General features: G+C 36.8%; 3 protein-coding genes across 3 annotated transcripts; all 3 read right to left on the bottom strand.

Moving 5' to 3' along the window:
* Positions 1-11755: 11755 nt before the first annotated feature.
* Positions 11756-15668, bottom strand: thbd (thrombomodulin). Its single transcript, XM_088625525.1, has one exon. It carries the CDS (start codon positions 15524-15526, stop codon positions 13865-13867), a length of 1662 nt encoding a protein of 553 aa, XP_088481651.1. The 5' UTR covers positions 15527-15668; the 3' UTR covers positions 11756-13864.
* A 6565-nt stretch (positions 15669-22233) lies between these two features.
* LOC148674846 (uncharacterized) lies at positions 22234-24321 on the bottom strand. The gene has a single exon (XM_088625523.1). It carries the CDS (start codon positions 24207-24209, stop codon positions 22374-22376), a length of 1836 nt encoding a protein of 611 aa, XP_088481649.1. The 5' UTR covers positions 24210-24321; the 3' UTR covers positions 22234-22373.
* A 10901-nt stretch (positions 24322-35222) lies between these two features.
* Positions 35223-38430, bottom strand: LOC148674845 (general transcription factor II-I repeat domain-containing protein 2B-like). The gene is made up of 3 exons (XM_088623450.1): positions 38336-38430; positions 36927-37786; positions 35223-35230 (listed from the first exon to the last, which is right to left on the bottom strand). The coding sequence occupies exons 1-3, from the start codon at positions 38428-38430 to the stop codon at positions 35223-35225; spliced, it is 963 nt and encodes a 320-aa protein (XP_088479576.1).
* Positions 38431-72089: the final 33659 nt, after the last annotated feature.

The following is a 72089-nucleotide window of genomic DNA, read 5'->3' as shown; positions in this document are numbered from 1 at the left end:
ATCGTTATTTATATTAAGTCACTGTTTTGCTACCACTGACCGGCAGATCTTCCACGAAGAAATAATATCAATCTGTATGCGGACTATGTTACTGGCTATATCAACAAATGCATTGAAGATGGGGTTTCCAGGATTACTGTTTGCACGTACCCAAATAGAAAACCGTGGGTAAATGACAAGATATGCGCCAAACTTAAAGCTAGGACAGCTGTTTTCAATTCTGGCGATATGGATAGATCCAAAAAAATCCAGATACGACCTCAGGAAAGCCATCAAAATAGTTAAATACATCTATAGTTAAATAAGAGTCATATTATCACGGCTGCAACACACGGAACATGTGCAGTGGTATATGCACCATTACAGACTACATAACGCAACCCAGCTATATCACACAACAGTCTGCCTCTCTTCCTGATGAGCTAAATTCTTTCTATGCTCGGCTTGAGGTCATAGATCTAGCGAGGAGGATTCCAGAAATCCAAGACAGAAACCCACTGATCATATCCAGAGCGGATGTGTGTAAAGTTTTTAAAAAGACCAATCCACTCCTGGCCCTGATGCTATCCCTGGCAGTGTTCTGAAGGCATGTGCAGACCAGCTCACAGATGTCTTCTCGGACATATTCAATCTTTCTCTAGCTCAGCCTATAGTTCCTTCCTGCTTTAAGAAAACCGACATTGTCCCTGTTCCAAAGAAACCCAGAGTCATTTGGCTGAATGACTACCACCCCATTGCATTCACATCAGTTATCATGAAGTGCTTCAGGCGGCTGGTCAAAGCGTACAGTACATCACCTCCTCACTGCCTGACACCCTAGATCCACTACAATTTGCGTATTGCCAGAATAGGTCAACAGAGGATGCTATTGCCACTGCCCTATCACACCTGGATAAGTAAGGAACATATGTGAGAATGCTGTTTGTTGATTACAGCTCAGCATTCAATACCATAGTGCCCTCAAAGCTTGTCATCAAGCTCCAGGACCTGGGACTGATCACCTACCATTGTAATTGGATCCTGGACTTCTTGACAGAACATCCGCAGGTGGTGAGGGTGGGCACCAACATATCCTCTACCCTGACTCTAAACACTAGAGCCCCCCAAGCTGTGTGCTTAGCCCTGTCCTCTACTCCTTATTTACCCATGATTGTGTCGCCAGGCATAAGTCAAACTCCATCATTAGGTTTGCTAACGATACAGTCATTGGCTTGATCACAGAAGGTGAAGAGTCTGCATACAGGGAGGAGGTTGAAACCCTGGCAGCATGGTGCCAGGAGAACAACCTCTTTCTGAACATCAGTAAGACTAAGGAGATGATTGTGGATTATAGGAAACACTAGGGAGGAGATCACATACCTATTTATATCAATTTATGGATTATGCAGTGGAGACAGGCAGCAGTTTTAAGTTCCTGGGAGTTAACATCACAGAGGACTTAACCTGGACCCACCATACCACTCTTTTATGGTTAAAAGAGCACGGCAGCGCCTATTCTTTATCCGCAAGCTAAAGAAGATTGGCATGCCGTCACATATCCAGGCCAGCTTCTACACATGCACTATTGAGAGTATCCTGACTGGTTGCATCATTTTTTATCTGCCTGGTATGGGAACTTTCATTCATTCATCCATTCAACTGTTGTACCGTGTTGCTAATGCATGGCTGTGCCTGAATCCCAAGAGGGGCAAAGCTGCATTTCTAACAAAGTAATTATTTATGGATGTTAACTGTTACTTGCAAGATAATTGCTTTAGCTTTTGTATGAGGTCCATTTGGTCACATCTCTTTCCCCAGTGTGTACAGTACAAAAATATATCACTCTCTGAATATGCCTGTGAGTGCAGTTTACTCACTTATCAAGAAACAGAAAGTGCATCATACCAGACAGATACTACCCAGATCAAGCCGTCCCTTATAGCTGAGCAGTCAGGTAAGGAGGTAACTGGAGAGGTACAGTATACAACTCTGAGACCAATGCTAACTTTGAAGGAGCGAGAGAGATCAGTGGCTGAGATGAGAGAAAATGTGCATCAGTCAACAATACCTTGGTCATCCCACAAATTGGGCCTGTATGGCAGTGGTGAAATCTCAAATATCAAATCTCAAATCAGTTTACCACAAAGCAGGTGATGCTACAAATGTAGAAGCCAATTAAAAACGCTGTTTATTATGCGATTTATTTTACATACATTGTGCGTTGTGAGTGACATGTGGCTTCTGTTACCTTGTGGTGGGAAAGCTTAAGAAGTAGACAATATTAAAACAAAACATAGAATTTTGTTTTTTTTGGGGGGTAACTTTCTAGAATTTTGAGAGAAACCCATTGGAGGCTCCTGTGCTCCTCAGGTACCTTTTTAATAAAGACCCATCCTATAAATTAATAAAGGGTGTCAGAGTTTGTGGGGGGTAACACAAACATGTAACAAAAGGTTTTATAGTCAGAAGAGACATAATTGACAAGACTAAACTATTTAATCCTCAAAGGCATTCTTTTAAGAAATACTGCAACTGAATGAGCTACTGGATAACATAGCTACTGACTGCCAAACTAGCTAGATAGGACAAAGGCCCCCTTCTGCTTGTAACCTTTGTTGTGTGATTTAGAAATATAAGTGTAACTAGGTTAGGACTTTTCTAATTTTCTTTACCTGCACACAAAAAAATCATCTTCAGAAGATATGGAACAATGTTATTATGATCAAGAGTAGGATTTAATAAATTATGTAATTTTAGGAACATCTGGAGCCAATATATCTCTCTAATTCCCACTGTGGTCTTGTGGATCACTATAAATGACCTGCTTGTTTACAGATTAGAAGTGGTAGAGTTTTGAACAATCAATGACGTAATTAATTTGCTTAATGACAGTGTTTGAAGATGCTGGTCTTTGAGTGCCGTATAGTATTCTGATTTTTGTTCCAGACAATCTCTAGTTTAGAAATGGACTGTAGTTGATCACAGTCAAATTGTTCAAAGTCTTTTATTGTACAAATTGATGATTTAATGTTTATCTTTAAAACCTACTGACTTGGAACTCTCTAGGACTAGGATTGGAGACCAATGATCCAAGTGCCTTTAAGCCCTGAAGCTCCATTTCTTGAAAATAATAATAAATCGAACCATTTTGTTCAATACAACTTTGACACTTGATAATTGCTTTCTCCATGTATTGGGTTCTCTGGGGTCTCGGTAACAAGTGTCCCTAGGGCAAGAAACTGGAGTAATGGGAACATCACAGTGGGCACCTCCCCAAGCAGTCATATCCTCCAGCTATGACTATGGTAAAACAACACACAGGCCTAAGTGTACCTAAGACACAATTTCAGGTCACTCGATGTTACACATATGCTTCAGATGCTAGATTACACTGGAATTACGCTATAGATGTTAGTTGCAATACTGATTTGTGCTTGCCGTAAAGTATTGCATCAACTGTAAAGTATTGCATCAACTGTACCATGTTGTTAATGTGCAGTTGCCGCAGCATGCCACCCCCTAGTGGCAGCTCTGCGTGCTGGGGTTCAAGCTCCCACTGTCCTTTATATCCTGTGATGGAGGTTCATTTTAAGCAGGTGAGTCTGAAGTCACTGTGAACTACAGTAAATGATCCATTTCACAGGCATTAATGAGATCTGATGCAATGATTCTATCCATCATTATGTGATCTGGGGAGATATGATATGATATTGATATGAGTGGTTTTCTCCAAGCTTGTAACAGATTTAAAATAATTTAAAATCAGTCTGAAAAGGGTATGACATCAAGTGTTCCAAGCTCATATTACATTCTCATATATAGCAACATACAGTATTGTTACATAAATGTTTCTTCTTTCTATAATCTATATTTTTAGTTACAAATTCTAGTATTTACTGTAACAGAGACAATTCATTGATTAAATCAATCTAAAATATAACACACAGTTTAAGCAGAAAAAAGAGGGACAAATATAAAATACAATGGAAAAGAAATTGTGATACAAAGAAAAACTAAAGTAGTCACCATCGTATGTTAATTGCAAAAAATAAGGGTTTAGGTGTTGAATTCAAAGACATACAGTATACACCATTAATATCTAAAAGAAATAAGAAAATGAGCTCCCTGAACATGTATCAAACTAAAGGGAAATGTTTACAGAATTGCATTATATTCTTCTAAAATAATGGATATATCTAGGTCTGGTTCCAAATGATGTCATGCATTTCTGCTGATCACAAAATACAGACTTAAAATACAGCTTCTGCTGTAATGGAATTACATTATTTGAAACAGGATAAATTTTACATTCAACACACAACAAACATACCGCGAAATGACTTACAGTATGTTAAGAAACTAAGCAATCTGCATTAAATGTGACATAGAGACTGTAACCATGTAAACAAAACACAGGGGTTTTATTGTCATAAAGTATTGAAGTGGGTGCTCTTGCAGCACTGCAAACATTATTAAGTATTGTGATGCTGAGGATTTGACCTTACTTGAAATGCATCACACTTTATACCAAGTGTGAACTTGACACCATGTTGAAGTTTAAGACCCAGCATGTCAATGCTCAAAAGACCTAGACAGAGAACAGAGGCAAGACTTGACTGGACCATTTAGATCCAGGAGGAGGCAGGAGGCAAGAGCCCACCCTCTGCGATTTCTGGAGAAAGATGGGAGAGAGGATCTCTGATACAGAGAGACTGAAGACAGGGTCTCTGAAAACAGAAGAAAAAAGGCAGCAATCCAGATTCTTCATCAAGAAAAAACAAACAAACAAAAGGAAGGAATGACCTTACAGACCTTTCTGTCTCCTACCAGAACATTCTGCAGTGAGCCCAGAGAGACTTGAAACTTCTGCACAAAACAAACAGGCACAGTGTCAAGACAGAAGTGAGGTTTCCACTCTTAATGAGCCTCATGGGAGAAGAAGGATGAGACTGTGATGTAGCAGGATCAGATTGGATTTGTCTCCTCATGGCTGGCAGAAGAATGAGTGATTGGAGACATACTGTAGTTGAAGAGTTCAGTGTACTTATTCCGAGATCTGCTAATGGAGACCTTCCTGATCTAATAAGACCAAGATTCACATAATGGGTGAGTCTTCTTTTGTGCAGCAAAAGTCTGTTTTTTTAAACTCGCTGTCTTTGTATTGTATAACGTTTCATAATTTATTGTGTAATTCTGCATAATTTAGTTTTACCCTTAACTTCATTGAGTCAGTTTGATATTTAATGTTATGTTTCTTCATTATTTATTGTTATTGCTATTGCACAAGTTTTTTTTTTTGCTTCAAAATGTCATATAAATTAAATCAATTGCAATGATTCCTGAGTACTGAGATCAAACCTATGTACAGTACAGTATATAGACAGAGATCTACAGTAAATTGTGACTTGCGACAATGCAGAGTTTGGAGTGTCAAATTGCTGTGTAGGTTTTAGGTGACAGTGTAGCGTGTTGATAGAATGCCTGAAGGGTTGGTCAAATGTTGATGTCAGCTGTCGAATGTCAATCAAAAGCATCTCGCAGCAGTGTCCAGTGTCAATTGCTGACATAGATTGTTGCTGAAATGTGTCAAGAGTTGAAGTTTAAACTGGACAACCGTGGGGTCGACCGAGAAGTGATTCAGGAGATGAAAGGAGAGGCAAGTACTGCAAACACTGTTACACACAAAGGTGATGTTTTAATTTTTTTTTCAATACTGTATCTAAATGTTTCTGAACATCGAAGTAGTGTAGTGTGCATTTACTTACTTGTTCAATAAAAGGCTACATTAAAAAAAAATATATATATAGCTTTTCACTACTCCTCCCACACCAAAGGTGAACCTTCGAAATCAGGCTTCATCACACCGTTCATCTTCAATATAATCACATCATAATCTACTCTTAAAAGTCCATTCGCCAAACAGCAACAAAATAATTAATTTGTTAAGAATGATTTAAAATACTATCTTGAACAGCACTCGCTTTCGAACTGCAGGAAATTGCAGATATTGAATTGATAAAAGTGTCTTTTCAATAAGGGATTAGTTTTTATACCAAATCTTCACAAAGGTTGGTGTTACTAAGCAGTGCCCTCCATAAGTATTGGGAGTACTGGGACATCAATATTATAACTTATTTTTGCTATGAAGTCAAACAGTTTTTACTGGTGACTGTGAGATCAATATGAATAATAAGTACAATATAATTTACATTGTATTTTGGGGAAATTCCAGGCATACGTTTTAGAAATTAAACATTTTATTTTCAATGCAGTGTTTTACATAAGCTGACAAAATGTTTCTATGAACATCAGAATTCATTCTGTTACGGCCATCAATAGTTCATCAATCATCAACAAAGACGAGTGCGACAGTTTCAGAACTGGCCATGACATTAACTCCACTGTGCTCCACAGACGACATGATGTTCTTTGAAGTAGCTGCTTTTTTATTTATGTGATTTATTTTTTTCTTTGCAAATGTATCTTGGCTCATCTTTGTAATTCTATTCAGAGCGAATTCGAATCTTGATTTTCTGAAGATTCAGAGAGTTTCTTTCCACAAGCTGTCAGATTACTGAACTCTGCCCCTACCACTGCCTCACACTGACGTTTTTTTTTCTTACTCTTTTCACACTGCTTGTCTGGCTTTTTTGCGTGTTAATTGTAAGTAAGTTGTGTGAGTTGTGTATTATTTAATTTGTTGTTGCTGCAGTTGCTGTTCTGTGTTGATGTTTTGGTGTTTTCTTAATGTATTTGTATCAGAGCTTACATGCAAATAAGCATTTCATTGCACTTGTGCATATGACAAATAAACTTAATTGAAGTGCTCTAGGTGCTGATGAGAGGTTCACTTCTTGTGGTGATCTTTGTAATATTCTGATGTCTCTGTCTGTTGCAGATTGTGAATTTATATACTTTCAAACCTGCAACATGGAAGTTTTTGGAGATTAATTTTTTGTTTTGTTTTCGACTCTGGGTGTTTATCTTGTCTGATCCAGCTATGGTAGGTAATTATATCTGTAATGGTAATGTTCTAAATTAGTTTTTTCTTTTCTTTCAGCATCAAAAGTTTCTGCTGTGCTTTTACAGAAAGTTATTTTGTTATTTTGACTTTTGGCTACAGACTGTAAACTACTGACGTCAAAGCAAGACAGGTTACTAAGACTTTCACAGCTTATTTATGAGTGTAGGATTAAGTATAAAGAAAAACAATGAAGTTCACCAGAATTATGATTTTGTGCAAAAACGAATTTGTGTTATGCTGTCTTCAAGAATAAGAACTAGCAGACAAAAAAGTATTAGTATGGTGATGTATTTTGAATTGTAATTTAATTAAACTTTTATTGTATATCACTCATTGCACAATATTGGCAATCTCACAATTTCATTGTATCACTTGTATATTCATTATATAATACATTGAATCGCTACTTAAAAAGTAAAATAAAAAGTCAAATACAGTGTAAGTCAACCTAAAAAATGGCAAAACAGCTAGGCAGACACACGTTAGAGGTGTAATGCTTTTGTAGTGCAGCGCAGTGTGAGAACAATGTCCATAGTGGGTAAGCAAGGAATCATTTATTGTGAAAAGGAGGAATCCAACTGAACAGAGCTCAGTATTTGTGGTTGATTTCACAACAGTGTAAAATAGATTAAAGGTCTAAAAAAGAGGAGTCTTGTGGAGACACTGAAAGGCTGTCCAGGAGGGAGGGGTTCTCATTTCAATGGGTAGCTCATTCCAGCACTGTGGAGCCAGAGATGGAATTGACACAGAAGTGGGAGAATGAAGAGGAGGAACATAGGGAAAGATGAAGGACTGGCTGAGGAAGAGAAGCATGAAAAAGAAATGAGTAAAAGAAACACAACAGAGCTGGCAGCCGAGTGTGTGGTCTCCCTCCACAGCCTGAGGGCAGACAGTGATTCTGTCTCACAAATATGTTATGTGTGATGTATGTAAATGTACAATAATATGTTTGTACTGCAAATGCTGTGTGAATTGTATCTGCTTTCATAAGATGCTAATTTATGGGCCATGCCAATATAGCCTTTTCAATCTGAATTTAAAGAAAAGACCAAACAAGAGAATTGTGAATGAGACGGAGGAGGAGAAGAGCACTGGTTGGGACACCAGGCAAGAGGGAGTTACAACAGTCCAACCAGGTGGGTGAAATTAGAAGCTGTGTAAGCAAGTTGGTGAAGAAGAAGTGGATTGTAGGGGCTTTGCTTGGGAAGAAGTGGGCCATAGTAGGGAAGTGATGGGAAGAGGAGAGGGGTCTTGGCAGAGGAAGAGGGGGGAGAGGGTGATGGAATCAAGTGAAAGAGAGAAGGAGAGGTCCACAGGGGGAAAGGAAGGGAATGAAAGCAGGTCAGATTTAGAAAGATTCAGTTCCATACGATGGGATTACATCTAGGAGGAGACAGTTGAGAGACAGACAATAATAGTGGAGAAGACAACCAGCTTCCTGAGTAGAAAGAGATATAGAAAGGCAGTAGCTGGAGGAGTGTGGGAGTGTAGCAGAGGAACACGTTGCTGTTTTGTTTATAATGGAAAGACTGATGTCGAGGTCACCAAGCAAGATTACTGGGGTAGAGAGATGGAAGAGAGAAATGAGTACCTGTGAGAGGAGCAGGAGGCCAATATGGAGCAATGATAAGTGGTTGAATATGGTTAAATCAATGACATGAAACTCAGACGTTACTTAGACCAATTGTCAGTTTCTATGGCAATTGTGAGTGGGCAGCAGGGGGTAATACAGTCACACCAACTCCTGGTTACAAGAAGTCAAACTACTAAAAATATCACTGAAAGGAATTTAAAGCAGGTACTTACGCAAGATCCAGCTGAGAGTGTCAAGAGGTGACTGACTCTTCTGAATGAGCTCAGTGGAGCTTGTAATATAGGACACATTCAGATATTAATTTCAGTAGCTGTAGAGTAGTAGTGTGATGAAGAGAACATGAATTTAAAATATTGATCATATCAGCATGAATATGCTATTCATTCATAATGCAATATGGCAACCAAATAGGCATTAGGCTTGTTCATTTAAACAGGAAATATTCGTTAATGAATAACAGCTATTTTAAATATGTTTACACAGTAGAACAGGATTGTTACAGTTGTTCCTCTATTTAAGTCATAATATTAATGTTATACTGTATAATGATTACCACATCCACAGTGTGTTGGCACAGAATTGGTAGTACACTGACACTGTGTCATGATCGTAAGCCCTCCTCTTAAGGGCGCTCCGGCTCTTTCACTTTGATGTTTTGATGTTGATTTTGTGCACCTCCCTCCTATCCTCCTATAAGCCAGATGCTCACACTCTTCTGGGCTCAGCATTGGAAGATGGATGCCCGGAAGTCCAGGAGTGGCTCGACCATCTGGGTCCTGGGCTCGGAGCGCCTGGCCTCGTTAGCTCACTTTTATCCCCCGTCCCCGCACCCGATCCCATTCCGGTTTTTAAACATTGTCTTGTCTTTGTCTCATTTGAATTACCTGGCTCTGGACTGTTGGACTACACCCCGGATTTCCCTTGGACTTGTTCGCCTGGACCCTCCCCCCCGAGCACTGGTGCACAGTCATCATCACGCCCCCGTTTATCAACCTGCCCAGTTCCTCGTCGTCTCCTCCCCGTGTCCGTTCACTGTCTTCTGGATTATACAGTCTGCCTAGGGTCCTGACCAACGCATCGTTACACACATATAATTAAAAATTATATTATTAATTTAAAAAGCATATCAATAGCTAATATCTGTCATCTTGAAATTAGCACACAGCAAGTCACACAGGAAATTCACAGAGTGTGAGCACTCTTTTTGCTACAGTACATATGGAAAGTGGTGCAGTTTAATGCAGCAAGGTTAGTGAGAAATGATTAATTATGAATTTCAGTTATTCTGTTTCAAATAACTACATTTCAAATAACTACACTTAATATTTGTGCCTTAATTAAGTGTTTATTAACTGTTTTCACAAGGAATTGATGGAAATGAAAATGTTATGAAAAAATCATAAAATTCCAAATCTAGAGGAATTCATAGCCTACAATATGGATATCATTCTGTTTGAATTTGCCATCATTTTTGCCTTTATTTATAAACAGTGGAGAACATCATGTGAATTCATCCATCTGGAAAGGAATAGGGAACCACAAAATTACAAAATAAAGAAAAATACATACTCCCAGACTTAGCCAACAGTGGTTTTAGTCAATAGTGGTTAATTTATGATTACGAATGTTTAAATTTGCATGCTTTATATATGAGATCAACATCAGCTGGTATGAATTCAGAATGCATAAGGATTATTAAATAGACACAGGGTACCATGGCTGAATTCATAAACTGCATAACGCATATACAATATATCTTTTAGGATATAAAAGATATATATAAAAGTATAGAAATGAACACAAGCAATGTATTTTAAAATTGTATTACACATCACTAAGGCTTCATTTAGATTATCTAGTATAATATTGGCTAACACGTGATAAATTATTGCTGCTCTGGTCAGTCCAAAGAAGAGCATCTAGATACATTCTGGTGCTTCTGGGGATGTCTTACACTGACAGTCTGAAGGAACTGGACCTTTACAGTCTTGAAAAGACAAGATTACAAGTGTTTAAAGTCAACCCAGTAGAATTCTCAGCCCAAAGGGCACAAGAGGAAGTGGTTTCCAGAGTTTTATCTTATCTTATAACTTATTATATGGTCAAGGTTAGAGTGAGGGTTAGTCTTGGGGAATCAGGATGTTACCACTTTCTCCAAGGTTGAGGTTAAGGCAGAGGTTTACTGTACTGTCGTTTTGTGCAGTATTAAAAAAAAAGTGGATTTTTCAGGATTCTTTCTCCAGAAGCCTGGATTCACCTTTAATATTTCCAAATTTTAAAACTCTAGTACAGCTGCCTGTATATTATAATTAATAATAATAATAATTAATAATTTCTTACACTAATATAGCGCTTTTCTGGACACTCCACTCAAAGTGCTTTACAGGTAAGGGGGACTCCCCTCCACCACAACCAATGTGTAGCATCCACCTGGATGATGCGATGGCAGCCATAGTGCGCCAGAATGCTCACCACACACCAGCTATCAGTGGGGAGGAGAGCAGAGTAATGAAGCCAATTCATAGATGGGGATTAGTAGGAGGCCATAATTGGTAAGGGCCAATGGGAAATTTGGCCAGGACGCCAGGGTTACAACCCTACTCTTTTCGAGAAACGCCCTGGGATTTTTAATGCCACAGAGAATCAGGACCTCGGTTTTACGTCTCATCCAAAGGACAGCGCCTGTTTTTACGGTATAGTGTCCCCGTCACTATACTGGGGCATTAGGACCCACGTGGACTGCAGGGTGAGCTGGTCCCACTAACACCTCTTCCAGAATTATCCATTCTGTGGTGCATTTTGTGATTGACTTCCCTGATTGACAGGTCTGAGAATATGAGGAATGCCACTAATCTGTCAACTTACCCCCTTTTAAAAAAAAAAAGTTGATCTGGCATATTCTTTGTTTCTATCTGGGGACCCATTAATAACAAATGTGAAGGAAAGGTTTGATCTACGTGGCTATAACGAGATTTCTATTGCATGTCTTTGCTTCTTTAAACATAATCCATATTTTTCAGATGACTGAGATGCGTTCTGACCATTCCTAACCTTATATTCTCTCTCTCTATATATAAATATGTTTTATTTTTAAAATGTCCAGTTTACTTTACACAGCTCTTGGCAGAAGTTTAGCAAATAATAAAAAACCACAAATATAGATAAAAATGTATTTGTTTATTTAAAACATTTTATGGACACATTGAAAACAATGTTTTAATAAATATATATATACAGACTTCTACACATATAATACTCTATAAATATAAAAGTATATGAGTGCAGTAAGCACACCTCTTAATAAAGATAATAGAAGAAATTAAAATGACACAATGGTATTTTTTCTTTTCACATACTGTATGTATTTTGGTGAAAAAATACTTCTTCAATTTTTCAGTAGCTTAAAGCTTTTTTTCTGTAATATATGGACTCAACATTGAGTCCTCTTAGCACACATACAGTACATAAATGTACATTCATTACCTACTGTATACATTCGATATCGCATAAACTGTGGAATGTTTATGTTATTAATAGTACTTCACAAAGCAAATGTCATGTTTCAGGCTTGTCCTGTCAGTCTTTTGAACAGAATAAAAGGAATAGGATGTGTTTTTATTCACTCCACTGGTCAGTAATTCTTCAGTCAGTTAACAAAAGATGGTTTAGTTATTAATTTAAAATGATATGCTGCTAGCAAAAGACTACATGAGAAACTGCGATGTTCATGAAGGGTGCTTAAATGTAAACTCTGACCTTTTGTTTGAGAACAGAACAACAGTAATAAAATTACACTCTCTGATAATGTACTCCTCCCTGAATTTAAATTAATATGCTAATTAAAGTGATTATTTCCCTATCATATACAATCCTGGTGCAAAACTGTATACCTAATAGGTGGAAGCTATAAAAAGTTTGGGATGGTGCAACTAGTTGTATTCCTTTCCAAAACAATCCACTCCTTTTCAAGATTTCCTGAATTGTATAAAGACAATACTTGGTCTTTGAAAGGTGTTTTTTGGTTTCTTGTCAGGGATAAAATGAGTATTTTTCCACTTTGACATAAAACATATTGAAACAATTCGGTTGACAATGAAACCACAATTTCTGACTAGATGTTTACAAACATATAAAAATAAACTCAGGCAACGTCTAAAACCGATACCATCCTAAGGGGAAACAACAATGAAGTGAATTTAAAGTTGCCAAAAAAAGGCACTTTATGCAAAGTGTTGTAGGGGTATGTAACAAGTTAGCCAACCATGTAGAAATACTTGGATGAGATCCAAGATCAATTAGAATGGATTAGGTGGGATGAAAGGCCTCCCATCCTTGGTAATGTTCTTACAGTATATTCTACTTGTCTAAATTACTTAGCTGATCTCCAAGGTGACTAAGAAGCAACATAATGACTTAACTATTAAACCAGCCAGATTTATGAATTTTCAACAGCAGCCTTGTAATTCAGACCATATAATAAACGGGAAGCATTTTGTGTTTGATTAATATGATTTAACATTATGCAACCATATACACCATACAAATAAATTAATGATAACAACAAGCTGCATCTGGAAATGAAAAAAGTAAGAGAATCTGGTAGAAATGACTGGCTGCAAGGAACCTCTACTCTTTGTCAAATGTTATACTTCTTTCATGATTTCTTGATTCACTTTTTAAGTACTTTGAAGGTTCACTCTATAGACCTCACACTTAAATAAAAGGAATCTTTTGAAACATTTCAACGGCATTTCAAAATTGCAGCATTAAGTCCAATATATCACACATTCTTCATTTCTAATCATTTATAAAACATAGCCATAGAATTAATATATGGCTATAATATAGTGGGATGCACATTGGCTAGGTGTGCCTATATAAACAAGTGCTTAAGTAAAACCAAGGGCTTAAACATAAAACTGAATCCTGTACAACAAGCAAATATTTATAAGTCCTTGAAGATGTCCTTGAGGTGTTGCAAACTTTTGTAACCTATTGTATGTTTGCAGCAGTAGGCTACACTTAAATGTCTTGATAAGGAGATGCCAGTCTAACTTTTATCACCAATGGCCATTTGTCTTTTTTTCTCCACTGGGAGACTTTAAGAACAATGGAGATTTTGCGGAGATTTAATGTCAATGTTTTAACGTACATGCTGTTTTAAGAAGAAAGGCAGACAGAAAACAAGGAAACATTGGAGCAGCATCACAGAACAAATGAAAACAATACATACTGTATCTCGCAGCCATTTACATAACAGGGATGTTTCAGGTCTTGTGTGTCAGAGGTTTGTTAACAGAAGATCTCCTGATATACTTATCAGTGGTAACTTGCTGGAGATCTACATGCAGTTCTTTGTTGCTTCTTTTCTGATCAAACGAAGCCTCACCTTTTCCACCGTGTTTAAGGATGTGGTGACCCAAAAAGAACAAGACTATGATCATCACCACAATGCACACTATGATTCCAAGAAGCCCTCCGGCTGTTACCACCGGGGGAATATCTGTGGAATACGGAGATGTGGGAAAAACTAGATCGGTTGTAGGTTTGGGTGCTGTGCCTGAGCCTTCTTCGGGACTTTCAGGGACACAAAAATATTTGTCTTTTAGATAGTATCCTTCATGGCAGTAACACACATAACCCCCAAAAGTGTTATTGCACAGTTGCGAACAGAAGGTTTCAGATTCACATTCATTAATATCAACACAGATTGTAGCATTTTCATCATCCATAATATATCCTTCTGGGCAGGTGCATTGCCAGGGTTTGTATGGATCACACAGAGCAGGACATTCATGTGAGATACAAAGCAAATCACACTTAAGAGGATTTTCAGGATTTGGGATGAACTCATCAGAGCAGAAACACTTGTAGCTCCCAGGTGTATTCTCACACAGGTTATGTTCACAAGGAGCATTCAGACACTCATTCACATCTTGACATTCACCCTGAATATCTTCATACCCATCTGGGCATCCGCACTCAAAACTGCCAGGCGTGTTCACACACACCTTCTCATGGCCACAAATTCCTGGAAGTTCGCAGTCATCTATGTCTCTACATCGCTTCCCATCCTCTTCCAGCTTGAACCCATGGTCGCATAGGCATGTATAGCTGTCATTGTGATTCACACAGAGGTGTTCGCAGTCTGAATTGACACACAGATTCATTTTATTACAGTTTAGTTTATTACCTTTCAGTTCCTCGCCAGGTGGGCAAATACACTCTGGTTTACCATTCTTCATTCTGCACTGGTGCTCACAGCCACCGTTTTCAAACTCACAACTCCAAGGTCCCTGAATCCAGCTATTAGTCTCATCAGCCACACATAAGACTTTGAAATCAGAAGGTTTCAGTGTTGCAATGCTTCCAGGAGGAATGGAGGCGAGATCCTCTCCCTTAATTCCTAAAGGAGTTTTGTATAAAATAAACTCATCATAGTCTTGTGGCAGAGGGTCACAGGTTTTATTGAAATTGTACTCACACAGAAATCCATCCACTTCATCCTGACAAGACCTTTCCTTCCACTTTAGATCGCTGGAAACTGAGACACACTGCCGAGAGCAGGCTGAGACACTGTCTTCCCAGTTGGTAAAGTCTGTGTTTTCGTCTTCTGTTACCCACACGTATCCTCTAAGTTTAGCGGTGTTGTCGGTGCATCGCCCTGCAGGACGATGAAGCCCGATCCAGAAATCTGCTTTTGAATTCGCTATTAACAAAGCGAGTGCGTCATTTGATACCGATGATCGGACTGTCATTAAATGCCCGGCTTGTCTTTCACATATTTCATTTGCAATAACAAAATCTTTTGAATTTTGCATTAAGGTATAGCAGGAGTTCCCGATGCACAATCCGGATATCGGGGACTGACCTACTACTTGCAATAAGAATTGTGTAGCGGTCAGAACTTTGAGTAAATCCTTCATCATTTGCGGTAAAATATTTTCTTTCCTTAGCAGCTTGAGAAGAAAGTAATTTCTTTACAACAGAGTTCTGGTTCGATGACAGCCTTGAACAAAATCATGCCATAGCTCTCTGCGCCTCCTTTATAAGCGTCCCACTTCTATGACTCGTAAGAGGAAGGAAGTTCCTTTTTAAATATGCAATTGCTACATCTCATTCCCAGTTTTTTTTTGTTTTATTGTGCTTTGCAAACACCGCAATGCAGGATTCTGGGAGTATTACAGTATAAATAGGCTTCGGAGCAGTTTAAAGATGCAGTTTATATAAATATGCATTGAAGATTATGTTGTCTTCCTTCGTCATCTTGTCTTTTAATTAAACGAAAATAAAAAAGTGTGTTCTTGCTAGGGGTAAGACGCTGTGGTAAAGTTAAGCATAATATATAGTATTATGAAAAACACTAAGCCTGTATATTAATTAAAAAAAACATTAATCCATCAGTCTAAAAAATCATTAGAAAAAAGCTTATTTCCCCAGTCATTAACGTGCCCTTATTTTAAGTTTATTACGTTTTTAATATTATTAGGTTACACATATTGTTTGTAAGCATAACGAAATTTATGAATATATAATTAAGCTGTACACACTTCTTATACAACGTACTTAACATATTTCGGACTATCCTGCACAAGGATGGAAATCCCTTGTTTCTTCACTGAACTGTAAGGGGCGCTGTTAATCGCTATTTCAAGCATTTCTAAACCATGACAAAACTCGAAAAAAATCAACGGTTTCTGTGGACTCAGGTGGGACGATCTCAAGAGAAATAATGATAAGGAAAGACGAGTGGCTTCCTTATACACATTCAAAAGGTTGTGAATTTGAAAGAATGAGAAACCCACAAAAGTAAGGTCATAGATGCAGGACTAAAGATTTCAGTCCTCATTAATGCAAACATTTTTCTTTTAAATATTTTAAATAAATAAAAAACAGAGGAACAAACACAAAGTCAAAGTTTAAAAGGTGAGGGCACATTCTAAAAACAACATTTGGACGTAGAAAAACCAGACTATGTTGTCATAGCTTTTGAGCTTTCAAAACGTGATCTGCGCCATACATGAACAGTACAAATGAATACAATCACTGACGCGCAGCCTGCTCGGAGTTTCCCTGACGGTTTCTCGCGTGCTTTTTCAATGTATTACTCAAGCTCTTTATCTCAAATGTCGTTACAAGTGAAAGTCTAATTTGATTTCACAATTGCTTTGATAATTTATAACACCATAGATAAATTCCACCCGAGAGCAATAATAACGGGTCGATTTGGTAATAAAAATTTTACGTGTGTTAGTTTAAAACAAACACCACACGTCTATTCCCACACTACTTTCTTCGTTACTGTCTTATTCCTACCCAATCATTTTTCAAACAGATATTAGGGTTATTTCTTACACACTTAAATGTACCATTTTAAAAACTTTCAACAAAAAAAATGTTGTGAAACATCTACTTTATTCTTTTTGAAAATGTGCTTAACACTTTTAAAATGACGTGTTCCCGAACAATCGGGAAAAAAAAGATTAAACACTCATTTATACTGTAAAGCAGAAACGTGATAGTGAACATTTGGATTGCAAAAGAATTTTACTTCGTCGAATTCCCAAGGCTTTCGTCGAAAAATAGCTTTAGAAATTATAGATGTATGTGGAACGATGCATATCAGAGAGACTATGCATATCGATGCTTAACGGGGAATAGGTTTGCAATTTTCTTGGTGTATGGTTAATGTTACGTAAGAGTAATGATTTTTTTCCATTTAAATTCTGGCAGATTGTGATGGAAACTAAGTCCAGCATAGAAGCAAAATGGAAATATCAGATACTGATACAGATGTTGCACTACTAATTTTGTTCTGAAAATGTATTTGGTCTCTTCAAATGTTAGGGAGGAAATGCTTTGTTATCACAAATGTAAGAAATTTCTCCAAAGTATCCCACCTGGTGGGATGAAATTTAGTGATGGAATATCCCTGGATATTTATGTCTCCCAAGATTTACCATTTGACATTATACAATTTCCTACCTTTCTTCTCCCTAGTGATTCCAACACTAAATGTTTCCATTTTGTGAATTCAATCCATACCTTTGTGCAAAGAATATTTGCGTTGTTCTACATCATTACAATGTTCAGCTAAGCTTATCTTTTAACATTTTCTAATGAATGGCTGTGGACTGGCATCAGTTTTAAAGTATTTTCCTCCCTTGCTTTTAGGATTATCCTGTGCGTTTGATTTATATAGTATGAACGTAATCTAATACTGTGTATCATGTATTATATGAAGTAATACAGTATTGACAGTAAATGTTTGTTTTGTAATAAAGTGTCAAAAGTACATTTGACTTTTTACTACAGACGGAACATTGGTTGTAATGTAATGTTGATTGTGATTGTAATAAAGTTACTGTGGCAACAGTGAAGGAAATAAAGCATGATGATCATTTATCCACAAGTACTTTACACAAGGAGGGGTATTTTGAAAAGGAAATTGCAAGGAAAACTGTGTCTGCAGGCCACAATCAACAGGCACAGAGGGGAATAAAGTAGCTTAAAAACGATAGTGGTCATCACAGGTAAAGAAAAGCATTTCAACATGAGCAGAGCAATTATTTTAAAGTCTAGGGTGACATAAAATGGCTATTAGTTATCTTCAACAACATAATATGATGGAGAAAACTACAGTACATTTCAAAACATCTTTATAAAGAAAAAGTTACTAGAATGGACATTATCCTGAAAACAAATCCCCCAAAAAAGAAATGTGGAAGTGTTCTGTGAACACATGAACACTGAGCCTTCAGATTCACAGTAGCAGATGTTATGTGAGAAGAAAGGTAGGAAATTGTATAATGTCAAATGGTAAATCTTGGAGGCATAAATGTAAAGATATTTTGTTATTTTGACAGTGCAGGGAGTAGCTATAGTATAGATCCAGCATTGCTCCATTCTTAAAACTAATTCAATATGTTCAGGAGGGAAACTTATACTGTATATAATTGTCATATAAAATAAAAATGCCCAGCTATATACATTGGGGAAACCGTTAGGGCTGTGAAGATTAAAGATTTCTACAAGCCCATAGTTTCTCATTTCACCTCAGACGGCCATGGTCACACTGATCTCCCCTTCTGCCTTCTCAAAGAAGGGTTTCTTAACTCCCAAAGCAGAAAGACATCAGAAACAAAATTTATCCTGAAATTTGGTTCGCGCCTTCCCCCTTCTCTCAGCGACAGACTTGTTTTTGTGTTATCTTCTCTATTCACATGGAGGTTTTGACCTTACACCTCTCTTTACCTCTCTCCACTTCACACCACCTGAGTGACCTCTCTGCCTCTCCCCTGCTCCCACCTCCTCCTCTCTCCCAGCTTTTGTTCTCCTGTGCTACAGTATTTAATCTTTGCTGTCTGCCCTGTCTTTCTCACACCCAAAGAAGCCAAAAGGTTGTGTTTGCTTTCTTCTCTTTTCAGCATGGAATAAACCTATTACTTGTTCCTAAAATAAAAATATATGTAAAAAGCTCTTTTCTTCAGGATAATGGACTTAAATGCACAACCTGATGGAAACCAAATTACTTATATAATGGAGAGCATGAAGCCGGGAATTTGATAAACTAGCCTTCTCGGTACTGTGACCCTCACCAGAACAAGGGAACAGATATTGTGTGGATAGGTGACTTTCCTTCCTCTAGTCAAAAAGACTGGGAAGCTGTGAAAAAAGCTTTATAAAAGTGTGACACAATGTTGGATATCAGCATAAAAATATTTGGATAATGGAATTGCTAATATGAGTTATTTTGCTGACTTGGTAAAATGGCAGTAAAAATCTTTTGAAAGTTTATTTTTACTGAGTCAATAATATAACTCTCATACAAATCAAAAGCCTACACCCGTCTTTATAAACTTAACTTTATTTTTTTTTGTTCAAAAGAATTGTTCACCTGGCACCAACAGTTCCAATATTGGTGTATATGGGAATTAAATGACTCAATATTCACAGGTAATTAAATAGATTTGTAACTTGATATTTTGTTAGCTACCTCCTTCTATCTCTATGCCCATTTTGTAAAGTACCTGAACTTTTTAAATGTATAATTATTGTATAAAATTAATGGATAAATTAATGTTTTACTTAATTGGTGTCTCTAAAATGTCACCCACCTATGTGTGTGTGCTCTGTGATGGCCTTGTATCCCATCCCAGATGTTTGCTGCCTTGTGCCTTTTTTGATCTGGGTTAGGCTCCAGCTCATCACAAACCTGTCTTGGACTGAGCAGTTATTTAAACTGGATGGATATACAGTATACAGAGGTGGCACAGTGATTAGCATTGCTACCCTACAGTGCTGGAACCCTGGGTTCAATTTTCAGTTGAACTGTCATTGTGGAGTTTGAGTGTTCTCTACGTGTTCATGTAGGATTGCTCCAGTTTCCTCCCACAGTCCAAAGACACATTGATAGGTTAATTAGTTTCTAGGAAAACAGACATTGGTGTGAGTCTGTGCATGTCGGTGACAGTGTCTGGTGTCACATCCAGGGTGTATCCTGCCTTCTGCCCATTGCTTGCTGGGATAGGCTCTGGATTCCCTGTTACCCTGAAGTGGAAAAAGTGGTTAGAAAATGGACTGGATATATAGCTGGATACAGTATATACTAAATATATACAGTAAGTCTAGATTTAAATCAAGGAATCTAGTGCACTAACACAAGATATAAGACTTGATTTCTGACTGGAGGTCTAACAATAGGAATGTTAAGAATTACAGACTCAACATCAACACTTTTAAGTAGCACTTCACACACTTTGAATAGGTTACATGAAATGTAATGCAAATTGATGTTATAAAAGACATATTATAAAATAGTGGTCAAATAAATCAAATGATGTGACTAAAAAGTAGAAAGCTGTAGTTTTTTTTAAATCCCTTTACTAACAACAGATTCCTATTTAACTGGATTAGTACACCACCTACTTTTCGTTTTTAAATTGCAAGTAAATGAATCTGTATTTTTAGCAACGCATCCAGATAACATTTAGAGAAGTTAGGTAGTGCTATCAAAATCAAGAAGAAAACCTGTGAAAGAGACTGGAAGCTTATATGTGCATTGTTAAAAACAAGTAAGATTGTTCATTGGAATGATTAATGAACAAATGTTTTGCTTAATTTTGTAAAGGATTATATTTTCAAATCGGAAATCTTGGGAAAATGATTTAGAAAAGTAAAACAATAGACAATACAAGATTAAATAAAAGCAAGAAAGACACACAAGCCGTGCCCTGTGTGGTACACATGAATATCATTTGCCAATAAACCAAATTAATTTAATTTTGTATAGAAAGTACTCTTTGTAGTGTCACAATTTAAATTGACTGCATAGAATTAAAGTTCCATGTGTTAATTGACAATTATAGGCATTCTTTCAGTTTTACACTAACAAGGAGCACACATATATGTATAGGCCAATCATTTAGAAAACAGATACAAAATACAACGTTCCTTTATTCCTACAGTTGTATAGGGAGGACATTGAATGTTTGTTATTATTATCATAAAACCAAACATAACTTTATAGGTAAATATTAATTGTCTAGTTCATAATTTGTATCGATTCACTCTCAACAACAAATGGAAAAAAATATTTTTGTTTCTACCACTGTAAATCAATTGTGTACGGTGATCTCTAACTGTCTAGTGCTAATACTAAAATCAAAGATAACTGTAACCAGCATCAGAACTTATTTTCTGAAGCACTTTTTTTGAATCTCAGGACCAAATTGAATAAAGGAAGCTTTGATTACTTGGTTTTTCTTGTCTTTTCTCAATATAAACCACAAGATTTACCCTACCTTGGGCAATAAAGAAATCACACTTTTAAACACGTATAATTATTATACGATAAAATTACATTGTTTTCCTTTTCCTAGTTGTGAGATTTATCCTGCCAGGTGACACTGGCATCTTTAAAATATATTGTAACCATTGTGCAAATTATATCGATCTATACTTCTAATTCTAAGGAAATCTACTGATCAAGACCCTATTATCTTGCACCCTAAGGTAGGTCGTTTGGAGTAATCATTTTACTCAAAGTTTTTTATGTTAGAAATTGTATTTACTTTAGTAATAATCTATTTCATATTTGTGATTTCTGTAAAATTAATTTAGGAGTAACATCCATCAATCTTCAGCAACCGTTTTTCTGTTGCCTAACTCTGTGCAAGGCGCAAAACGGGAATACACTCTAATCCTTTGCAGGCCCCAAGTGTGGACTTTTTGACACGCCATCTGACAAAGCAGCTGTCTTGACCTGCGGGAGTCAACAGGATTATCCAGAGAAAAATCTCACGGACAAGAAGACAGCGTGCAAACTCCACACAGAGAGTACTCCAGGCAGTAATTGAACACAGCAGCGTTATAATCGCAGTGTCACTAGTCCCCGCTTGCAAATAATAGTTAATCTAAAGTACCTTTACTCTCTATTGACATAACTAAAGAGGGCTTAATTCACAGTGAGTAAACAGAGGTTTTATGAATTAGCTTTCAGTTTATCTTCATTGCAACGCCAATCTGCATTATTTTAAGCAAATTTCATGCCTGTGATACTCCAAATCGTAAACTAAAATTAACTAATAAACTCATTGCAAATACTATATTTTAATAAATATCACTCACAGACAGATTGTTTACAAGTCAAAAATATTTTATTCATTTATAATTTCATTTGGCTTTCCAAAAAGTGAATCGAATAATAATTCAGATACTTTCCAGTTTGTTAAAAAGAACCTTACTTAAATCATAAAATGCCCAAGCTAAATTTTGTCAAACAACATCTTTGTTGTGTTTAATGTCTGCTTCTGCATCATCTTTGTGTTGCTGCAGATTTTCAGTTGGTGTATCTTTTCCCAAAGACATCCAGTGATACTTGTCTGTAGCCGGGCTATCATTTTTGTCTGCTTTTCTATCACACTTGCGGCGACAGAGCACAATAGACGATGCAACAGCAATCAAAAACAATACTGCAGCAACTGACCCCATCACAGAAGCCAGTACCCACGTATTTGCCCTATCGCCCTTCACAGTGTCTTGCTCATCTGGTTTCCTGGGGACTTTAGAATGAGGGTACTCTTTGATCATTGCGGTGGATGTAATCGGCACTTCAGTTCTAATACTTGTCTTTGCGTTTTCAGTACTTTCTGTGGTAAAACTGTGTTCAGATGATAAACGTGGGTCTACGGCCGTCACTGTTGCAGATTCCACACTATACTGTACAGTTGGATTCTGCACATTTTTGCTCCTGTCGACTGAAGGTTCAGGGGTAGGTACTGGTGTCGTGTCCGGAATGCAGGTGCTGCCATCGGGTGCTATTTTGTAATGTTCCTTACAAAAACACTCATAGCTTCCCTGCGTATTAACGCATCTTTCCTCACAAGGGCTGTTAACGCATTCGTCAATATCGTTGCAGCTGCGTTTGTCTTCAGACAGGTGAAAGCCCGTAATACAATAACAACTGAAAGATCCTTGCATGTTAATGCACCCCTGTGAACATTGAGAGGTAACGCACTCGTTTATGTCCTGGCATCTCCCGTCCACCATTTCGAACCCGTCTCTGCAAATGCAGATGAAGCTACCTTGTGAATTTATGCACAGGTGGTCGCAGGGATTGGATGAGCATTCGTCAATATCGCTGCAGTTTCGTTGGTTCTCAGTGAGTTGGAATCCTTCTGAACATATACAACGGAAACTTTCAAACGTCTGCTCACACCGAAACTCACAAGAAGATCGCTGGCAATGATCTATTTGGATGCAAGTCGCTTTGTCCTCGGCGAGGCTGTATCCCTCCTTACACTCACAGCGAACACCTCCGTTAACGTTGTCTGTGCATTTATGGTCACAACCCCCGTTTTCGAACTTACAGCCCTGTTTATCGGAGTCGCAAAACGGACCATGAGAAGTCCATCCAAAAAATCCATTCATTTCTTTACAAACGGCTTGAGCATGGCTGCCGTCTTTACATGACACAGTTGCAAGAGTCCCATGAGGTATCTGAGATAAAAATGCATTATCTTCACTTATTTGATTGGCGAAGAATGGTGTTGTGTATAACACTTCGCCGGGTCCTGCCAGGCGCAGGACTTTACACATCCCCTTAAAATTAAACTTGCACACATACCCTGCTCCATCTCTGCAGGATCGATCTATCCACTGCAATCTATAAGGCTGCGAGGGATGCAGAGTGTAATGAATAGCTACACAGCGTTCTTCTGTGCAAGTGGCTTGTGGTTCTTGCTGCCAGTTAGAATATTGCGAGTCCACCGCTCCGGATACCCAAGTGAAGCCTTTTAACACTTCATCGGTAAGAACACAATGTCCCTTTTCCAATTTTAGTCCAATCCACATTTTGAAGTTATGATCCACATGTCCTTCTGTAATCCTAGAAAGTACAGACTGAATCTCCGATGCCTCTTCATTGGTCTTCAATGTCACTAAATTGCCCCCGTTGTCCTTGCAGTACTTTTGCGCGCCGTGAAACGTTGTGTTTTGTAGGTGTGATGTGTAGCAAGCGCTTCCCGTGCACACAATTTCCACTGTCTGAAGGTCCACTCTGTTAAACCTCCAAAGAAAAGTCTGCAAAAGTAGTAATAAAAGCACCATCATCCAGATTTAAGTAAAGGCTGCAAAAAGAATTTACGTTATCAAATATCTTACTGCATGTGCTCTGCTAGACAAAGCCGTGTAAGTAATTAAACAAAACACACTTGCGTCCTTCTGCATCCTGTTTATAAACGCAATCTTATATTCTAATCTATAAATTCAACGGAAGCCTAATTCAGTCTTTTGTTTTACCACTGAACAGTTCCGTCTTTGTAAAACAATGGGTTTTGTTAAGTGTTGTTTTGAGTTCTGTTCCAGATGTTTGGATTTATAGAGCACTAAGGCATGAAAGTAGTGTCTGTAGTCCTTTCAAAATAAGTATGATATTATATTTGTATTAATCTTTCTTTTATATAAGGCTTCATTACTCGAACGCTAAACACAATATGGAAGTTTTGGTTCGTCTTTTTTCAAAACTGCTTTTCACTAAGTGTAACAAATTATCAGCTCCTCATTTGTCCTTAACATGTAGTACATTTACCGAATAGACTTAGAAAGTTATACTTTCTGTTGAATGAACTAATGCACTTCAAAGTTTTTAAAAATATTGTATTAGTCTATTAGTTATTAGTCTATGTAGCTGTGGGAAAAAACGTTTTTGTCATTAATTTCGCTACAAATCTTAAGTGTAATCGTCCACCCAAGTATTTTTGTGTAGTTTGTGAATCATGCACTTATAATGCAGTTAGCAGAGGAGCATTTTGTTTTGTATTTGCAGTGCAACTAATAAATAATTCTCTACTTTGGCAAGATAGAAAAGAGTTTTCATTAGTGCTACTTAATGGTGCCTGATTATATTAAAACAGTTTTTGTTTCAGTGTTAGCAGTTCTACAGTACATACATATTTGATCAAGCTAGGTTAGTTGTCCTCATGGCTAAGGGTACAATAGCTCAAGAAATAATATCAAATTGAGTATGTAATAAGTTTTAATTATTTTTATATAAACCCTGGGAACATCATTAAAATGTACTATGTCAGGGATGCGCTCTAATTGCTGTTTTGTCTTTCTTTTGACCTACAGATACAGTCATTGCCAAAGCAAAAGTACTCCTAATATTCATATTGTCTCCAGAAATCTGTTTATGTTTTAGAAATAAAACACCCTCTGTGATTTCTATTGTTTTAATAGTATGCCTCAACAATTACTTCAATTGTATAGATGATAATTGGTTTTAATACCTGGGACTATTTAAGGGTGTGGTCTGCCACGTACAGAAGCTGGAGTAAAGATATCAATATACTCTCTTTTGAGACAAAGTTAAAACATTTATGTTCTTTTTAGTCCAGCTCCCTGAGACAAGTTTTATGTCTCCAGTGAGCTATTCATTTTCACACTCATATTTATTTTAATACACTTTGAATTGCCTTATCTGTACAATTTAATTGGGGGGATTCTTTTAATATCATTGAGCTCATTTAGAGTCATTTAAATTCTTTAAATTTTTGGTTTTTAAATATAAATTAAATAAATATAGCCTATGTTAACTAGAGAATTAAAGGCGAACACTACTAATGCTATTAATAATGATTAAAAGGGCATGTAAATGAATATTCTGAAATGAATATTTTTGGGTAAAACACAGTATATGACCATACAACAAGTAGTTATTACTATCAGGGGTGTTTGTTCCTTAACATGTGCACTAAAGCTGTCCAGCAGAGCCATGCTGTGGTACTGTACATTTCAGTACTATCTGATCTCTGTGTGGCCAAGGTGACATAGTATCTCATAAGAATATTTGGTTCCTGAGACTTTCTGGGGGAGTGTCTACAGAGGATAATAACTGTCTATGGTCCATGCTTGCCAGCAGTCTTTTTTCAGAAGAGAAAGACAGAATTGGAAAGGCTTCAGCTGCACAGTCTTCAGATCTGCAAGAGGTCCTTCACTGTTGTCAATACAAGTGATGGTGCCACCACCCGCTTTTGCAGGGCACAACAGCACATTGGCAGGGCAATGGCAAGACTCTGAAGTAAGTGAAAAGGCAAGCAACATGCCAGGATTTCTAGATAAAGGTAGAGAATATATATAAAGGGATGCTATTTTAAAACTGTATACAATCTATTAAGGATTTGTTTAGAATATTGTGTTGTAATTATGGTCATCACAATAGAGAACAGATATACTGTAGCTGCTTTGGAATCAGTCCAGAGTATAGTAATACATTCCAGGGGTTCAGTGAAAGTCCTACACTGACAGGCTGAAGGATTATAGAAGGATTCAAAATCCTCAAATTCACTGACAAAGTCAACACAGCAGATGTCTACAGAATGAACAGTGAAACACGACTCAGAAGACACAAAAGGAAACGTCATGGAAGTGTATTTAAAATCGAGAACAGGAGGCTCTTCTTTACCCCAAGGGTTGTGGGAGTATGGAACAAGCTACCCAGTCATGTTGTTGAAGTACCCAGGTTTCTTTTAATAAATAGCTGGACGAGCTCTATGGAAAAATTAACTATCTAAAGGCTAAGAAGCCATTTTAACCAAATGTTCTCTATTTGTAACCTAAATTGATTTGATGATTTTAATGAAAGTCTTGCACTGGAAACAACAATGCATATTTACTCATAGCATATCAAATATTAAGAATTAAACTGATTATGTAGTATAATACATTTCTAACATATAAAACTTTAGTAATTTAAATGGTAGAGATTTATTTCTTTTCTTGCATAATATACATTTGCTGTTAATTGTTTATAAGGCGAAAATGGTAGACATTTTGTTTGAATGATTGGGAGTGTCTTTCTGAAGTCAAAATAATTGTTTTGGTGTGTTTTTGCATCAGAGCAAGTCCTGTATTGTTGAACTAGTTCCTTCAGGACACAAAGGTCGGTTTTCCTGAAAGGGATGTACATTATTCAGCAGGAAAGGAGGGTGGCCGACTTGTAGTGATTAATGTTCCTGTCAGGCTCCTTTAGGCGACAAATATAGCTCACCAACTTACTCAGCTTTTGATTTAAATCTAAATGTTATATTTCAGAATGAAGTGGTGCCATCTCTTGTTGGAGACCTGAAACTGTCACCATTTTTGTAACACGGATGAATCACAAGTAGCCTGTAACAGAAGGTGACATCACCCTTTACAAACCTGGATTACACTGAATTCTGTTGCAGCAGGGGAGCCGGTATTTTGGTGGGGCAGAATTCTGCATTGTCTGGGAGACAATTGTTGTACTGTTGCCATTGCATAGCTGTGGCTGAATCCCAGGAGGGGCAAAGCTGCATTCCTCACAAAGTAATTATTTATGGATGTTAACTGTTACTTGCGAGATAATTACTTTAGCTTTAGTATGAGGTGCATTTGGTCACATCTCTTTCTCCCATATGTACAGTACAAAAATATATGAGTCTCTGAATATCCCTGTGAGCACAGTTTACTCACTTATCATGAAAGAGCCATCCCTCCAAACTGAGCAGCCAGGTAAGGACGAAACTGGAGAGGAATACCACTCTGAGACCAATGATAACTTTGAAAGAGCAAGAGAGATCAGTAGCTGATGATGAGAGGAAATGTGCATCAGTCAACAATGAATAGGTTTATTCCATGCTGAAAAGAGAAGAAAGAAAACAAGAAAACTCACACCTGAAGAAGGCTTCACAGCCGAAATGTGTTTTCTTTCTTCTCTTCTCAGCACGGAATAAACCTATTACTTGTTCCTTTGCAGCCTACTGTATGCATGGTGACACAGCCACCCACCTGAACTATATCAGTCAACAATACACATACCTGATCATCCCACAAAGTGGGTCTGTAAGGCAGAGTGGCACACGCATTTCAAATCCCATAGATAGTTTGCCACAAAGCATTTAAAGTGATACTGCAAGCATGTGGAGAAAGGTTTTATGTTCAAGAGATACAAAACTGGAACTGATTTGTGCAAATGCATAACACTGCAAGAGGCACAAAAACAATGCAGTGCCTCACCCTGTCAACCCCATCCCTACATCCCTACCAGCTTAGTGGCTGCAGCATCATGCTGTAGGGATGCTCCTCCTTAGCAGGGAAGAGAAAGCTTGCCTGAATAAAAAGGAGAAATACATAAAATAGAGTACAGGCAAATAGTAGTGGAGAACCTACTTAAGTCTGCTACCTACTCACAAATCACATTCACCTTTCAGTACGACAATGATCCAAAACTGTACTAGTGTGGCATAAAACTAAGAAAGTGAATGTCCTTGAGTGGCCCAAGCAAAGTCCTGACTTACATCTTATTAACAATCTTTGGAAAGAGTTGAAACCTGTATTGTGCATCCATTCTTATAACTGAAGGTTCTCTGTCAGCCTGCAGAGTCAAGCATAATTCTATCAGGCTCAGTCTGAGTCTTCAGATGAATGTGAAGCCCGATTCTACAGTTGACGATCATAGTCTTTAGCAATGGGTCATGCTTTTGCATGGGTAGTAGAATTCACAGCCATTCACAGCCACAGTCGTAGTCAGTCTTCTTTCCAACATCACTAATATTCCACTTCTGAGTTCAGTTGTCTGGCTACACACCATGCCAAGTGATTTTGGCATTTTGTTCATTTTGTTCCTCCCATTCAAGGGTATCAATGCCACTGTGCATCAGTGCATACATTTACTGTATTTACAGTATACCATCTCCTTTGGCTGTACTTTTTTGAAAATTCAAACACTGTAATGAGTATATTTCTTAGCGTTTTTAGTGTAGTTATTAAATAAAAGTTTAGAATCTTCAAACTCTGTGGTTTGATCAACACGTTTTGTTATCCATTTGGAATATACTGTATTATAGTGTCCTTTGATATGGAACAATGACTTTTAAACTTGATCTTTCGTAAACAATTCACAAGACCTTTGCCAGTCTTGATTCAGGTGTTAAAATTCATTTAAGGACATGAGAAATTATATCCAGAAAGACTACATCAGGAAGAAGAAGGAAATGCAAGCAGAGCTATTTTGGGATTAAATTCAGATGTTTTTGCTTTTCATAAAAGGGATAAACTACCTAATCAGTCTGTACAACTTTCATTTGGATTGTTCAAAAGTGTAGATTGAGAAAGCTCTTGCTTCAGTTAACTGCTAACAATGGAAGAAGGGACATAATCTAGAGGGACATTTGGTTACTGGAAGCTACTGTAATTAATACAAGGCTCTCATCCACTCATTTCATGACAGAAGTCAGGGAATTAAATAAAAAAGATGGTTAGAAAACTTGTTCCAGCCTCCACAGACCTTTGTATAAAAAATTCCTCCCATTCTCTGTTTTAAATTTGCTTTCCTGTAGTTTCCTCTTGAGGCCTTTGATTTGTGTTTCACTGTTGATTTAAGTAAAGTTTGTTGGGTTGACAAATTTTAGTGGCTTTGTGGATTTTGAATACTTGAATTAATTGAATCAGTTTGAATTAATTGAATAGTCTGCTCTGCTGAACGTTAAAAATATGTCATGCTTTTAGCCTATCAGAGACTGACCTTGCTTTAAGGAATTATATGGTTGCTCTTGGTTATATACTGATTTTAAAGCATCAATAGTTTTCCTGTAGTTTTGCAACTGAAACCATACACAATGAGGTTTAGCTAGCGAACCGTGCAATTTTAACATTGTATTCCTCAATTTAAACTCTTCAGGAAGGGCTGAATGACTTCCTCTCATGCACAATCTTTCAGATATGCCTACTTGAGACATTTGTAATTAAATGTAGTCTGATTTTTTCTTCTTGGTTAGTTGTGAAACAATGTCAAATTTGCAATGGCAACCTTTTGCATAAGTAACAAAAACAAATCTCAACACATTGTTAAAAATGGGAAAAATATAATACAGTAAACTGAGAGAATATACAGGCATAGCATGTCTAGAAACCAATATAAAATTAAATGCAGTTAAGGTACTGCTTCTTCTACACCCTCAAAAACAACAAATGTCACAGTGCTCAATACTGTACTTGGTCATGCTTTTTCAGTCTCTTAATGTTTTGTTTTCCTGTCTTGAGACAGTTAACGATGTATGCAGAAAGTTCCCACGCCACTCAAAGAAAAAAATGAAATCTTTCCCTTTTAAGTAATGAAGATAGAAAGTTAAAAACCAGCCAAAAAACAGTGGTACAAATATAGAAGAAAGAATTCTCCAAAAGGACACAGTATCTCTAATAAGGGTAAGCTTTAAAATAAATAATAAACACAGCAGGAGAGCAGGAGTTAGCATTAAAACATATGTAATTTAGTAGTTTATTTCTAAAAACAAAAGAGATTCACTTTTCTCAGATTAATTCAAAATTCATATAATATAAATAGGAAAAAATATTTTATGAAAATATGAGGATGTTGTATTAATACCATGATCTACATTCTGGGAGTACATTTTACTACAAAGTTTAATAGCCCATCCGCATTTAATTATATTTATAATAAACTATATATCATATACAATACATAGTGCAGCTCAGAAACCTTAGACAATTTGCATTGTTCGATTTTTTTCACTCAGTATTTTTTCTTCTTTATGCTGGAATACAATTCTATGGCAAACTTTCTTAGGTTTCCTGAAGTTTCATTTTGTTTTAGGCTAAATTAATTCTATTAATCTTATTCTATAGATCTATTTCTTGTAATGCAAAAAGTAACTTTTTAGCTTTATGGATGCACTCTCTTTATGGGAGACCTCCTGGGAAAAACTAAGGTTGCTGCTGGAAGAGGTGTTAGTGGGGCCAGCGGGGGGCGCTCACCCTGCGGTCCATGTGGGTCCTAATGCCCCAGTATAGTGACGGGGACACTATACTGTAAACAGGCGCCGTCCTTCGGATGAGACGTAAAACCGAGGTCCTGACTCTCTGTGGTCATTAAAAATCCCAGGGCGCTTCTCGAAAAGAGTAGGGGTGTAACCCCGGTGTCCTGGCCAAATTTCCAATTGGCCCTTACTAATCATGGCCTCCTAATAATCCCCCTCTATGAATTGGCTACATTACTCTGCTCTCCTCCCCACTGATAGCTGATGTGTGGTGAGCGTTCTGGCGCACTATGGCTGCCGTCGCATCATCCAGGTGGATGCTGCACATTGGTGGTGGTGGAGGGGAGTCCCCATTACCTGTAAAGCGCTTTGAGTGGAGTGTCCAGAAAAGCGCTATATAAGTGTAAGCAATTATTATTATTATTATACTGTACAAAGGAACACATAAGCTTAAAGACTAACAACACCCGATGAGTCATTGATTCACAAATGTTACTATAAACCTTCATATTGTCAGATCAACTTTTTGAAGATACTGGTGATGGTTGTTGTGAGTTAAATATTGCCAAATGTAATATTGCTTATCATCTTGGTTTATTCTCATGTAAACAAAGCTGTTTAAAAAGGTTTAAATAGAGGCTTTGAAGTAAATTGTTGATGGTGGTAATACACATAATAGTTTTACAGATGCATTCCTGAAAGACGCCACGTAACTCTAAACACGTAAATTAAAGCTTATTTCCTATAAGAATGTACTGTATGTAAAAAAGGATGGGCTCCATTTCCATAACCAGCAGATTAAACTCCTAAATAAAAACAAGTCTACGTATTTATAGAACTAAGTTGTTTATGCGGGTGAGCTAAAAGTAATTTAAATCAGACATTTGTAATTGTTTAACAAATTAATGTAAATTGTAACGGGAAGACCGCTGGTTGTGGTGCAGAGACGCATCTGAACTGCGCAGTTTAATTTTGATCCTTTTACTCTCTATGAGCCTTTTAAAAACAGTTTATTTTAAAGGCTGTTCATTAAAAAAAACAAATATGTTATTCCTTATTTATGTTTTTGGCTGATTATTACTTGTGGACTGTTTTGCTTAATCCTTTTGTTTATTGAGTATTAACAATGTTGCTTTTTAAAAATTAACACGTTTTATTTACAAATTATTTGAATCGAATGTCAAGTTTTTTCATATAGTAGCTACATTGTTTTACAGTTTTTTTATCTTGTTTTAATTTTTTAAGATAAAAATATAAGGCGGAGAGTATCGCAAATTATACTTATTTAGCACAGAACGTTTTAGATAATGGGATGAAGAGTGATTCAATTCATTCCCGAAGGCAACTGGTACTGTCTGTATGCACAGTTTATATTGTCTTGGAAACTCTTTCAGGCTGCCTGTTGGTGGTGAATTATTGTGTCCTAAATTATGAAGTTATACATAGATATTCTTGGGGTGCATTAAACACAAATGTGCAAATTAAGATTGTGTAAATAGAGAACTACCTGTAGAATAAAGCGTATTGAAACTCCTTATTGTATTTAAGACGTCTAAGACCATTGCACAGTTGTCCTGTTTACACTAGTGGATATTAAAATAAAAATGTATTAAAGTAAAATATTATAGGGAGCTACTGTATTATTCAAACCTTAATATGAAAGCAGGAAATAATAAAATATATTGAAACATTGGTGATTTTCATATTAACAAAACCAATATAAAAGAGTTAGAAACAAGGCACCATGCAGGCATAACTGCAAGATAAGCCTGAAATAAATTGTTTTCAATTAAATGTGTGATATTTACATTTACCTGAATTTAGACAAATATTCTTTAAGAATATTTACTATACCTGTTACGGATTCAGCTGGCACTAATTAAACTCCCATTAATTAATCACCATACCACACCCCTTCCTTCACTACTAAAATCCTCCTTTCGCTTCGTTCCGTGCTCAGTATTTGGAAACATTCCACCTCAACAACCTGTTGATAACTTTCTCAGCTGACTTTGTTAACCTCGACCTTGCTACGACCACTCAACCTTCTTTGCGCCTAGTCCTCTGGATTTGTTTGCCTTGGTATATCTCTTGTGTTACCTGCATTGGGTCCTGAAGATATCCCTAGCATTACCTTTTCAGAAATGTTATTACATATCCATAAAAGCGTTCTAATGTTTTTTTTTTAGTTTCCAAGAGCAGTTAAATCTGGGTCTGAAATTACTATTTTTAAGTTTCCTAGTATCTCACTTTTTTGAAGTTTTGGAGAAAATGATTGCAAGAGGATATAGGCTCAGTATTCTGCTATACATACAGTATGTGCATGTCATTAAATCAGTGGGATATTTTTTCCAGGCTCACTGGGAATAGCAGATATGATGGTACAAAATCTCAAACTGGAATAGAATTTCACCTTTTAACATGATACCAACCCGAAGCACACAGCCAACGGCTACACTGAAGTGGCTAAGGAGAAAAAAGTTAAACATCCTTGAATGGACCAAATGGACCAGTCGGGCCCTTACATAAATCAGTTAAGAATTTGTGGCAGGACATGTAGACATGTCCACGAACACTCCCCAAGAAACTTGACGGAGCGTGAATAGTTCTTTAAAGAAGAATAGTCAAATATGTCCAATTCTGGGTGTGTGAATTGGTAGAAACCTACAACAGACTCACAACTGTAATTGCAGCCAAAAGTCCTTCCACCAATTATTAATTCAGGGTGATGGAGATGTATCTAATTATGATAATTCAGTTTTGTATTTTTAATATACATATTTCCCCAATAAAAGCAGTTTTCCCCTTAGAAATGTGCAGTAAGGTGTGCATTGAAGAGGAAAAAAATCCTCATTTAAATGTGTGAAACTCTTTTAGAGGTACTAACACGATAAAATGTGAAAAAGTTCAAGGAGGTGGAAACTTTCTATGGCACCATATATCTTTAAGCCCTAAAACAACTGTAAGGGGTGACTAAAAGAAAGAAGCATTCCAATTTTATTTACAGACCAAACAATATTTATTAAAAATGATGTCTGCATATCGATCAACCTTTCATATAATTTGAATAGAGGCTTTCTTAAAACCTGACATCTAACAGGTGTCATACAAACAATTATACAGTTTAAAGTTATATATTGTTCTTCAGTGTAGTTCTAATGTAATAATAATCAAGCCAAAATGTACACAAAACAAAGAAATATATATTAACAATGATAATATGTTTTTAGCCTGAGGATTCCATAATACAGGAAATCAGAATTTCCTAAAATAAAGAAGAAAGCAAGCACTCTAGTAACAATTCTCAGAATGTGGACCTCTGTTCAGCTTTCATATTACCTGGACAAAATGTTGGTCTTAGTCTCATTAGAAAAAGGAGCTCTCCCACCTCTCTGGTTCCAGTTCTCTCTCTTCTGCTGACCCTTCTTGTATTTATGCTGTGGTCCATTCCTATGGGGGCAACCTTAATGATCTCTCTAGGATTGGCCCTGTCACGGTTGAATGTCTATTCCTTAATGTAGTGTTTGATGATTTACAGCAAGTTTAATTAACCTCAGTAAATTATTTGGAATACTCTTTGATCATCTGTGTCTTCCGCTATGTTTGCTTGCTTCCTAGGGCAAGGACAGCTAGGTATATAACGGTAGATAATACTTTTTGTTCCAAACTTTCTAAGTAAGATAATCCATCTGGGAAGTGCAAGCTTTGTTGAACTTTTCTGCTCTCCTAATCACAGCTAAATGAAAAAAACTACCTTGATGATCAACTGATAATTCCATTATTTTGAGTTGGAAAAATAATGATGTGATTTACAAATAAATAGCACAGATCTCATTCTGAACATCCACAGTTACAAATCAGTCTAAAATACTGCAAGTAAAGGACCGATTAATTTGTCTAAATACTGCTATAAATTAACCTCTGTGCTTTTGTTTTCAAATCCATAGTGTTTCTCAAAGATGGGCTGCTTTTGATGAAAAAAACATTTTGTAAACTTAAAAACATATTTTAATGGGAATTTATTGCTCAATAAAAAAAAACAAAGATGAAAAATGTCAATATAATGTCAGAAATCAATCTACAGGTAAAGATTATCACTACAAAGTCATTATTACTATACTGTAAGTAGATTATTAAGTGTATCAGTACCTGGTCATTTTGGTTCCTGGAATGAGGAGGGCTGACTAGCCTAATATGGCAGGGTGCCATTGGGCTGAATGTCATGCTGTTAAATGATTTGGCCTACTATTCAGCAAAGGTCAGTGATGTATGACTTTCCCATTGTTGATGATTGCATTCCATCTTTGAAAGGGAATAAAGTGGTCTACTACTCTCCTGCAAAGATACAGGACATAGAATACACAATTCTTTAGGGAGTTACAAAGGGGGCAAAATTCTCTACCACACATACAATCACCACTCACAGATTTCAGCATTTTCAACACTTCACATTCACAGAGTTTTGTTCCTTCTCCTGCACCAGAAATACTGTTCCCCTCAGGATGGTTTATCCAGAGTAAAACTATGTAGTAATTTTAAATTCAATTTAAAATAAATTAAAATTTAAATCAATTTAAATGCATTTTTTAGAGAGCTGTATTCTGACTTTAAAACTACTTTCACCCACAAGATTCAGTCTCAAAGGCCCAAATTCAAATCCTTGGTCTTATTAGAATGAATTAGGTCAGTTGTATGTTCAAAGCCACATCCTCTCTACCATCTGACCAGTGTTATCTAACACACCAGTTGGATGGCCTTCAGCTTAGAGCCAGTTCTGGCATATTGAATAACTTTGCATGTGCTATTTCTGTCTGTCTCCAGATACCTAAAGATCTACTTAGTACTTAACAGAAGACGACATGAGTTTTAGTGCTATTCAACGTGAATTATCACATGTGAAACACACAAATATTTCCTTTAAGAAATTAAACAAGGGTTATACCAATTCAAATCTTTTTTTTAAATGATGTTTGACCTTTTGAAAATATATCACCATAAAGTTTACTATTATTAATATATTGGGTGAGATTTTTATTAATTTCCTTATTATATATGGTTGTAGTATTTAAATAACTTAAGTTAAGTATATATTAAATGGCTGCAGTTGTAAAATTATTAATCTCCTTCATCATGCTGTCCACTTTACATTCCACGATATACTATACACTGGGTGTTGTTGAATGTCCTTGAATAAACCTGGTCTATTGGTGCCTTACTATCCTACCCTCTGAAGTGCATCAGAGAGGCTTGAATATAGATCTTTCAGAAACCACATGGATCCAGATCAGGTGACATGGCTGCATACCAGGGCTCCTGTTCAGATGATCTCCGGTGTCAAAGATGGTCACAGCTAGTGCAAGCTAAAACCACAAATATCAAATTCCCAACAGATCAACAGATATTTCTTTTCTGAAACAGCAGAAATTCCCCTTGAGAGAAGCTTTTTTTCACGATTGTTCCTTCCCTCTTTGTGATGTTACAGTATCTTAAAAAAACAGCTATTTGATTGGATTCGGAGATATTATATGCATTTATAAGAAATTACATGTGACTTCCCGTTTTAGGTTTTGTTTAAAAAATGGTGCTCCTCACTTCCTCTCCTTTATACCTATTATTTGGAATTATTTGTAATAATCACATGGTAAAAAACACAGCTTATTTTTTTCTGAATTCATTCCTCCACTTCAAGTGAATTTTGTTTAATGATTAATGAATTCCAAAGGATATCAAACAAATGTATAAGATACTCAACCTTCTTTTTTTAGAAAAAAAGAGCAAAATAAATTATTTCCTTGTCCTTGGAAGTGTTAAAGTTCTTGCTTGGTCAGGAACTCCAATGACTGTAGAGTAATGAAAAAATGCTTGTTAACCCCTAGGCTGATCTGTTTTCTAGTATATTTTAGACCAGGGGTGGGGAACCTTTTTTCTGTCAAGGGCCATTTGGATATTTTTAACATCATTCGCGGGCCATACAAAATTATCAATGTAAAAATTAGCCTGCTATATTTGGTCAAACATTTAATTAACTCACCCCTAATGTGATGGCTGGAACTGCTTCTCTTGGTGAGGCGTGTGATGTTAGCTGGTATTGATGATGTTGCTACTCGCAACTGCTTTTCCAGGTTTGCGTCGGTCAGTCTGGAGTGCAGTCGACTCTTTGCGATGGTAAGTTTTGAAAAGAACTCCTCGCAGCAGTAAGTTGTTCCGAACAGAGATGCATATTTCAATGCATGTCTCCTCAAAGTGGGAAATTCATCATTGCTTATGTAATGTTCATAGAACTCAAGCAGTGGGAAGTTGTTGTACCTAGCTTTCAGCTCATCATCGCTTTGCAGCTGAATGATTTCATGTTGTAGGTTATCAGGCACATCAGCTGGTTCCACATTGAACAGTGTAGCAAAGATGTTCAATTCCATTTGTTTACTTTTCACGTCCTTGAATCTTTCATTAAATGGCTCAATTAGTTTCGCACTTTCACCAGCATATTCAAGTGTCATAGAAGGCTTTTGTCCTTCCAGAGTGGGGAAATGCACCGTGTTATTCCTTTTGAGTTGCAGTTTCCACAGCCTTAATTTAGCTTCAAATGATTTCATGTTTGAAAGCAGGGAGCTGAGAAGTTGGTTGGGGCCCTGCAGGTTGACGTTCAGCTCTGAGAGGTACTTGGTAATGTCCACCATGAACGCTAGATCACACAGACACTTGCTATCAGTGAGTTCCCTGACAGGTTTTCCCTTTATCTCCATGAACTGCTTGACTTCATCCCGCAGTTCGTAAAACCTCACGAGCATGTTCCCGCGACTCAGCCACTGCACTTTACAGTGATAAACAAGATCACTGTACTCAGAGTCAAGATCATTCAGTAACTCCTTAAACTGGCAGCTGTTAAATCGTCTGCATTTGACAAAATTTATGCATGACACTACTGTTGACATTACATTGTTGAGCCGCAACGACTGTGCACAGAGACTTTCTTGGTGTATGATACAGTGGCATATAATTAAATCACTTGGATCAAGACTGAGACGATTCAGTTCTTTCTTGACAAATGCAATTAACCCTTTTTGCGAGCCAACCATGGCTGGAGCTCCATCTGTAGTAACGCCACTTAACTTTTCAAATGTTTGCTCAAGTTTTTTCATTGATAAAACAAGTCTCTCAAACAAGTCCTCACCTCTTGTAGCGCCATGCATGGCTTCCAGTGACAGCAGTTCCTCTCGCGTGTCAAACTCTGCAGTTATCCCATGCGAACGAAAAACGGCCAGTTCGGCAGTATTTGTTATGTCTGTTGTCTTGTCACAGGCCAGAGAGAAAAATTGGAAATCTCCTGCAGAATCCTTCAGTGTTTTTTCAATATCTTGTGCTAAGTCAGTAATCCGATCTGAGAAGGGTCTCCGAGACAAACTAACACTCTGAAACTATTTTACTTCGTCTGGTGCTAACAACTCCGCAGGAGCCACCACGCACTCTTTCACAAACTCTCCCTCTACATGAGTCCTCAGCTTCTTTGCGATTAGCTCGCTCACTACATAACTCATCTTAATAACGTTGTCTCTGTCACAACTAGGCCTAGTGAAAGCGGCTTGTTGTGATTCCAAACTCCGCTGAAGAGCATTGATTTTATCCAGATGCATTTGGCCTCCCAATTCATTGAGTTTAGCATGTTTTGAGCTGTAATGATGCTCCATATTGGCTTTTTTCATTACTGCTAACGCATCGCCAAAAACTAGGCACACAGGTTTGCCTTTGACTTCAACAAAAAAATAATCATTTGTCCATTTCTCTTGGAAAGATCGACACTCTGCAGCAACTTTTCTTTTCTTTGTAGTCACCATTTGTAGGATGTCACACCACTTAAGTTTTAATAACTATCCAGTGTGTGTGTCGCCAGCGACACGATTATTTTGTTTTGGTCGCTGTTCTAATCCTGCATCTTGGATTTGGAACATATCTAACATACGTATCATCGACTCTTGAGGTCTTTTCTGTGTACTGTAATTTCCTTAATCTTCATCTGAGATTCAGTTTTTGCGAGGATTGTTGATCGTGGACGTGTGGATAAAGGTTGGATTGGAGTTATCGTCTGTGTCGACAAAGAAGTCGTCAATTTGGTTGCCTTGGCAGGGCCAGACCAAATGAATTCGCGGGCCGGACGTTCCCCACCCCTGTTTTAGACCTACAACCTACTAAAATATTAATAAAAGATTAAGACAGCTTGAAGAAATGTATAACATAAATATATTATTATATAATCGGGGTTGTTTAATTGAGAACATTTTCCAACAATACATGTCCTTGTATGAATATATAGATGAACCCTTAGAATCTGTTTGCACCTACTTGAACAGCAAAAATTTCAAACAGACTTTTCCTCTTACTGATTATCAGTTGTTTGCTGATATGATTAATGAATTGTGGCCCATTTGTACTTATAGAACTGCTCAATATCTTAACAAAACATTTAGAACATTTTCATAGAGAGATAATAGAGACATCATAGAGATAATCAAACAGCCACAGCAGGTGGCTTATTCTCTCTGCCTTGTGCAAATGCCTGAACTGTTTCTTTTGCTGACAGGTCTTCCATAGTGCAAACGGTCACAGCTGACGATGGGTCCATTATAGAGTATAATTAGGATAAAGAGGTTTATCAATTGGGTAACAAGTAAACAAGGATGCAGTTTTAGCAGGCCTTTCCTAGTGGTCGGTAACTTTGCAATTTGGTCTTTACCATACAGGTTAGTGGAAACACATCATGCCACATTCAAAAAGGTTTTTAAAAGACCTCAGAAAGAGTAGTCGATGCTCACCAGTTAGTGAACCATTTCCACACATTTAGAGCTCCATTCAGTCTCTGTCAGGAAGTTAGACTCGTTAAGGGTTATGGCTAGGCCAGGGAAAAGGGATAATATCTGCAGTGGGTTAGAGGGTAGAAGAACAGCACTGATCTCCCATCATCCCTCAGCCACAGTTTCACAATTCCCCACAGCTTCACTTTTACACGTTTACAGCAAGAAGGGTGCAGAGGTCCCTGTGTTAAAGGGGTTTATGTAAGTGCAGTACTGTATGTCCTCCACACCACCCAAACAGATCAGGGAGGTCTGGGAGGTCCACAGTCTCTTAATTGTGCTAAGGTTTCACTTATTTCACATACACTGCTTCTTCATTATTCATTTTTTGTACCTCATACACCATTGTGTCTCAAGAAACATTGTGGCAAAAATAAATGTTGTGGTAAGAAAATGTGGTTCTCATAATTATATTCAGGGTTCATAACCTTTTAACCTTTTCTCCAGCATTGTTTGTTGTGATAACTAAAATATGTGCAATCAAAAAGGACTTTGTCTCCAAGCCTACCACAGTTACAAAAAAAGTATTATGAACTGAAGAATACTGTCAGAGGTTAAGAACGTTGGCCTACATCACAGTATAATTTCCACAGAATGCAAGACGTGAAAAATTATTAATTCCATGAAAATAAAAAGAATGGAATCAAATGTCCTTATCTAATGAGAATAGACTGCCATTCTGGCATTAGCTTTCATGGAATGCTTCATGTTCCATATATTAAAATGTTTTAATTCATCTTAGTTTCCTGGATTTTGATTATATTCAAGACATTTGCCTCATTGGAGTCTTAGATTATACTCCAAATGCTTTCATCATGGAATGTTATTTTAAAGATTGTACAACACACTAGTAAGAACTCATTTAGAATATTGTAACGCATACGGCCGACAGGCACTGTGTAAGAGCCGGCTTACCAGAGCGGTGACTTCACTGCCCTTCCCTGTAATAGCAAGACCACAGCCGCTAGGCTAGAGAGAGATCTCTCTTTAGCGCACCAAGCTGGGTCCCTGTCGAGTGATGCCAGAGTCCTGGGTTCGAGCCCCCGACGGTGCAGGGCCGACCTGATGCGGCAAGGGCGCCCACCTGAACCCCGTAGCGTTACATTGGTGTCAGCAGTGGGGTGGGATAGCCCTTCGCCGAGGACGGCGAGTTAAGCGGGGGAGAGTGTAACGCATACGGCCGACAGGCACTGTGTAAGAGCCGGCTTACCAGAGCGGTGACTTCACTGCCCTTCCCTGTAATAGCAAGACCACAGCCGCTAGGCTAGAGAGAGATCTCTCTTTAGCTCACCAAGCTGGGTCCCTGTTGAGTGATGCCAGACTCCTGGGTTCGAGCCCCTGACGGTGGGGGGCCAACCTGATGTGGCAAGGGCGCCCACCTGAACCCTGAAGTGTTACAATATTATGTGTTGGTCATCATGGAACAATTGATGTTGCCGCTCTGAGAGAAGACTCAGGGGACCTGATTTAAGTTTTCATGGTCCTCAGAGACATTGATAAATTGGGTTCCCAAATGTAAGTCAGACAGATACAAACATTCCTTTGTTCCACTATCCATTAAAGCTGTCAACGCAAATGTTAAGGATTAACACAGTTTTGACTCTTACAACCCACTTGAGTGCAATATGTTTTGTGATGTGTTGTAAATGTTACATGTTGTTATGTGTTATACTGTACATGGGCAATAGAACGATGTGCAATGTTTTCTTATTTTTTGTAATAGTATAATGTGCAATGTTTTTCTTCTCTTCTTTTTTTTCTGTTTTGCATTCTATTTAAATGTACAGAAGTGCTGGGTGTCCATAAAAAAAATCCCTCAGGGGACAATTAAATCTTATCTTAATTGCAATCAGAAGCAAATATATGACTTTAATGGACATTTTATTTTAATATTTCTTTGCAACAGCATATCCCCTGATATTTTTAATACAGGAAAGAAGGCATAACCATAAGACATCATTTAGACTTTTGTATTTGTTTAGATAAGGCCTGGTTGGGGAAGTGCTTCCACCTTTCACTTCCTTCCTTAAGACCGTGCCAGTCCTGACTCACGTTCCCCTATGGCATTAGATATTGAGTGAGACATTTTCCTGTTACACCTTGTTACACCCTAGTGCAAACAAAGCCCCTTCAACAAATCTGTCCTAACTTCCTTAACAATAATCCTGTTATCAACGTTTGATTCCAAACTAAAAGGACATCATAAAGGCCACTCTCTCCAAAAACACTAGACTTATTTTTCTAGGCTCTTCTGCATTTGTAGGGTACTATAAATCACAAAGAAATATCATGCTCTCTGGAAAATGATGAAGACAACTTTCCTTGTGCTGACACAAGATATGTTTGCAGTGCATATCTCAATGTGGGTGTCCCAGAAAATTAAAGGCTTGGCTCTTACAGTATTGTCCACAGTCTTTTTCAGATGAAAGGAAAAGGATCATGTTTAACTTTCTCTGTAGTCAAGAGTGTCTCTCCATGAGTAAGTCTCAAATGAATGCAGTGCGTCTTTCCTGCAACTACTTACAAGGGCTTCTTTCCTGCTGTCCAACCCTTCAGGAAAGACAGATCCTAAATATAAACTTCAATTTCAAAGTCAGTAAGCAGCAGTGGATTAATTTACAGTACTAAATGGAAAAACCAATTTGGACACAATCAAAAAAGCAAGTTAAAAATATTTGCTATATAAGGTACTGTATATTGTTACAGTATTGCACAAAGGATTGGAGTCACTACAGTATGTGTGGAGAGACTGAGGAAAAGAGCAATGTTATTTATTTTGTCTTCATTATAATTCCTAGATGTATCTCCTTTCTATTACATGATATACATTGATGGGAAAATTATGACAGAAGTCCAATTTTTTATAAGGAAATCCATGTAGCTGGAAAGATGTGTACAGTATATTGTTGGATACTTCAATGTAGGGTTATTTCATATTCATCTATTGGCTTCTCTGATCACAGCTACTTTATTTTTCTAATTAGTAAAACATTTACAAAAACAGCATTTACAGAGACTGTGAACAATATGAGAGGTACTTCATTCCGATCCCTAGATTGCTAATATTTTTGCACTGGAAAACAGCTATTTTTTTTAATGCATTACAGACTTTTAAGGAGCCTAAGCCAAAACTGTCCTCCTCATTCTAGAAAAAGTGGTACATCTGGGGATACTACGTCTACATTGCCAAGATATAAATTGTCTTGGTTTTGAATTGTATAAGTTTATAATAAGGAGATTATTATTTGTGATCAGAGAAAGCAACATATTTAAAAAAGGAAGTAGACAGATGATGTATCAGGTAAACCATCTGTCTTGTACAAGTTTTCTATTGCAATCAGGAAAACATATTTAAAAATGCCACTGCTACATTTAAACTTCAATATCTGCAGAACATTGAAAACATTATCAGTTATAATAATTAGTGTATCAGGTCAAGAATGTAAAGACATTAGTGAATCAAGGAGGACACTGTGAAGAACAATTAATACCCTCTCTCTCTGTTAAGGATGTTTCCAAACTTTTGTATTGTATTTACTGTATGTTCAGTACACCCTCTCAAAACTGCTCATTTATTAAGCTTCATAAAAAAACCTTTACTTCACTTGGGAGTAAACTTGTGATTTACTGTACAGTTACGCACATGAGATTCCCAGTTTGTCCTGGAAATTAAAACCAGAAAGGGAGTGAGGCATAAGGACTGTGACATCTCCTTCTTTCCTGGGCTGTCAGTCCCTGCCAGAAATCAAAGATCGATATGTTTACATGAGTTCCTAAGTGGTGTCTTTTCAAAACAGCTCTTCTTGTACATTCAGAATTCTACTGAAAAATACTTGTAATACGAGGCATAACATGAGAAGGGTTAAACTGTGCAAAATTAAAAATGTAATTAAATACATTTGTCCCTCTTGGACTTCAGATCCACGTATGTATTTAAACAATCCATTAAATATGTGGTTTAATAAATTATGAAATAATACTGAAAGAACAATGAATGATTCAATGAAGAACAATGAATGAATGAACTGGCAAAACTTTCTACACCACTTTTAACAGATCAGGATTAATGCCTCTGAAATATTCTAAATGAACTATGATTTTCATATGAACTATGTTCATAATAATTAACTATGAACATAGATTATCTATGATTTATTAGGAATAGTGCATTAAGGCTGAGATCAGTTAAGCTTTAATATTATGAAGAAATCCTAGGAGGTGGGGTAGGGGATTAAAAAGACTAAATCTTATAAAGATTAATCAGCCTGTATATAAATCTACAAGTAAAATATTTGGTGCATAAAAGCTCTCTAAATAAATCACCAAGTGTCCATTTTGTCCTTTGTTATGCCTCATGTGAATCTTCATTCTTCTGTCTTTTGGGTAATTTTTTTGTGTCACCCATGAGATAGCTGGTGTTTTTCTGCCTATAAAACAAGGACAAACAAAAAAATATAAACTACTTCCTGTGTTTTTATAAGGAAAGGCTACATTTAATTTCAATTGCAGGAAAGGTTTGAACAGACTTCTCATCTGAGACCTATTCTCTTTAAACACATTGCTTCCACACAGGTCAAAAAGTACAAAAAAAAGTTCTAGAATGTTATTTTTGCACTTCTGCATTTATGTGCTGATTATAGGGATGTTGTACTGGCTTCTTTATGCAGCTCTTCAGCTCACATTTGTGTACTTTCTTAGGGTTAAATGATTGGAATATGACTATTGGTCTTATGTGTTTTCTTGACTTCCCCGCTGGCTGACTAACTTCCCATTTGTTTCTTGCCAAACAAAATACAGATGAGATGGTTTGATAGCACTTAGGCACATCATTAAAAAATATATACATATATTTGTTGTCCTATTCAGAAATGTCACTTCCAAGTCATGGACAATTAATACTGTGCAATATAAAAAGAATGGATTGATCTATATAGAGAAATCTAGTATTAAACCTCCATCACTCTCTAAATAAAATAAAGGTATGGGTGTATTTGTACACAAGGAAGGAAAACAGACCCACAAATCTCTTGACTGACCTCTCGACATTCCCTGCTCAGGAAAGGATTCTAATGGTGAAATGTTGCACTTCATATCAAGTTATTGTATTGCCATTTCTGTAATAAAATTACAATAAACGTACTTGTAAATATTGGCATCTTAATTTTAAAAGGCACAGCAGAGATTTGTTTCATTCAAACCTGGCGTTACATTATCTGCATTCATGCTCTGCATTTCATTGTTATTGGCATAGGCTTCCTCAACGACAGCCAGCTCAGCAAGGAGATGACTTTGGTCACTTCTGTTAGATTTTATTTCAATTCTTAAAATAGAACAATGCATCCTAGAGCAGTTCCTAATCCTGTTCCTGGTGACACACAAACCTGGTGGGTTTTGTTTCAGCTGAGCCCTCAGTTACACAATCAAACCCTTCACTGACTTAATACTAATATGATAACATTTAAACTGTTTAGTCCAAGTCTTAAACATGATGGGGTTTTAACTGTTGTGTTATGTGAAAGAAGCACCAAAGGAATGCTGTTGATAGGCCAAGGGTTCCTGATCGAGATGATGGTCCGGGGACTGTTTTTGGCTCGGATGATGGCCCTGTCAATAACATGGGTGGGGGACTCACAATGTAGGTGCTTGTCATGCTCTGCGTATCTGAATCTACTCCTTCAAACATGTTCAGGCCTGTAACGTGGGTGCTTCTCATTTGTTCAGGGCTGCACGCACGTTCTGCTCGGTTCTGGCGAAACTGCAGCGACTTAACTAGAAATCTGTGTCAGTGATTTGGGGATTCTCTTTAGGGATGATTTCCAATCAGTACTGTCATTTCCTCACCCAGGTGAGTTACAGCTAAAGTATTAAAGATGTTACTGCTTTATACTTGTTGGTTTGTTTCTGTATTATAAGAATTTCACCAATCCACTGAAATAGCTTGATTTAATAAAATGTGGGGTAGAGGGTAGTAAACTCGTACCACTTCTTTATACATAAAAGCTCCCTGGCTGAACACTGCACCGCATATATCTTTTCAAGCATCGGGCCCTTACATAACTGTTGCAGTATTTCCCCCCTGGATCATACCTTGTAAGTGTGTGTGTGGGGGGTGTGTAACAGCACTCATCTCCAATCAGCACTGTCATTTCCTCTGCCTGGAGACCTAAAGCCAAAGTATTAAACATGCTGCCCTTTACATTCATTGGCTCGTATTGTCAATATTGAAATTTCACCAAACAACTGAATAATATCATATGGTGGTAGAATTTCATGTATTTAATACTCCTGGAATTTAGGTATTAGCACTGAATGATTTGGTCTATTTTTTCCCCCATTGGATCTGTTTTGGACTTCACTCTCCATATCATTCTACATACATGTTTGAAAAGTCAGATGATTCTACAGTTTTCTTGCATATCAATAACTAAATCCTTTTAATCTTGAGTCACAAATTAATCTCCATATTCATTTTTTCATTCATTTTGGGTTTAACATTGAGCATTTTCATGTTCTTCTTTCAGGTTTAATACTTCTTCCTCTTGTGATGTAACTTGTTCCTCTGTGTTTTGCATGTCTTGCCATATACTGTATTATCTTCAAAAATCACTATACTAGTTTAACTTTATTGCATCACACATTGTCTCACAACAGGAAAACATTCAATAGCATTCATAAACATTCACCAAAGTTTTTTATTTAGGTAAACGTAACTCATCTTTTTCTGCCTCAGCTGTGTTTTGTTATAAGATTTGGGTTTGTAAGAAGTTGAGCTTTTCACATAAAGTGTTATTAGTCTTAGTAAGGAACTGATTTTATACACTAAATCCCCCCTTCTATGCATTTAAACATTTGTATATTATTTATTTTAAACTCAGGTATCTCCTCACCTGAAAAAGAAATTACACAATATGAGATTTCTTATTCTTCTTGTTCATTTGTTTCAATCATTTTAGCAAATTGCGAGTCATACATATCCATTTACTCTCTCTCTCTTATTTCAGAAGTATTTCTACACACATTTAAGGTCTTACTAAGACATGCACATAATTTCTGTTCTCACCAAAACCTCTAGTCATGTTTAACAGAGTTCTGAAAATGTTCATTATAGTTTGATCTATTTTGACTTTGAAATCACTTTGTGAAGAATATCACATACCTGAACTTATTTTAGTTAATGTGACTTTATGGTGACACAAAACAATTCAGAGATGATGAAGGAGCAGGCCAAAAACTCTGGGGCACTTGGGTTCAATTGATACTTTCAACAGTATTTATTTTCTTCAGATAAAAGAACTGAAGAAGCACAAAGCTTTTTAATGGACTTTGAAAACCTGTTTCAATCTCAATTCCCAATACTACACTTGCAAAAACATGTACACTAACTATATTTGCTTAGAATGAATACTGTACATGCAAATAGGTTTCTGATAATTATAACAAGTAATACATTTGATAAGAATATAAAAGCATGCACCTTTGGTAGTTACTGAATTAGTTCATTTAGCCAAGGACCTAAGCCAGGTAGTCAGCTTTAACAACATGGCTGGGTAGTTTGTTCCAGACACTCCTAACCATTTGGGTAAAAGACCTCCTATTCTTGATTTTAAATGAACTTCCATGTATTTTTGTCTTGTGTCCTCTGGTTTGTTTTTCACTGTTTATTATGAGGAGCGCTGGATTGTCTTTTGTCAAAGCTTTGGAAACTTTTGAATACTTGTGTCACTTCCCCTTATAGTCTTTGTTCAAGACTTGAAGGAGTTGGTTTCCTCAGCCTCTCAGTGTAGACCATTGCCTTAATTCCCAGAATGTATCTGATTTCTCTTCTCTGGACTGATTAAAAGCAGAAATATATTTTCTATAATGTGGTGACCAAAATTATACACAGTTTTGTCAGTGAGACCTTACCAGTTTGTTAAACAATGGAGACATAAAGCCTACATTTAAATGTTAATTAACAATGTTATTGTTGTACTACTAATACAAATAGTGCAATACAAAGATAACTCCGTTACTTAAACAGATAAGAGGCTCAGACAGAGTATATATTATGTAAGCAGAAGCAAAAAATTAATTGCATTTTATAAAATCATGAAATATTTTTGATTAAAATAAAACATTGTCTCCTAACATGTATTTTATTACAATTAATTAGCAAGAAATATTTAATCGGCAATCATCACTACTGGTGGCCACATTGCCAGCAGCAGTTTTTAGGGAGGAAAACAAGATTAACAGATACTCCCACTATGGGCTCAGTAATGGAGAAGGGCGTCTGTAAATGTTCCAACCTTTAGGAAAATGACACACTATATGTTTATATTTTTATGACTGTAGACGTTTTAAAAATAAAAATCACGTCAACTGTGACCTGGAAGTAAGTCCATTAGTGGTCACAGACGTCATAAAAATTCTAGGCACAACATAATGAGCTCCAGCATACACCTCAATATGAGATTTCTTCTTATCAGCATACAGTATCAACATAAATATATCCATTTACTAATGTGCTCTTGAGCAAGAAAAGTATTTACAAAAAGACAAAACATACAACAAAAATAAGAAAATGTACAGTAGTTTCACCAAGGAATTGTCCTAACACAGAAGCAGTTTTCACAAAAGGCCTTCAATTACTCAGGCTGTGTAGAAGCACACAAAGATCTAGACAAGATCAAGACAAGACTAACTTGCTAAAACATAAGTGCCAGGTAACATTTGCAGGTAAAAATATGCGCCTTTTGATGAACTGATTCAGGGGTTTGTAAGCCAACACACAATCGTAGAACAAACAAACACAACACTGAGGATCCCACAACAGGAAAGGCACAATGCAAACAACTGATACATAGATTAAATTAACAATTCTTATTTACAATTAATGCAAACCTAGATATAAACAAATTAAATTATTTTTCCTGCAATGAAAAGTAAATAATGAATTTATGAGATTAACAGAGATTATGCGACCGCCCTTCTCATTGATGTAAATGCAAGAAATGAAATACCATATATATTTCATTAGACAGAACATTGATTTTCATGTAAAATCATCCATCCATTCATTTTCTAACCACTTCATCCAATTCAGGGTTGTGTCAAGCAAGAGACACAAGGCAGGATACACCATGGATGGGACGCCAATCCATCACAAGGCAGACAGACACAAACATACACACACACCAGGTCCAATTTTCCCAGAAGCCAATTAACCTACTAGTATGTTTTTGAACTGTGGGAGGAAACCCACGCGATCATGGGGAGAACATACAAACTCCACACAGATAGCACCCCAGGTCCCAAACCGAACCCAGGGCCCCAGTGCTGTGAAGTAGCAATGCTAACTATTGTGCCACCCTTATGCAATGTCACTCATAAACAAATCCTTTATGAACATCTCAGTGGTATGGAACATGTTTTATTTTTTAACAGGAAATAGCAATGTTTACACAGGTGTAATAATGAAGGATTTTGACTTAACCAGATGGATTCCTTCTCTTTCTGTTGTTAACTAATGAAAAGACATGTAGAGGAAATCAATTTCTGTTTACCGTTATATTTTTATTCAGAATTCTTTGTACACTGTGCCATTGAAATTTCAAATATTGCAGTCAGAGAAAAGTAAACATTAACTCAAGATACAATATCTGATTTTCCTTTCTGGAGGTTAAAGAAAAATATTACTGTGCCACATGTAGGCAGACCTTTTTATTATTATAAAAAACAAAAGCCATAATCGGACAACATTCCACAATTCTGATGCACAAACACAGGATATCCACACTAAACAAATATGATTTACAGTATATTCATAACAACAAGCTAGAACAGATAAAGAAACACTAAAATTCCAGTAACAGTTTACAAGATTTCAAAGGTTTTCAAAGCTTTTTATTAACAAGTTTGTCATTCCTACGTGTTATACAGCACAGTATGTTGCAAGATTTTCATTTTCAGGACACAAGAACATCCAAATAACTATGGCAAAAAAAGAAAGGCTGTTGAGCACATTTGGGTGCAAGTAAAGAACTCAGAGAAACTGCTTCAACAACATGCTATAGTTGGGCAGTTTGTTTCAGACCCCAGACCCCACAAGCCTTTATGTGAAAATTATTCCCCATGTTTCCAGTATTACAGTAAACGCGCTTCAACTGGTTTTCCTAAGTATCCCCAGTCCCTTCCTTCACTAATCCTGAAATAGCTCCCTGAGTTGCTGTTGTCAGCTCCTTTCTAATTTTGAAATACAAGATGGGTGGCACTGATCCTGAGAAAATAAAATGGGAAAGATTTGGGTGTTAATCTGGAATCTTAAATGTCCCTATTTAGACAATGTGGTGAAGCTATAAGAAAACCCCCAAATATCTTGGTTACAGATGAATGTATGTAGCACTCTTCTTTATGTACTATTGTGAAAAAATACATCTTCTTCCACTACTTTTCTTTGACTTTTTTAACATGGAAAAATCTTTGTTTTCAGCCCATGAACAATACAACATTCTTTCTCCTCATCTTATTTCTTGCAGCTTACTGTATTTATTTTCATACATCTATCAAATTCCTGATCTTCAGAACATACCACAGTTCAGGGGCAGCTGAAGCATGAATAAAAACCAGATCAATATTAGCAGTACTGTACCTCATGACAACATGGGTGAAATAAATATATTTAACTCTGGAAATTGTACTGTGATTATCCAGTCTGTGTGAGGAAGAATGGAGCATATTCTTCCCACATGAATCCTGTAATCACTTTTCTTCAAACATTCTTATTCCCGGTTGTATACTGGGCAAACTGCTTCTATGAACTTTTGAACTTGTCTAGTCTGAAGCAAACTTGTTTTTTAACTCTGAGATTCATGTGCATAAGTTTTAGCCATAACGTTTCTGAAATGCTTGTTCCTTCAGGTTTCATTTCCTGTACTTGTTTCTATTTTTTTCTAGTGCTGTTATTCTTTTCTGAATGCAGCCTATCCACTAATATTTTGAGTGACTCAGGCACTCTCTGTAAGCTGGACTGCAGTGATCAGGATGCCAAGAAAACATCTCCAACAGCTCTTAAAATGTGGAGCTGCAGGATACAGAGGGCAACTGGCCCGAAAGGAGAAGCATGGATGAAACCCAGCCTTAGTAGTGAGAGACAAGGTCAAGCAGTGGTCACGTTTATTTTTACTGTGTCCCAGGTTCTAATTGTATAGGAAAACTAGATCAAAGGCACAAGTCAGGCACTTGTCACCTGGTACACCGCAAACTCGCCAGACACACTGAGTAATAACGCCTGAAACATCCAATCTGTCAGCATAAAAAAAGGCTCTAATGCAGGTCCAAAGCACTGATGGCACTAATAAAGCCACTGAGAGAATCACAGTCAACAAGAGTGCCAGGGCACTAGACATTAAAGACATTTCATTGCCAGCAACTACTGCTGCATGGAGTATTGTTGTGCATTTGATAAATAAACTTTGATTGATTGACTACAGTGCCAAGTATGTACTAACATGAAAGTATGAAAAGCAATTGCAAAAGAAACCTAAGGGTGGGATCATTGAGACTCAACAGGGAACTGAAGCCGTGAGGCATTGATGCATAATAAGGCTCTAAACACCAAGAGTGTGAAGGTTGAGCTCTGCAAGACTCTAGGCCCTGGGACAAGTGGCATCCAGGAAAGCCATAAAGACTAAGAAGGCCCTGCTCACTGGAGGAGAGTACAAGATGCCTTGGATCCATAATATTATGCAGATACACAGTACTGTAGATAACAGTAGATAAATATGCTGATGAATATTACACTGTAAAAGTCTTTAATTGAGATAATGTGGAGGGTTTTTGTTTTATGAAGGTATTAATGTGTTATATAATGTATGATGGGATTTCTGAAGTATTTTTGTGGAATGTGTTCAAAACTAAAGTTTTGAAAAAAAAGAGATTTGCTAAATATCTAAGCGAACTATAGTTAATACATGAGAGAATTGCTGTTTGCTTGTCAGTATACTGTCATCCTGGCTAACATTCCACTTTAAGCACAACCTGCTCCCTAAATTTCTCCCACAATCAGACTGTTGAAACAATAACTCTTCTCTGTCGATCTATGGGACAGTTAGTGCATAACGGACTTTGGTGGTAGATGAAGTGAGTCCCCTCTTATACAGTATGTAAAGTGCTATGGATTCCTCTGGGAAGAAAATGCTATACAAATATAAATAATTCTACTTAATTAAAGCCAATGTGAGCATTGTTCTTTTTAGGATCAGATGTTTTATTTGATTACATTTTGAAAGAAAATACAATTAGAAGAAACAGAACATACTATTTAGCCAACCCACACAAAATTCCCACCCCTGCCCACTTCCCCCTAAGTGGTAGTTTCTACTCCTAAAGTGTGATTAGGAGTGACCTGTGCATGTTTTCTTGAGCTTGAAAAGCTCAACTTTCCGAGATGGCCTAAGACATCTTAGGCTGAGATGGTCTTCCCCATCTGACATTTATTTATCTAGTTTAATAATAACACAATTAATCAAATATGATAACATAACTTATTCTATCTTGTTAGAAATCACGGCTGTGAAGGTATTAACTTAGATGACCCACCTGCATAATGCTCATAGTACAAAACAGTAGTATTAAGTGGAAGGTTTGAGAATAGTTTTCTATAAAATAACCATTTTTTCTTTTCTATTTTATTTAAAATAAATATTAGTTTTGTTGCAAAACTAATTACTTAAACATAGCCTTTTATTTTTATTAGATTTGCAGGTGATTTTAACAATCACTGTTGACAATGATGCCAAATATATTTTAGTCATAGGCTGCAAAAAGTAACTGTAATTAAAAAATAAATATAAGAGCAGCAAGAGTTTTCAAAATGTGAATATTATATACAGCGCATCAAAATTACACCTAAAAATAATTATATTGCTACAGTAAGTACTCAATGTTCTGATGCATTTGCATCATACAAAAAACAGGAAAACAATTTAATTAGCAATTTTTGTAAAATGATTCTTTAAATGTGAAGAAAGATGTGAAGACGGGGGTTTGAATTTAATCCTTTCTGTAGGGGGTTTAGACTTCTAAGTCGCAAGCTGGGGTTTATGGCAGGAAAGGGGGTTAACTGATAAGGATTGCAGATGCAAGCTAGGAACCCCCCTGGGTGTAATGTTAAACTGACCATTTGCCCAGAACATCGTAAACTGGCCAAATACCATGAACCCCCCTCTTTACCATCAGACCGAGTGACGTCAGAAACGGAGAAGAAAACACTATATAACCCAAAAGTTTGTAACAGTACGTTGAACAATACTTCGGTTTTGTTGTTTCTTGCGGGAAACAAGACTTCGGCTTTATTGTTCCTTGCATGCAATAAACTCATCTGTTTTACTTCATCTCGGGATCAAGAACCTTATTTCTTCTGTTACAACAAATTTGGCGTAGTCGGCTGGATGCTCCAGAAGGCGCAGAACTTCCCATCGGCAGGAGAGACGGTCAGCGCGCACATAACTAAGAGGTAAGGACTCCTCTTTTATTTAAAAGTCCCGACTCTCTCTGACCGATTGGGAAATCTCTGCTCCCTGCGAGAATCGCCCGAGATGACGGAGTAAACGTGAGTTTCTGAATTCCTCTGGCCCGGGGAAGGCACCAGTGTATGTAATGGGTTGTTTGCTGTAAGCCCAGAATTTGGTCTGGCAGGGGTTCCGCGGTATTGTGTACAGGCGTTCGAAGCTGGTGTATGCCTTAATTGCGCGTGGAGTTTTGAACGGGTTTTGGACCCTTACCGTGAAGTTCAGGACTGGTGTGGGTCTTAATTGCACCCGGAGTTCTGAAGGTCAGAACTGGTTTGGGTCTTAATTGCACCCGGAGTTCTGTGGCTCGGGATCGGTGTGGGCCTTAATTGCGCCCGGGGTTCTAGAGCAAGTGGTGCATTAAATGCACGTATAATCCAGGATTGGTGTGGGCTTTAATTACGCCCGGGGTCCTGAGATTAGCTACGCCTTGATCGTGCACAGATTGGATTGGCGTGGTTTCTGGCGTGGCGTGGTTTTTTTTTGTTTTAAAGGAAACAGGAGTAGAAGAGATATATGTATGTATGTTTTTGGTGTTTTCCTTGTTTGTGAAATACATATATACACGCACGACACTAACATAAACACACCTCATAATAAAAGAGCAAAGCATTAAGTAGCAGGATTTAAAGGACGTTGAGACCCGAGAATCGCCCTGATTGAGCTCAGTGCGTAAGTCCACCCCGGGGCAAAAGCAGCGATGCTGGCGTTCTGGGGATGGTGAATTACTGATCAAGAAAGGGGGTTTTCGAGGTCTCATTTCTTACCCGTGAACAGTGCGGTGTAAGTCCTCTCTAAAGTCTCGGAGAGGCATTTAGATCTGGAGGTAACAGACGCCCTTGGCTGAATGAGTGCAGTAATGCACAGGTTTTTCCAAGTGAAAGCATCCCCTTACTGAATGAGCTGTTACCTCACACACGACAAAAGTAAATCTTAAAGAGACCAAACATGTGCGCTAACTGATGGTTTGAGAAAGTGGTGGAAGGGTCCGTTTAAATATCGGAAAAGTGTAAGTTGATGGAAAAGAAGGAGAAAAATATGGAAAAAGCTGAGTTTGTCAGAGGGAATTTGGGGCGAAGACGCCTCTAAAGAAAGCATATATGAGTATTGATTGGCAAAGCACAAGCATGTAGCTCCCACCCTGGTGCACGGCCGGCACCAGTGGTGGCAGATACATGACGAAAAACAAAGAAATTGGGATGTGACTTAAAAGTGTGTTTACGGGGAAAATAAAAACCCGGAAGAAAATATACTTTACTCGCTACGAAAGAGTATAGGAAAAAAAAGCTAGAAGAGGCAGTACAGGAGAATGAGAAACTAAAGAAGGAATTAACTCCTGGTCACGCTGCACTGGTTAATGTGCTGCAGCCGGCGACTAAGTTGTCCTGCTCTCCCACAGGGGAACAAACAGGCAGGAAACGAAAATAATTGGGATCAATTCCCTCAGTGGCCATATGGAGAAGGGGGGTCTGATTGGGATAACACTTGGTATGAGTGTGATAAAGACGGATCAGGGTCTCCCCTGTTAGAGGGAGGGCGCCCGCAGATCTGTACTCTCACTCGAAGTGGGAAAGGACTTGATGTAGCAGGGGCTGGCGCCGTTGATGACAGCGCCACTCTAACACTGTCTCGCACCCCGTCAAGGGGGTCTGCAATCGCACATACCTTCCCTGATTTCCCCCATACGATCAAATCCAAAACCGTAAGATATTGACCGGTGGGCTAAAGTACCGCACCCGAAATTAGAAATGCAGCGAACCTGGAGTGCGCTTCAGGAATTAAAATGATTCATGTAGAAGTAAAACAAGAATACAGCACATTGTATTACGAAGAGAAAAATATATTCTCGATGTGTATGTGTGTTTTATGAATTTGTGTGCCGGCATGTATGTGTGTAACTGTGAGTTTTGGTCTACTAAATGACGGTGTGAGTGTGTTTAGCCAGCGGGACTGGCTAGAGACGTAACTAAAGAGACTTGACGAAAATCAACTTAAGGAGATTGGAAAATATAAGAGCGTCTGAAACGTATAAGTACAGTACAGGTGGACGTAAAAGTAGTTAAACAGTTTTTGTATTTTTATACAATTAGTTATAATAATGGAAACAATTTGGTTTTATTCGAATGTCTCGAAACCAGACATGCTGAAACGCTGTAGGTTTAGAATCGAGACTGGGGAGAATAACGTCTTGTGAGAAAATCTGTTTACCTAACGATTAGATCCTGTAAATCCCTTGTAGCCTCCCTAAGTCTGTCCCAGTCCAGTGGATAAAAATGTACTGTTAATGGAGTGTTGGTTTCTCTGTTAGGGGATACTGGAGCACTACTGTCCTGCTTGTTTCACTCCTCTGTTCAACAGTGTACTATAGAGCAATGTCTATGGGAAGATGGCAGGAGGCCATAGGAGTATTGGGACAGCAAGTTTTACTTGCCGAGTACCGGATTTTAATGGGTGGTTTTATTCCAGATCTATTGGGTTGGAATATTATGCATTACAAAGAATGACTATGCAGAACAGGGTATCACGTGGCTTCAACTGGCTGTGATCACTCAGTATGTTGATGTTATTCTGAGTGTTTCCCCTGACGAGGAAACCCACAAGTCTGAGTTGCTTCAGCTTTAGAGTGTCTAATAGAAGCAGTAATGATAAGGCCCTTTTGTGTCTAGCATTGTGAAATTTTAACAGGGCCTGGGTGCAATGTGTTTTACAGGGTGAGCACAACTCTTAACAGATCTGCTTAAGGGGGGAGTGCAGTACAAGGACACGATTGCCTTGGTTCCCGCAGCAAAAGCCGCCTTTAATAATTTGAAACAAGTTCTCTTACAGGTGCTGAGACTGGGGTTTCCTCAGATGGATCAACCATTCCTTTGTATTATTGCAAGTTGCTGACAGAGGCCACCCAAGAAGCCTGCGAGCAGGTCCTGGAGGCGTGGGGACCACCACCTGAAGGAGGGCACGACCTCATCCCAGGAGAGTGGGTGTGGATCAGGAAATTTCCTTCACAGGTTCTCCAGCCCAGGTGGGACGGACCCTACCAGATCCTGTTGACAACCGAGTCTGCGGTTCGAGTGGAAGGAAAAGATCGCTGGATCCACGCGCCACACTGCCAACGAGCCTCATCCCCATTTACAGACTCAGAATGAAATCATTTCTGTTTATAACAATAATTGTTGCTGTAGGACTATGTTCCGCAGGAATTAATGATCATCTCTCCCACAAAGGAGAACATGGAATTAATTCCTTTTTAGGCCTCTCCTATCTGACAGCTAAGAAAACCAACCAAAGTGCCTGCTGGGTGTGTGCCGCATTACCCAAATATGTACAGGGAGGACTTCCTATGGGAGCCATTACTTGGCGTCGCGAGGAAGTCATAGGCATGATCATTTGGAGGGATAATTTAGGAGATTTTAATATGACAAACTATGGGGGGTTGCCATAACACGACTTTAACCTGCACAACATTACAATATCTACAGGAGCGAGGCTTAGAGCCCACGAGTTTCACAGGCTCTAACGCTCCTAAATATAACAGAAGCCATACACCACCATACCTGACTCTCAATAAGGAACGTGAGGGAAACATATGTTTTCAGCACACTAATTGGTCTGCACTTGGTTGGATGGAGTCGTTGCAACCTTACCAGCGCTGCAAATATATCCACCTCTACCTTCCAAATTCCAGGATGGGATCGGCACACCCCACAATTCGGTATAAGCTTCTTATTTTCAGAGGCATGGGGAGCGCCAAACGGAACATATTTCATTTGTGGAAAACGAGCCTACCCATGGTTGCCAGCCCAGTGGTCTGGCTCATGTTATTTAGGATATGTGGTTCCTCATATCCGTGTTCAAATCCACAGCCCCTTCGGACCTAACCACAGACCACAAAGAAAATTGGCTGATTGGGAATATTATTTAGGTATAATATTTCCACAAGCCGGCATGAACTTTCTGAGTCGAGAGTTAATTCAAATGGCCTCGACTTTAGAAGAATTAGCAAATTCTACCTCATCTAGTCTGAAGGCTGTTAATGATGAGATGGTAGCCCTCAGAACAGTGGCCATGCAGAACCGACTAGCTTTAGATTATTGTACTGGCGCCCCAAGGAGGAACTTGTGCAGTAATTGGCACTGAATGCTGCACATATATTCCTGATAATTCTGAGCACATCTCAGATCTGGCCCAACACATTTACAATGAGGGACAGAAATATCAGGACTATTATACTGAAAATTGGGGAATTGGGTCTTGGGTAAAGTCTGTGTTTGGGGCCTGAGGTGGAACCTTTTTATAGTGTTTATCTGTAGGAGTAGTATTGTTTATATGTATAATTGTAATCATCACATTCACAAAAACATGTATCACATCTTGCTATAACCGTGGAACGTACAATGACATGGCAATACATACCTGTTCGCCAAGAAAGGAAAGATCTGCCCTGACATTGTATGTATAAAAATAGGCTACACTGACGTATGCCATATTTTATAAGGGGGAAATGAAGAAAGATGTGAAGACGGGGGTTTGAATTTAATCCTTTCTGTAGGGGGTTTAGACTTCTAAGTCACAAGCTGGGGTTTATGGCAGGAAAGGGGGTTAACTGATAAGGATTGCAGATGCAAGCTAGGAACCCCCCTGGGTGTAATGTTAAACTGACCATTTGCCCAGAACATCGTAAACTGGCCAAATACCATGAACCCCCCTCTTTACCATCAGACCGAGTGACGTCAGAAACGGAGAAGAAAACACTATATAACCCAAAAGTTTGTAACAGTACGTTGAACAATACTTCGGTTTTGTTGTTTCTTGCGGGAAACAAGACTTCGGCTTTATTGTTCCTTGCATGCAATAAACTCATCTGTTTTACTTCATCTCGGGATCAAGAACCTTATTTCTTCTGTTACAACAAATGTAATCCTCTAATGTTTTTAGTCATCTGGTAGCAATGACCTTCCCAATTTTCATCATGACTTAGACTCAAGTTTATTAAGCAAGTATACAGTATCTTTCTGTATACTGATCTGCAGATAAAACAGATGAAGATAAGTGTACCCAGCCTTGAAAGCAGGAAAGGCTTGTGCCTGCCAAAGTCTGACAAAGTCTGATATTTGGCTTCCTGGTGGTCATATACAGAGCTATGGGTCTGAATATGACCCCATTTCTCTGTGTTAACATTTGCTGTTAAACCATGGGGCCTGGGCGGGTTTGAAGGAACTATCATTCACAGTCTTGTTTCATGCTCTATATTCATTGTACTGTATGTGTTCTCCTATTGTTGTCTGTGTACTTATCATTCAGTCCCATTTGTCAGCCTTGATTCAAGCTCTCATTCTTGCTGTGGGCTGGCTTTCCCCTGCCCACGGGTCACCAGAATCACTTTCACTTTGATAAGTTGCCAGAGAGTCTGGACACTGGATACCACAGATTGTGACCTTTGTATAATTTCCAAAAACAAGCTTCTGCTTATCTGTGTGAACTCCTTAAGCCTTGTGTGCTGGGCAGCTTAAAAGGAAACTGAAAGTCTTTCATATACACTAACAAAAACATTTCATTAGACAATAGTAAAGCTTGAATACAGTTGAAAATGATTACCTAATAGCACTATAGTTGTGGTCATCCAAAAAAGGACAGAGACTGGAAAACTGATCTCTGATAAATGGTTCTCAACAAAATGTCTTAAACAATCAATAATAAAGTTGCATTGTGTTTTTATCTTCTGAGCTAGTGTTGCAGATTTTCTTCTTTTCTGCCTAGCAATGGTTCAATGGAAAGCAAATTTGTTGTGTTTTTCTCTAGAATATTATTTATATTGTTGTAGTCACCATGCTGTGGTAAAGATACAGTTAACCAGCGAGAAAAAACAGTCAAAATAATCCCTGAAAAAAGTTATGCAAAAAAAAACTGTTAAAGATAAAGATATTTAACCTCGAATAAAATAAAAACAAAACAAAACATACATACACAATGACATTCAGGTATTTATTTTAACTGAAAACGGCTGACCCTTAGTCTAATAACTACTGTACATTAAAATTTTGATTGGAGAGCCAGAGTTTTTGTTTCACTGAGAAAACCCGGAAAACCCTCAGAAACAGAAACTTAAGAGAAGTGCAGTTAAAACTTCTTTGCACAAAGCATCGTAGGTCTGGAACAAGCTAAAAAAAACATAGTGTAGAAGCCAATATCCTGTCACTCACAAAATGGCTGTACAAGATCCTCAGACCAATTAATTACTTGCAAACAAACAAGAAGATTTATGAGTGGCCTTATAAATAGTATTATAACAGTTCTTATGAAATTTGAGAATGAAAAAACAAACTGTATTGTCTAACTCAGAGGTCATGGCTGTTTCTGAGCTACATTTCATACTGAGAAATCATCTCAATCTCAGAATTTCAAGAAACAATAATAAAGTACTAAACAATGTCTTTGAACACAAAACTGCCACCCCACTGAAGACTCTTGAATCAAAAAGTCATGTTCACAGATCTACAGTTATAATTACACAACATTGAAGTTGGCAATAACAACACCTTATTTAAATCTTCTCTGTGGTGTTAAGATAAATTATATTGCATAATGGGCTGCTTTTTCATTGTTTATATTGGCTAAGTTCCAACCACAGTAAACTGAATTGTTCTTTTCCAGATGTTTGTATTCTCAGCCTTATCTCAAAGGAACAGGACATTGCCCCCTTGAACCAGCACCCAAACCTGGCAGCTCTGAAAACAATAAATAACAGTTAAAACGCTTCCATCTCAACATTGAAACCTTATGTGACACTGTCATTTGTAATTTAATTTAATATGGTGCCCCTATGTTATGACAAATACTTTCTTAAACATGATTTGTATTCCGGAGATATTCAAATGTACTTCTCCATTAGCACAAGTTATAAAATGCCATAGTTTCCTAAACCACAAACGTTGAACACTTGGAGATCTTGTAAGTCTGATACAAAAACAGAAGTTAAGTATACTACTGCTGAAGCACTTCCTTAAAGACAGTGAACTATTCAAATGGAATGGAATGTGCAACATGTTTGCTGGACACCTGACAGTTAATTATAATTCACAAAAACAATTGGTGCTGGTGTGAAACACTTTTAGAGAATGATTGTGCACAAAAAATATTGATTGATCAATCATTTCAAAATTTGCCTTTGAAAATCATACTATTTGCCTAATTACCAGAAGGGAAAAAAAAACATTTTCTATTTAGACATTTTACTAGAGGTCATTTGTAAAGAATGTTAAAAAAAAAACAAAGACTAAAAATGTCCTGGGGGTAAACAGGTAGCAAAACATGGTGAACGTAAGAGAACAAGTCTCTACAGGACTCGCTGAATTTGATGGAACATCCATCCACCCCTCTATACATTATCCTAAACTTGCTTGTTCTGACAAGGGTTGCAACAACAACCCACAATCTATCTTGGAAGTTAAAGTTGCAAGGGAGGACTGAGAGCATATCACTGGTCCAGCCCTGGTCAGCATACCATTGGAAGGGCAATTATGATGAAACCTAGCCAGCAAGTCTTAGAAAGGGAGGTGGAAACCTCAGAACCTGGAGTAAACTAACATGAACACAGGAAACTCCACACATTTAAGGCTTGAAACTTTATCTGAATGCTTAAAATGTAGTTCAGTCCATTACAAATTTACAAACTGCTGAAGATTAAAACTGTTTCAATGAGTGAAAATGCATAATGCTGTACAGCTGTATGATATCTTCCTTAGCACTGAATATCAAAAACAGTGAGATTCACTGCCATGGGGCAGAAACAGAGCAGCCTAAATCTGACTTTTCTTACTCATTTCATGTTAATAGATGTAGAAATCGTAGAAATAGTGTGGTATGTTGAAAGGGAGATCCGTGTGTGATTAATTGAAATACATTATTTTAGAAATCTTTTTTTAGCATCTGGGAGTAGTTTAATTATCTTCTCTGTCATCGACAGTTCGGCCTGTATTACCAGTCAAATTTGGTCTTGTGCGAATTTGTCACAGTGTATGAGTCCTCAGAACAGAACTGTGAGTATTTAATTTGTAAGCTGAATTGAGAAGCTTGGTTATGATCAAAAGTGCTGGCTAGACTTGCGCAAAGCCAACATCACAAACCACAAAATACACACATGGGGATGTGGCTGGTAGTAACAAATGTGATTTTTCATTACATATGTCTTTGCACTACATCTGGACAATGACGTCATTGGTGACTTGTTCTTTTTCTTTGAGGTTCAACATTACACATCATCAGAGCATGTTTTGTAACTTTAAACTAGTAATGCAGTAGCAAACTGAGTAATTCTATATAGGGGCTATGAAAGGATATAGCACCATTACGTCTAGAGCTCCAAGACCACCTGCAATTTACTACTACATTTCCTGAACAAAACAAAATCCATGCATGTATTTAACAAGTTAAAATAATTATAGTTTTTACAATTTTACCCTGTCTTGTAAAATTACAGTAAATGTTGCATAAAGTATGGAAAATAAATACAAATGAATTCAGAAAGAAGAATTGTCCAAGTAGTAGTTATAATTAATTAATTTAAATATTTCTCTTTTTATATATTTAGCAAACATTTTAGGAAAAACAAAATAAAAAACGATGCCCTCCTCAAATTAACAATTGTTACACAAGATGCATATAGTTTAAAGTAAAAATAAAACCCATTGCATTGAATATCTGAGAGAGTATTTCAATATTGCAACTTACAGGCTTCTCTTTAAAATAGGAAAGCTCTTCTTATAACTAAATATTTTTTTCCTTCAATTTAAAGAACAAGTACTGATGGACTGAATTTACCTTGTGCATTTTCATATCTAGGACCCTGTTCACCACCAAAAGTCCCCACAGAAAATAAGATTAAAAAGTGCAAACAATAACGCTAATAATGAACAAGATCTTGATCAGCAGGAAACATCTGTGCATTCTGCACTCTTTACTTAACCTATCACTTTGACAAGATTCCCCCCCCCCAAAGAAATACTGAAATTGGGGCTGGATGTTTTAACTTTAACCTTTTTGGAAAGAGTTAAGGCGTCATGAATCATGTGTACTTTTCCAAGAGAAAAGTAGCTTAATGAATAACTATTTTAATGTTTCGTTTGCCACAGATTTGGCACTGGAAACAAGAAAACATAATCTCTAAGAATATTGACAGACACTATTTTAATGTTGCGTTTGCCACAGATTTGGCACTGGAAACAAGAAAACATCATCTCTAAAAATATTGACAGACATGTCTGGACACACAAGGGAACTGACAAACTAATGATCATAGTAGTATCTGCAATTGCAGATGTACAGTATGTAGTCCTTTCCTGCTTTCCATTTAAGGACTCCTAAAGTGCAATTAACTATCTATGCTTATTTTCTTTAACTTGAACAATTGCTTGTGTTAATGCCGTGCTCTGCTTAATATTAATTCAGGTCATTAACTGAATATTTTACATCAAATTCAAGACACACACATTTATGTGTATGTACAGTAAAGGGTTTTCTATTTAAAACACATTCTGTTGGTGCCTAAATCCTCATAAGGAACCATAGGAATTTAGTAAAGTGTATTTTTTAAACATAGGGCACTATACTGTATATACAATTTTGGTAAAAATATAAAAGCATCTGTTTTAAAATATTGAATTGCAAAGTTGAGTTGCTTGAGGTGGGGTATTTGCCTGGGGGCATTTAGATTTTAATGTACAGGTAGCAATGCTCAATTTGTCTTGGCTAAAATGAAAATATAAATGTGTTGGTTTCTTAAAACACAAATTGTTTCATCCTAAGTTACAGAATGTCTATAGTTGCAAAAAATGTTACAGTATAATTTTATTTTTAAATGTTTTTATTTCTCCACAAGCCCTCTCAAAACAAAAATAATGTCACTTATTGACACTGAAATACTAGTGTTAACATGCAATTCAAAACACCAAAAACGAACAGCAAATGTTATGGACTGTTCTGTCAGAAGTAGGCACTGAGATAGGTCATTTCATTTTCAAAAGAAAATAATTTTAAGAAAGAAAAAATACTTTTACTATCAAACCTTCAAAATACACTTTTAATTTCAATTTCATTCTGTGGAACAATGTTTAAAATAATTGTAGTTGTCTGCTCTTTGTCTTCCATTAAAGTGAAGTGGTTTTGAATGTGAGCCTTACTATAAAAATAAAAACTTGCTATATTAAACATAAATCAAAACACATTTGACCACATGGATATACTTCTAGTAAGACTGGAATGGAAACATTGTGCAGAAAGGAAGAGAGTCATAACAAATATTCCCTCAAACTGTTCTTTGGAAAGGTACATTAACCTTACTGATCGAATTGTAATGTTGTTTGTTCCATAATTTTCCCGTCTAGGTGTTTCTGATGTCTTTGGAAAGCAAGAATATTAATTTATTATTGTTGATTCCAAAACTGCTTTTGTATTTGACTGAAAGATATGTAACAGATTAATACGGTTTGGTATAGTTTGCCAAAGATCATGAAACACTTTACATTTCATATTGCTAGATCTGGATTGCTAAACACTGTAGATTACTCAATTGTACAGATTTCTAAAAAAAATCTTTATTTAACATAGCACAGCATGACTTTAAAGTTAAATCTTAAACAGTGGTTAATGTTCTTTTCCACAGCTACTGTTTATTTTGGCATAGACAAATATTATTCATTAAAAGAGAACCTCTGACTCAAATTCTTATCAATAGCTATAGGCAAAGCAAACTAAAATATTTTTGTACAGTTTTATGACACATAACTGAAGCAACCGGAACCTGGTGTTGCTACAAAGCTTAAACATTAAAATGATTTGCTTTCTTTTTATACTCCTTGATGTCACTGAGAGAATGCTTATCAAGACAAATATTATTAAAACAAGATTCATTCTGACATTCAAATAATACACCTGATAGAATTATTACTAATAATAAATTCACTAAAAAACAATATTTACACATTTAGTCTAATCGAATCAGTTCTCAGACGTGAAGCAAGGCTGGGCCTGGACACTCCTCCTTCAAATGGTGTTGTTGGAGCAGTAGGTGGCAGTCTTTCCTCTGGACCTAGAATATCCCCAACATGTATCCCCCAGTATGGTTATCATGGACACTATACTGTGGCAGTTGCCACATTTTGAAAGACATGTAAAAATAAGGGCATTACAACGTGGTCATTAAAGATCCCATGGCACTTTTTGAAAGAGTGCTGGCTTTAACCACTGTATCCTGTCTAAATCCCTGGACTGGTCTGGCCTGCTTGAATTTCCTCCTTTATTCAATTGTTGAAGCAGTTTCACACTTCTCCTCCCAAAGTGTTGTACAGCAAGCCTGCTGGCGCACAAGGCTCCCGATGGGTGCTGCACTTCAGTGGTGGATGAGGAGGGTGTCCTTCTATATGACAGAGCTTTGGGATCTTTTGGGATGAAGTGTTACATAAATGCAAAGAATAAATTCAGTTATTAAAAACTCCCAAACATAAACCAAACTTTTACCACCCCTCTCCTTTCCATACCTTCTACTGTAGAGTTTGGAGGACTGAGCCACTTCTCACTGACAACACTGTAAGTTCTCAGGCATCCAGTCAGTCACAGGGAATACTCAAAGGTTTAAATAGAAATACATTATTCAATATATTCAATATATTTTGTATTCCGTTCTGATACTCAAAAACTAGGCTGGTAGGAGGACTTTCACAGATAAAATATGCAACTTTCCTGGAACACGATACATTTAACGACTCCAGGAAGTAAATGCACAACTTTGGTATTTACTAAAAGTAAGACAGCAGATGTTGGTGTTAAATCATTTCATACAATTGAATTGTGTATGGCTTTTCAAGTTATTTCTCAATGAGTATTGCGGAGAAACCATACGATACACTTACAAATAATTGCATACACATATTAGGGTTTATTCAGATACATTTTTTCAACAAATATAAAGCAGAAAAAGACAAAGAACAAATTATGATATTCAAACACATGGAATAAAAATGAAGTTTACAAGATAAATAAAAAGTGGAAAAGGGAATTTCATCTGAAGCCAGTGGTTTTAATTTTAAAGCAGGACTACTTAATGATCAATAAAATATACATTGGGAATAGTTATTTCATAAGACACAAATAACTATTTTGAATAATAAACTTCTCACTTGAAATTGCTTGCTATCATCATTTGAAAACTAAAACTGAAGAAAAAAAGTAGTTCAAATAGGTTGATAGACGAAGAAGGTTTAACTGCCGAAACGTTGTGTTTCTTTTCTTCTCTTTTCAGCATGGAATAAACCTATTACTTGTTCCTTTGAAAAGTCGACACTGAAGATATACCGAGGTATTAAGTAACATCTGAGAACTATTCAGGTCAAAAGGTTGCCCTATACTGCAGAATGTATTTCTCAATAAGACATGGAAATTAACCTTGCCAGTCAATCATTGCAAAAATTACATTACACAACAAAATGAAACCTTTTTGTTCACTATTTGAACATTAATTGAGAAATTTGTAAGTGGGGGAAATGTACAGTAGATTGATTCTATACATGACCTCATACTGTGGTATAATAATAAGAGCCATAACAACTGGAAGAAACATACTCTAGCTGGAACTTTTTTTTCCCAAAGTGAGCAGTTGTGTTAAATCTTGGGAATCAAGTTCTGAGTAAGGCATCTTTCATTTTGAGATAACTCAGACAACAGCAGAAGGCTCCACAGATAGAAATGTTGAGCTTTTTCTTGTTCCTTTATTTTTCGTTATGAAATTAACCTCAACTTGCTGTTTATGAGCTCTCATGCTGACTCAGCCCTCCCTCTTGAAACTTTTGAAAAATAATGTGAGGTTTGTGATGAGAGAACAATGTATTTTTGTTTCAGTTAAAAGATGCTAATTTGGAAAGATTTTAAATGATGATAGGGGTGTTCATGTTTACATATTAACCTGCAATTATTTTCTGAAATCAGTAGTTTTACTGTATCCTTTATTTTAAGAAGATGACATATAATTATGCTGAACATGTTTATGTAGTTAAAACGCTGCTCATTGTCCAGTTCATTCTTGGTAAAATGTGATTTGTTATACAGGAAACATTTGTTAGTCAGTTTGGCATATGATATTAGGAATTAGAAATTTGTTTCTACAACATATATTTTGAATTATGCAAAGTTTTTACTTTCCTGTGTCTGACCTTTAGGAAGAATGTGTTCGATATCTACATTTCCTGTCCATTATGTGTTTTTTGCACACAAAAGAAAGCAGAAAATGCAAAGTAAATGTGGTCGATTTTTGTCAATTATTAAAATGTATTAAATGTACTAAAATAACTGTTCACCTTATTCAGAAAATCTGCACAAACTGCAAAATATATACACAGCTTTATAGAGGTGAATACAAATATAATATATATTCTTTATTTTCACAGTCTCATTCATTCCAAAAGTTTTATGACACTTCAAACAAAATTAATAAAGGTGTAAAAATGTAAATAAAAAACCCATAACTGATTAAAGGAAGAAAAGGTTACATTCAAATATGAAAATGCATAAACAAATAAGATAATACAACTGTAAAATATCAGAATAAGATCTGCAAATTTCAAACATACAATAAGTCTTGATTATAATAATACTGTGTTTAACAACAACCATTGTGAATGAATGTCTAACATCTGAACTGGCAGTGAACTCCACGTTCTTATACAATAGCAAAAAGTAGCAAGTAGCAAAAATTGTCTTCCCATCTTTGGAACACAGAGGAGGCAGACTTAAATCATGCCCAAGGCTGATGGCTAGATAAGTCTGACAAGTACTCTAGTACTTACATAAGCAATAGGACTTTCAAATTGATTGTACATCTTAACCCAATGCAGAGATGCTGACACATGAGACAGATGTGCTCTGTCTTGTTTAGTAATAAATCTTACGGTTAAATATTGTACAAGTTGTAACCAAGATTCAAGATTCAAGATTTCTTTATTTGCCATATACAACAAGTGTATTGAAATGCTTACTCATTCAGCTGTGCATTCTGTTTCAGGATATGTGCTGTATAAATCATGCTCATGTTTTAAAAAAGAAATTGCAGGAGGGGAGCTTTAAAAATAATGGAATCAATAGTTTATCTTAAAGGTTTAGACCCTGCAAAATGTCAATCTTTTAAACCAATAACAGTTAATGTTCCAGACATTTATGAAACTGAATACTGGAACGCAAGGAGAATCCCCATTCAAGATAAAATACTCATTCAATGCATTAACGATAAAAAAACATTACTGCAATCAGATTTATCACATTAAAATCCACATTAAGCTTTTTTCATTGTCAAAAGTAACCAGAAAAATACACAAATCTATGAAACTATATTCCCTTGTTTTAGAATTAATGTCAAAAACAATTTTGGAAAGGAAATAGCTTTTTTCCTCAATTTCTTTGCCAATCTGATTTCCAACAGATGTCAGCTGAAGTGTTGCTGTATTTTTTTTTGTTTGCAGCCTTGAATAACGAATTTAACAACATATTATTAATCATTCACTCAATGATGTATTGTATGTGTGTACAATGGTGTTGTCATCACTCCTAGAAATGTACTAAATAGAATTACAGCCTGGACGTGTGATAGGCATTCACTGTTACCTTGGACATGTCACAAATAAACACAACAATTCAATGAGTATGTCATCTAAGACAGTTACATATCACTAAACAGAGAACAAGACACAAGATGTAGTTAAACTATTTTCCTTACATTTGAATTATGAAGCTACTAAACTTTCATTATTAATTTACATATTTTAAAATGAAAATATGAATTAACTAAGGTATATAGTGCCAATTTAAAGGTAATATATTACATGCAGCCCCAAAGGTGTTTAATAAACTGCCTAGATGGTAACATTTTCTTTGTTCCTTGCAGAATTTGAGAAACTAAGGGCATTTCTCTTCAAGAAAGAATTTAACTCTTCAAGGTTTTCAAAAAGCAACCTATAATGGTGTAATGCACCATAAACAGCAACAAAAATAATGTAGTTTCACAAAGTTTCATCTTAGTTTTACAGTATATTGAGGTGAATAACTTTTTAAACGGCCAACAAGATCCCTTCCTTTCTGAACATGTACTATACAGAAACAGTAAGATGGGCGTGTTCTACTGGGATCTGTCACAGCAATTCAAAGCACCAAGCAGAAAAAACCTGTGAAAAAGTATGGATGGATGGACAAAATAACACAAACATGGATCCAAGGAATATATTAAGCTTATACTGATTCACAGATGTGCAGTAAAACATTTTATTAATGACATATAAATGCAGTTTGTAACTACATTGTTGTACTAATAGGATGTGAAGGGCTTTAAAATGTTTTTATTAACCAGATAATTTGCTTGCTATTGTTAGCTTGATACAGTACAATATATTGATATTTCTACTGTTATACAAACAGGGGCTACAGCAATAATTAGAACTAGAATATGTTCTTTTTTTTAGTTCATTTGCCCTGCAAATGGAATAATAATAGGAAGACAAATATGAGAAAGCAAGCTTGAGAAATTGAAAAATTAATTTGTTTATTAAGTGTTCAACTACAAAATTATTACGTCAAAGATGACAGAAGATTGCAACACTCACATCACCATTCATTGCAAATAATGTTCAAGATGCCTGACCTTTGCTACAGGAAGTTCCAATTGCTCTTTCATCTCAAGTGACATCAGGTTGTTGTTGACTACCAAGAAACACAAATACACACTGATGAACTAGTACTACACTTAGCTTGTATTTCATCATTACAAAATGAATCCCCACACTAAACACTTCATCTCATGAAGTACCACTTTCAGCAAAAGGCAGTGAATCATGCCTCCAGTACTGAGTCAAATATAAAGATGTCATATTTGTTGCAACTGCTTGTATGCCGTTATGAAAATGTATTATGACAGGGTGTGTGTTGATGGAAGTATTTCATAAATTCATTGCACTGCTTATTTCTTAATATGAATTTAATCAAAGAAATCCTGTATGCTTTTTTATTTTGATAGATAATTTTGGTGTTGTCGCTTTGTTTACATAAATGGAACAATGCTGAGGTAGAGAGGCAGGGAACTATAATATTTTTTATTTGTATTTAAGAACAGTAAAGATAAAACAACATATAATTGCTGGAGATGTGGTATGTGTATATCAGGAGGTCATCTCATTCACATGTTTGTTACTGTCATATAGTTTTAAGTTCCATCCATACATTTTCTAACCCATTTATCCAATATAGTTTGGATAAACCTGTATTGCCAGAACCTATCACGGCAAGCAATGGATACAAGGCAGGCTACACCCTGGACAGAATGCCAGTTCATTGCAAGGCACACAGAGACACATACACTCACACCAGGGCCAGTTTTCCCACAAGTCAGTTAACTTATTGGTATGTCTTTGGACCATAGAAGGAAACTGGAGCACCTGGAGGAAACCCCAGAAACCCATGCAAACCCACCCAATCTATACAATTAGAACTAATTTTAACTTAGAGTAAAAAAATGATACTGTTGATTTGAAAGATACAGTATGGATTCTCCATTTGGATTAAGACAATAATATTAGTTTGGTAACATCAACAAAATTAAATTTTAAAATGAAAGGTAAAAACTTTGAAACAATGCTGTAAATGTGATAGTAAAGGTGGGCTGTCGCAAATAAACAAAGTTTATTGTTATTGTTATATAATTATAAATTGCAGGAATATGCTCATTATATAAAACCATCTAGGAATTAATTGATATACAGTATACTTGATCTTTTTTCATTTATTTTCCTTTATGCATTTGATTCATTTCAGGTTTTAGGGATTATATGTAAATGAAAGGTAATTGTCTAATAACTCCTCCAATAAATACTAAAAAAGAAAAAGAAAACAGTTAAATGATTGCATTAGTTTGTGTCTCTAGCAAAACGTTTTCTGTCTTTTAATTAGTTAAATTGGGAGTTCGTTATTGTAATCAAAGCTTTGCATATACTAATTTGATTATTGTGACATTGGTAGCTAGTTTAATGTTTTGTATCCATTCATTTTCTAACCACTTTATCCAATACAGGGTCTTGAGAGAGCCAGAGCCGATACAGGCAAGCAACGGGCATAAGGCAGGATACTCTCTGTATGGGACACCAGTCCATCGCATGGCATATACAGACATAGACACAAACACGCACAAACTCACAGCAGAGCCATTTTTCCCAAAAGCCAATTAGCCTACCAGTGTGTCTTTGGACAATGGGAAGAAACTGGAGCACCTGAAGTAAACTCATGCTACCATGAGGAGAACATACAAACTCCAGACAGATTGAACCCAAGGAACTAAATTCAGGGCCACAACACTGCAAGCAGAAAATTTAACCACTGCGCCACCATGTTGACCTTATTGTTTTGTATTTACAAATAAAATCAACAATGTTTGCTAGATCATATTTCATGTTTTATGAATGATAACAAATAATTACTGTACTTAAAAAAATAAGGATCTATCCAAACTTAGAGAGAGCTGATACTGTACAAGCTACTGATGTAGGCAGTTCTGTGCTAGAGAACACTGTGAACCATATGTTGTGCAGATTGAATCTGTGCCAAATGTTTCATTAGTCCCTTATAGAATAATTGTACAAACAATGTGGACAGTAAAATCAAACCTGCCAGTGATATAAAGATAGAGTTGAAACAATCAAACAAAGCAAAATTTAAGTAAACGTTTTAATGACATTGAAACAAAGCACTGGTTTTTCTAGCAAGGTTGTTTTGTTAGCCTGTAAAGGAAATGGGTTTCTTAGTGTGAAGGGAAATACCAAGTTTCAAATAATGAAGAATAATGAATGTTGTTAGAACTCTCTTACCCTGACATACTTGTAACAAAGTACTGAGAGTTCTAACAACATTAGTTTTTCACAGTCCTAAAGTAACTAGTTGTGAAAGAAAACAGTTTCCTGTGACATTATAAGTTACAATAACTAAACAATTCCTTAAATCAAAATGCCAATGTGTATGACTCTATAACCACCAGTTGCATTGAGTTGTATGAAAATAAATAAAATGTCAGATCCAAATGCTGATACTGTTTGTCTCCTCAGGCCGCTAAACAGATGCATCTCATCATGCTGAAATATCCAGAGATTTAAACACTCTGGCTCTCGTTGTAATGATGTTTTGTTTTAAATTCAGACTTAATAATAATAGCTTCTGAGAATTTAGAAAAATCCCCTATAATGAAAGATTTTAATATAATATTTAGCTTGAGAATGCATTTACAGCAATTTATGATATATTAGATTATAGATGGGATTTTCAACAGTATTAACATCTTGCCGTCTTACCATTCTGATGTCATCATTAACTTTTAACATCATTAAAGTAGTCATTTGTCAGCTTTTAAATATAAAATATTATATTGAAATCATTGTTGATTTTCATTGTTGTTACCTCATTTTAAATTACATAAACAGGGGACTGCCTTTTATAGTGGATATTTTAAGCAGTGAAGCTGTGATGAAGTTTGTCATCACAAACAAACGTACTGTAGCATTTTCCTGGGCACAACAACACTGGTCATGAGCAGATACCACATAGTGTGCATCCACTCATTACTGAAACAGTTCACACGTGTTCTCAAATCTTTGGAGATGGGGCTTCTCTATTGCCTTTTGATACATCACCATGCAGAAGGGGCACAGTTCCTGCAACAATTAATAAATCCCCTATAATGAAAGATTTTAATATAATATTTAGCTTGAGAATGCATTTACAGCAATTTAT

This window comes from Lepisosteus platostomus, chromosome 3 (assembly GCF_059453375.1).
Source record: "Lepisosteus platostomus isolate fLepPlt1 chromosome 3, fLepPlt1.hap1, whole genome shotgun sequence".
Lineage (NCBI taxonomy): Eukaryota > Metazoa > Chordata > Actinopteri > Semionotiformes > Lepisosteidae > Lepisosteus > Lepisosteus platostomus.
Note: the sequence above shows the minus strand (reverse complement) of the source record. Positions and strands in the feature narration are given on the sequence as shown.

Bases quoted from the DNA above. Each gene is read 5' to 3' on its own strand.
- LOC148674845 (XM_088623450.1), bottom strand. From the start codon at position 38,430: ATGAGTTATGTAGTGAGCGAGCTAATCGCAAAGAAGCTGAGGACTCAT. The intron at 37,787-38,335 runs GTTAGCACCAGA...TGTCAAATGCAG, and splicing joins GTGGTGGCTCCTGCGGAGTT to ACGATTTAACAGCTGCCAGT.
- thbd (XM_088625525.1), bottom strand. From the start codon at position 15,526: ATGATGAAGGATTTACTCAAAGTTCTGACCGCTACACAATTCTTATTG.
- LOC148674846 (XM_088625523.1), bottom strand. From the start codon at position 24,209: ATGATGGTGCTTTTATTACTACTTTTGCAGACTTTTCTTTGGAGGTTT.